This window comes from Malus domestica, chromosome 16 (genome assembly GCF_042453785.1).
Source record: "Malus domestica chromosome 16, GDT2T_hap1".
In the NCBI taxonomy this organism is placed as follows: Eukaryota; Viridiplantae; Streptophyta; class Magnoliopsida; order Rosales; family Rosaceae; genus Malus; species Malus domestica.
This window is the reverse complement of record NC_091676.1, coordinates 4,147,342-4,218,119: the sequence shown is the minus strand read 5'-3', so window position 1 is coordinate 4,218,119 and position 70,778 is coordinate 4,147,342. Positions and strand designations below refer to the sequence as shown.

General features: G+C 37.6%; 7 protein-coding genes and 1 long non-coding RNA gene across 13 annotated transcripts in view; 5 read left to right on the top strand and 3 right to left on the bottom strand.

Annotated features, from left to right (window-relative positions):
- The window catches only part of LOC103402804 (squamosa promoter-binding-like protein 6), a 4,591-nt gene extending 2,213 nt beyond the window's left edge, over window positions 1–2,378 (bottom strand). The window contains exons 1-2 of the mRNA XM_029095852.2: window positions 2,220–2,378; window positions 791–1,464 (exon numbers count right to left, since the gene is read on the bottom strand). Of these exons, the coding sequence (XP_028951685.2) occupies window positions 791–1,413 (623 nt within the window). The 5' untranslated portion in view covers window positions 1,414–1,464; window positions 2,220–2,378. The remainder of the gene's footprint in view (window positions 1–790; window positions 1,465–2,219) is intronic.
- An 8,113-nt stretch (window positions 2,379–10,491) lies between these two features.
- On the bottom strand, window positions 10,492–11,955 carry LOC103402803 (protein BIG GRAIN 1-like E). The gene has a single exon (XM_008341560.4). It carries the CDS (start codon window positions 11,715–11,717, stop codon window positions 10,707–10,709), a length of 1,011 nt encoding a protein of 336 aa, XP_008339782.3. The 5' UTR covers window positions 11,718–11,955; the 3' UTR covers window positions 10,492–10,706.
- A 12,450-nt stretch (window positions 11,956–24,405) lies between these two features.
- Window positions 24,406–30,480, top strand: LOC114822005 (agamous-like MADS-box protein MADS2). Of its 6 annotated transcripts, none has more exons than XM_070815016.1 (9): window positions 24,406–24,541; window positions 24,706–24,901; window positions 28,311–28,389; window positions 28,627–28,688; window positions 28,869–28,968; window positions 29,065–29,106; window positions 29,198–29,239; window positions 29,877–29,986; window positions 30,109–30,480. In XM_070815016.1, the coding sequence occupies exons 2-9, from the start codon at window positions 24,717–24,719 to the stop codon at window positions 30,200–30,202; spliced, it is 714 nt and encodes a 237-aa protein (XP_070671117.1). In that variant the 5' UTR covers window positions 24,406–24,541; window positions 24,706–24,716; the 3' UTR covers window positions 30,203–30,480. The 6 variants fall into 6 exon arrangements, with proteins under 6 accessions (XP_070671117.1, XP_028951647.1, XP_028951649.1 ...); XM_029095814.2 differs by having other exon boundaries at window positions 28,311–28,461; XM_029095816.2 differs by lacking the exon at window positions 24,406–24,541 and having other exon boundaries at window positions 24,584–24,901.
- Window positions 30,481–32,260: 1,780 nt separating this feature from the next.
- LOC114822006 (agamous-like MADS-box protein AP1) lies at window positions 32,261–35,977 on the top strand. The gene is made up of 7 exons (XM_029095817.2): window positions 32,261–32,706; window positions 34,271–34,349; window positions 34,451–34,615; window positions 34,733–34,774; window positions 34,911–34,952; window positions 35,099–35,205; window positions 35,656–35,977. Exons 1-7 carry the CDS (start codon window positions 32,522–32,524, stop codon window positions 35,753–35,755), a joined length of 720 nt encoding a protein of 239 aa, XP_028951650.2. The 5' UTR covers window positions 32,261–32,521; the 3' UTR covers window positions 35,756–35,977.
- Window positions 35,978–40,672: 4,695 nt separating this feature from the next.
- LOC139192681 (uncharacterized) lies at window positions 40,673–43,286 on the top strand. The gene is made up of 5 exons (XR_011576943.1): window positions 40,673–40,919; window positions 41,021–41,089; window positions 41,827–41,886; window positions 42,648–42,718; window positions 42,860–43,286. It is a non-coding gene; the product is annotated as an uncharacterized lncRNA (long non-coding RNA).
- Window positions 43,287–49,244: 5,958 nt separating this feature from the next.
- LOC139192770 (inositol-tetrakisphosphate 1-kinase 1-like) lies at window positions 49,245–49,640 on the bottom strand. The gene has a single exon (XM_070815437.1). It carries the CDS (start codon window positions 49,638–49,640, stop codon window positions 49,245–49,247), a length of 396 nt encoding a protein of 131 aa, XP_070671538.1.
- Window positions 49,641–57,272: 7,632 nt separating this feature from the next.
- Window positions 57,273–58,628, top strand: LOC103416629 (universal stress protein PHOS32-like). Its single transcript, XM_029095598.2, has 2 exons — window positions 57,273–57,767; window positions 58,062–58,628. The coding sequence occupies exons 1-2, from the start codon at window positions 57,407–57,409 to the stop codon at window positions 58,457–58,459; spliced, it is 759 nt and encodes a 252-aa protein (XP_028951431.2). The 5' UTR covers window positions 57,273–57,406; the 3' UTR covers window positions 58,460–58,628.
- A 961-nt stretch (window positions 58,629–59,589) lies between these two features.
- Window positions 59,590–66,296, top strand: LOC103416483 (uncharacterized). The gene is made up of 15 exons (XM_070815065.1): window positions 59,590–60,103; window positions 60,241–60,375; window positions 60,670–60,826; window positions 61,268–61,323; window positions 61,685–61,744; window positions 61,860–62,009; window positions 62,288–62,416; window positions 63,165–63,851; window positions 64,038–64,230; window positions 64,334–64,527; window positions 64,622–64,726; window positions 64,853–64,992; window positions 65,229–65,507; window positions 65,613–65,939; window positions 66,057–66,296. Exons 1-14 carry the CDS (start codon window positions 59,807–59,809, stop codon window positions 65,881–65,883), a joined length of 2,853 nt encoding a protein of 950 aa, XP_070671166.1. The 5' UTR covers window positions 59,590–59,806; the 3' UTR covers window positions 65,884–65,939; window positions 66,057–66,296.
- Window positions 66,297–70,778: the final 4,482 nt, after the last annotated feature.

The following is a 70,778-nucleotide window of genomic DNA, read 5'->3' as shown; positions in this document are numbered from 1 at the left end:
CACAGAAAAATTCCCTTGTTCATACTTCAAACCACTTATAACAATTAAGCACTTTGATATTCAAAATCACATGTCAATTAAAACCATGTCAAAGTTGAAAAACTACACTGGAGCAAATAAAACTAGAATTTTCTGAAGCTCAAAAAAACTCATTTAGTTCATATCACACAGAATCTTAGACGTGTAGAGGTTAGAGAGCTTCCTATTTGGACCGGGAGAAGATCATATCACTGTCCAATCAAAGTCCTAGGATTTATTTGAGTATCACTAACGCATTTGAAAAGGAAAAAAAAAAAAGCATGGAATCTCATTAAGGTTATATAAAGGTCAAGGCTGAAGCTGAGGTTGAACCGAAAAGATACAAATTTCCTCTTCTGTTTGTGGAGAAAGAATTATATTTTTCTTACGATTTTCAACCATCAAATGGAGTGTCTGGGAAGCGATCCCTCACAATGCGTATGAGATCCTACCATGTGCCAAATCCTAGGACCAATATTGAGGTGAAACTCTGAATCTGCAAAATAACTTTCCTCAACTCTATTTCACATTTCATATATACTTACTGACATGTTTTTACTCCTCATAAATCATGATCAACAAAGGAAGTCATCACTTAACCTCAGAAATAAGAACTGGGATTCGCGGGTTTATTCCGGATACAAAATTAGGAAACGAATTAACACTAATCTTCCCACGATCATATGCCAGTATAACTTTCTATAAACATTTAAGGACAAGCAACGTAAAAGTAAATGCATAGGCAAAATTCAGAACGAAAAAAAAAAAATACCTGCTGCACTGCTGGCAAAACCGTTGTTCGATTCCATTAACAATCACTACGGCAGTCTTGGAGTGAGCATCACAAACCCTATGCCTCTTGTGGTAATCCTTTGAGAAGGTAAGATCCATGTTACACCCATGGACTTGGCAGGTGGGAGCGGGATAGTACGAACTCCTCGTGCCATTGCCAGCTTTTTTTGACCTCTCAGTAGAAATCGAATGCTGAATATTCTGTGCACCTCTGCTATCAGGCAAGCTCCCTAGCTTCAAAGCAATCATTGATGAATCCATACTACTACATTCAGTCACAGGGCCTGAAAACTTCGACCCGGATTCCCCCTCACCAAAAGATGAACTTGAACTAATCAAACAACTCGGTGAAGCTACAGAATTGTAACTAGAATCATTACAAACCACACCATTCAAGATTTCCACTCCTTGGTTACTATCAGGGAACCCCAAATCCATGAACCCCACCCTGTCAACTGATTCCTTGCCAAAATTAAAGCAAGTTTTGTCATCCAATTCCAGGAATGGTTTTCTAGTATTCCTTGAAAATGCATCAGTTGGTATATCGATTTCTTCCGGAAACAAAAGCCCTTTCCCCTCTGAACCAAAACTCCAGGACTCCATAGGTAGAAACAGAATCTAATTCAAGCAGTATTCTGCAGCAATGTTAAATTCCTACCACAATTCACAAAAGCAAAAGGTACATTAATTTCCGTTTCTAAATAAATCACAAGAATAGGAAATGCATGCAAATAATATCAACAATCAAAGCAATAAACATCAATTAATAAAAAAATTAGATATGCCAAGAAAAAACACAGCCAGGATACCGCATGAAATTAAACAAACCCATCAAACAAGAAGATGAAACCATTGCTTCCCTAATTAAGTAGTAACAAGAAAATCATTTCTTTTTTTGGCCGCAGAGCAATCACAGGAACAAAGTAGAAAAAGGGGAAAGTTTTGATTTTTATTTTTAAGAGATAATTAAGTTTAATGCTTCATTCCATATTTTCGCTCTCATCGATTTTCTCAGCAACCAAACAGAGCCTCAGAACTCAAACCAAAATATACCCAGATTATAGAATCACATCTTCCACCGACTTTCACATTTGAAATCACCCAAAGAAAATGAAATGCATTCCAAGCTCAAATTTTTCTGTAAAAAAACTACGAGTAAGAAGAAGCAGTGAAAAGATGATTTTTTTTTTTCAATTTTTGAAGAAGCAGAGAAAATAATACATAATACCCATTTCAAGAAACAACTTAAAACCCATTTCACGTCTGTGGGTTTTCGATACTAAAAAATTATATATGGGAAACAAAATGGCTGTTGAAAATTTTCTGCTCGTTTTCCTACAGTTTCTCGGGAACCAAACAGAATATATAAAATGAAAAAAAGACATCTGAAAAAGATGGATTTTGCATACCATCTGAAACCAACAAGAATCAAGGCACGAAGCGAGCGAGTGGTGAGAGACACAGAGAGAGAGAGAGAGAGAGAGAGAGAGAACAATTTCCAGGTTTTTGGTGAGGTCGAAGCAGATACACTGTGACTCTGAGTCAACAGATTTATCAACGACTGACCAAAAGCATGCCTCGAGGTCTTTTGTAGTTTTTGAGAATTGAAAATTAAATTGATGTAAAATTCCATTTTTGTTCATCTCTTTTCCTAGTTATTACAGGGATAAAGCGGAGGATTTGCTTTCCCCTTTGTTCCTTTTCCCTCCAAACAATTGGGGTTAAAGTTAATTAAGGTAATCAAGTCATTTAATTATGTGTCCCCTACAATCTTTGGGTGAATTTGACTTGTGTTTTAATCAAAGTGTACTGTGTATGTTATTACGTTGTGAGATTTGTATCCAATCAATTAATCAATGGTCCAAATTGTTAATAGTTTGTATATAAAAAAAAGGATTTTACTTTCAATTGTTACATTTTAGTGCCTGAACGTCATGTGTTAGTCTACAATTTACATATATTTAATATAATCATCATCTCAACAGTTAGATAGTGATTGTATCAAATATATATATGCATATATTTTCGCATGAATTACATATGACCGTCAAATGATAATTGTATTGAATATGTAAGTATTGTAGTAAGTTCCATAGATTTGATCTCATTGTCAATAGCTTCATTATGGAATTGGTTATTTACAGCAATTCATCTCTCTATTTTTTGTGTGAAAATAAGTCTAAATAACTGAATTTCATTCCCAACAACAATCCCTCTTCTTTTTTCTTTATTTTTTCATTTCACATTTATCATCAACCAAATGGTAGAATTTCCATTTCTTCGACTAGTACAGATTCGATTGATGAGAGCAAGACATGTGACAGGTGAGCAACAACATAATTAGGTTTTTGGTGTCAAAATAAAGGTATATCGGCTTTGTATCTATATAAATTGAATAGCTAGTTTGCCTGGATTTGGATCCCATCCGGATCCAAATTGTGAGGATCATAGGAATCCTCACATCGTACTTAATGAAAGTTGGCCACACATGAACGACTAAAATATGCAGATCCTTAGGATCCCCACAAAAAGAATCCAAAGAGGATCCTCATTTACAAAACTATACAGAGTGTTGGTAAATGCTAAGAGATGTGGCTCTATTGATATTGAATTATAATTTTAGACGCATAACATATTTGTTGGCGTGTGGGGATGTGACCCGTTTCATCTATGAATTGGTGAACCATTTGATGGGGGACTTTCTGATGTTGCCAAGCATGCCTCTCTATCTCTATGCAATTGGTGCCTTTTTGTCCACATTCACATGCGACATCTTAAGGTGTGACACATAATGTATTTTTGCACCGACAAACAATATATTATAGCATTATTGGACATGTCTTTTTTTTAATTATTTATTGACACGTCCAATCATGAAATCAATTCCTTCAATTATGAAATCAATATTTTCTAATTAGATTTTTATTTAAATTAAGGAAATCGAAGATTATATATGCATTATAAATTAACTAATCCAACAATATTATCCTTATCACTTGAATTTTTTTCTTCTTCTAATTTTCGTGATCCCTTAACAATCAAAGAATGCTCGGTCACTTATATTTGATTATAATAATTAATGTAGTAGAATAAGTAGATGTAGTTTAATGAAAGGGTCATTAATAAAAGGCGGTGTGTGACACTTAATCATTTGTCAAATAATCATAATATCAACTCTCTTTGAAGGTCGATTAGTCATCACTAACATGACTCACCAAAGGTTGTAATTAATCTTGGAGGTATTCATCAATTTATTTCTTGAGTTTGATCCTTCCTAGTAAAATGCGACATATTTGAATTCTGATTGCTTTTACGTGAGAAAGGGGGACCACCCTTTAAGGTGCTGTTAATTTATCTTTTAAACTTTAATTTTAGTTAATTACTCTCTTAAACTCTTTTAATTAGCCAAATTCTCCCTTAACATTATATTTTCTTTTTTTTTTCTTCTAACATCGTCATTGTCACGTGAGGAATGTCGGAAGGACATCCCGTGACAAAGATGGATTGAATGTCGGAAGAAAAATTAGAAAATATAAACTTAAGGGGGAATTGACTTAATTATAATAGTTTAGGAGGTAAATTGTTAAAATTTAAATTTAAAAGGAAAGTTGGCAATACTCTACAAGTTTGGAAATAAATTGACGAAAAGAAATGCTAAAAAGACTTTGTTAAAGTGAAATACTTTATGAATTCTCTCTCATATTATGTTTTTAACATAGTATTTTACAATATTAACGTTAAAATATTACATGACAAAAAATTTGTAAAATGCCTCAATTTGAGAAAACCCCTTTTAACATTTCTCACCACGAAACGAATGCCTCTTAATCTTCTAAATTATATGAGGCAATCAATGATTGCTTATTTCAAGATTTTACTGTTTACAAAAAGTTGTTTCTTCTATCATTTTTACTGTGTGGCTTACTATTACTGGCTTTTACTGTGAGGTTGACAGACGGTGACGGGATAAGAATCAAAAGATAAGACAGAAAACCATCGTGTCATTCGTATGCTGTGGATATGTAACGCGTGTCCCTTTCAGTCTGGAAAAGCTGGAACATGGGACTCAAAACGAATGTGAACTAAACTTTGAAAATGACCATAGCACAAGTATTTTGTTTTCATGTATTATGTGTGGGAAGTATTTTTGCTCACTATCATTTAGTGTGATGTATGATCATCATCTAATTTATCATCATTATATGAGTTTGAATTTCGAGATTCGTGTAATGAATAAAAACAAATTTCAAAATTCAAACTCATATAATGGTAATAAATTGGGTGGTGAGCAAAAATACACTCTTACGTGTGTACGCTGATATTTTTACAAACGATTTGATGCATTAGGGGGAATTGGATTACATCCGGATCTATTTTATGGAGATCTTAAAGATTTTTACATTTTAATCATTCATCGTGTATTGTATAATTAAAAATCATTTGATTTTTTTATTTAAAATTAAGCACATATAGTATTTGACAGAAACTAACCGCACGATGTACGATGAAGAGATATAATGCAGGTATCCTTAGGATCCCACAAAATAGATCCGGAAAGGATCCTCTTCCGCATTGGACCATAGAGTGTATAAAGCACTTCATGAAGCTTTCCGACATTTGATTAATTTATTTATTCCTTTTTGACATGTAGAATTATAAATTTTACATTTAGAAAATAATCAACACAAGGTGACTTTATCCCTCTTCACTTATCATGATAAATTGACTAAACAAAGGAAAAATAAAAAAGAAATCACATTGAAATATATTTTTATTGACCAATCAGAATTGCTCCCTAGGATCTGTAATTGCCTTAAGTTTTTTAATTGTTAAATTTTATTTTGTGCATTTAAATAAAAATTTAACAACAAAAATAGAAAGAGTAACTCGTACGATGGTGCTATTCACATACATACAAAATAAAATCAAACAACAAAAATAGTTAGAGTAACTCATATGGTAGTGCTATTCAAACGCTCATTTTTACTTTTTATACACCCCTCTTAATTTTCATTTGGAACATTTGATTTGAACATGTTTGTACTGTGTAAGGGTTTGTTTGGAACTGCTTTGAAATGGCTGAAAATGCTTTTAGAGAAAATGTTTTGAGTTCTAAAATCACTCAAAAATGCTTTATGTAAAAAGCACCAATTATGTGTTTTTTGCAAGAGGTAATAAAATATTTCTTTAGAATTCACTTATCATTTTATTAAGAATTGGTTCTAAAATTATTTTCATTAAAAACGTTTTTATTCATTTTAAAAGTACTGTTAAACGAATCCTAATTTGTTTGTGGCAAAAAGATGATGTTTCTTATATGAAGAGAGGCCCGTTTGATTCTGTGGGGAGAAAGAGGTATTGGTGAACATTGTGATGGCATTATGTCAAAGACTCAAACATGTGTCACAAAGCCCTAATTGGCAAATTTTCATGTGGTTTTGGGAGAGTGCGTAGTCGCACGGGCCAAGGCTAGAGAGGATTACTCAGTCCAACTTCTGTGACTAAAAAACTTACATCCACTCACACTTGGACTTCACTAAAAACACAGTACATAAAGAAAACCATCCGGCCTGCATGAAAAAGTGATAACTCCATTGCATATTTACAGGCTTTCATCCAATGTGCCTTCTTACCCAACACACACAGAGACTTTCACATTAAAAAAAGAATGTGTTATCCCCAAGGAATTAATGTAGTGGAACGCTAAAAAGTTTGAAACTCCTTATACGAATGCGAGCTTCATGGATGTAGTTGTTAAGGTTACCGGCTCTGTTTTAGCATACTTGCCACGAAATATTAACACAAATTTGTGGGTAGAATTTGCGCGTGCCCAAAAGCTCATGTAACATAGCCTATTTTTCCGATATGGTACAGTAGGTCGGGACAGTTATTCATCTCTCTTCGGCGTCCGTGATAAGTCCCCTGTGAAAAAGATAAAAACAAATTCGAACCTTTCTTTTTTATCAAACCCTAATTTTGGTAAAATCCTAATTTTGTCACTGAACATTTGAACTAATGGGTGACCGTGCCCTACCTTCATGAATAAGTATGATGTGTTGGAACAGAAGGGAGTGACCGTATACTGTGGGGCAATTTGGGCTATGAGGAAGATCAGGAGAGGAGAGAAGTTGATGCTATCTGGAATGCACCAAGGCTGTGATGGCCAGGACCCAGTCAGTGAAGGCTTTTTAATTAGTTTTTCTCTTTAGTTTCAGATAATGGGTTGTGGTTGTATTATTTTCTTTGATTTTTGAAATTTTTTGGGCTATTAGGTTAGATAACGATCAGTTTTTTTTTATTAGAATAATTGGATACTATCTAAATACAATAAATGTTAGTGCATTCATATTTCTCAACAATAATTTATCCGGTGATGTGATATGACATGAGTGTCTCGCTCATTACGTGATGTTAAATTTTGAATGATCATTCTATCTTGTTTGTTACGATTAATACAAATTGTTGTACATAATTTGAGTTTGAGGCCAAAAATCAATTACAGTGGGTCTTCATATTTAAATTCTCACCTGATATTATGTTTGCAGATGCAATGTCTCAGTCATAAGATAACTAGACAAACTATCAAACTCTTTCAATTCTTCTGACCTATATATAGTTCCAAAAGATGTCACGTCTTTTGAGCACTGAAGATATTGCATGTGTGCTTGTAACTGGCTATGGATATCAAAACATTTGTAGCTGGCTGGAGCCTTGAGGAACCTCCCACATGTGGAAATAAATTAACAATGTTGTCTGTCTTTGCTTTAGTATACCAGAAGTGGTTGGAAAAACACACAAAGATCAAAAGATTCAAATGCATCTTGAAACTTTATATATATGAAATATGTAGCTAGCTAGCTAGGTTAAGTTTGCTGGAGGCTCATGTGCTTGGTCTTCTGTTCATGCCTCTACATTCTTTCTTCCTGTCCTTTTGGGTAACATCTTATTTGCTAACCGTTCGTGATGAGAGAGATCGAGAGAGAAAAATATGTAAATAACACGTTATGCGTAAGTTTCTCTCGCATTTAATTGCGTATGGGAAGGTTCAAAAAGTGGAGCCAGCATGGATTTGATACTGGGATAATGCCATTATTGTGAAGTGGTTATGGGGAGCTTGGGTTCTTACTTTGCATATGCCTTTTACAAAAGAAAGGAGAATTGATTGGGTACAAGGGAAAGCAAGATGTTTATCATTAGTGTAACATTTGATATTTGAGTAATAAGTATGGGCCCTCCTTCCACTCACTCTGGTAGTTACAGTTACATGCTTTGGTTGGGACCTTTTGGTGCCCCATGCATCATTTGCCCTTTAATAAGCATTTTCGTTGCCTATGAATCATTTTTCAGTCCTCATTCTTTCTTAAAGGCTATATCCAAAAGGGCCATGATTCATGATCAATCCCAAGCTCCAATTTTAATACTTTCTTCAACATGCGTTGTGTTCACACATGTATAAAGATACAAGTATAACAGAAACTGCATTACAATTAAGGATATATCTTTTTGTGTATATTGTAATCATAACATGGGTCAACCAGACTCTACAACTAAAAATTACATTGTTGATACGAACATACTTTTTAAAACATGAGTAAGGATGCCAAACCGCGCCATGTGCAGGACACTTCTCACAAATATATAAAACTCTTTGTATTTTTTTCTTTACTTAATACCATCCCATGTTAGAGTTGTCCCAAAGTTTCTCTCCTACGAGTATGTGATGCAGCCTTCGAATTTGGCAAATCATGGCTTGATTAATTGTCTTTTAAGTTAGCTAGACGCATCAAGAGATGAGCCAGTGAAAGGCCAATACACCGGTTCACCTGCTTCGGTGGGTAGATGGAGACTTATCCTTCTCCAAATTGATATTACCTTGCCCCCAACTAGTCACAGTTGACTTGCCCTCAGTGGTTTAAATTAGAATATTATGGTTCACATAATCATTTTTACATTCTCTACACTTGTATTAATTTTTTTCTATTAATCATCTTCAATTTATTCGATCTGACGACTGAAAATTGAGAGAAGTATAACAACACCCTTAATTTAACCTGTTAGGGCTGCTCTTAAATCTCAATTGCAAATTAACCATTTGGATCATAAAATCTGCGTGTTGCCTCAGCACCAAGAAAATAATAAAATATAAAGGAAAAATATGGGAAAGTACTTTTGGCTGTATTAGTGTTGAATAATTGTCCTCAACTGATCTTAAAAGGGCGTTAATTTGGCTTTTTCTAGAATCTAGATGTCGTTATGCTGAGAAAATAGTGTGAGGCTTAATTAATTTCCTTTTACTGTTGATTATTTGATTAGACAGAAGTGAATTTGATTATGTATATCAACATCTTATCTTAATTATTCGAGCGTGAGTCTGACAAAAGATAGAAGAAAATGTTCCCGCAGTAAGGATCTTATTAAACTTTAATGCTTTTTCCCATACCTCCATGAAATCAAAATCTATTTACTATCCATTCTATGTCCCGCATGTATGTTAAAGTGAAATATGTGACATGAGAGGGTTCATGTTTAATCTCCGTGTATATAAGTTCAATCTTTTTCTTATTCTTTAGTGTAGATAATTCATGGTTTAAATAAAATTTTATGTCAAATTGATAGTTTTAAACATATATAGTGAACGTACACTTACACTAAACAAAATATATGTTAAGAGTTAAATTGTTTTACTAATTTATTGTAAATAAGTGATTTAGCTACTTAATTGGTATTTGTCTTCTTGTGTAACATATTTTGATTGTAGTCACTTGTTCTCATATGCCAAGTGTAAGGCTTATATCAGTTTTCATGTTGCAGAGCTTATATGCCTTGTAATTTCCATGTGTCATGGCTTATGACTTGAATGGTCATGAAGATTGATGTAAAACATGCTGATGGGACGAAATCTGAGCAGTCAGCTGCAGCGGTTAGAATGTTGCAGTATTGAGCCCATTTTGCAGCACTCTCTCTTTCTTCTTTCTTGCTCCCATCGAATCCAAAGTTTAGATCTCATATTCCAGAAAATGTTATACACAGCTTGTACAAATCTTGACAATATATACTTTGTATATTTATGGAGAATTTTAGAAACAGCCAAACTCTGGACATGTGGAACTTTTACAGAGTTTTAGAATTTCAACAACCCGAGGGGGGTTGAGGGTGGTTCGAGCTTTGCTCGAAGAGACTAGTCAATTGTGACCACTTGAAGAAGATTCAAGCATTGAGAAACTGCTTGAGCGACTATATTTCCAAATTTTTAAAATCAAAACTAAAATATTTACATGCACATATCAAACATGCAGAGCTGAGAACCCACACGAAAATAATTAACATATAAACATGATTGCGCTTGTTGTACAAAGTGATCATGAAAAGTAATAGGAATGAACTTCACATGGTGTGAGTTATGATGCGTTGTTTCTCCATGAATCTAGTAGTGGAACATCTCATATAAAATTCTGATCATCGAAATCGGCATGGCACAATCTAATCTAGTCAAGCCCCACCAAACTGCTGCACTTTTGAGGCTTCTGATTTTCCGGCACTCCACATAAACATATATGACCAATGCTGATATATGCCAAATTTTTTAAATATATTGTAGTGGATCTTATAGATTTCTAGCCCTTAGATATTAGTCATGAAATACAAGAATCTAACAGTAAAAAAGTAGCAAAAACTAAGATCTGTCGAAGCATACTAAAAATCTTAATATATATCGCCAAAAGTAAAGTAAAAGCAGAAACATTCTCAACTGTACATACATAGAAAAAAGGCCAATGGAAGTTTAAGATGAGAGTAATTAAAAAGAAAAATGTAGGAAATTTAATTGAAATTTAATTAAAATTTCCTTTCTCAACCACATATGCATAATCCAATAATATCTAACGCAAATTTAGGGTTTAGGACGAAGCATTGGAAATTGGTGTTCCTGATCTGATCTTGATGTTGTCCACATTTGTAGTTTCGTACACAGGCAAGCCGCTCGAGTAAAAACCCAGGTCATAATTCTGCAGCTCGAAAAGATCAGAGCTCGAATCACTCTCTGCACCTTCATCTTCCTCCTCGTCGTCAACAACCTCACTTAGCCTTTTGAGCAAACCCTTGTGATCTAGCTCGGAACTAATCTTATACTTCTCCGATAATTTGAACTTCTCATGATCCAACCAAGTCAGTTCTTTGTTTGATGATCTTTTCTCATCGAAGTTCGTATTGTACTTCGATAAAGAAACCGCTTGCTGCTGGTGTTGATATTGCTGCTTGTGATTATCCGAATAGCTTCTCAAATCTTTGTAGCTCTTGGAGGCTGCCGTTTGTGCATGGCTATAAGGAGGAGGTGTTCGAAACCCTGAACTCGATGAGGAATACACCGACTTGGCATCCGTGGTGCTCGAGCTTCGAAAATGACTAATGCTGCTCCTCCTCTTCCGCCTCCCACCTGGGCTCTCTTCCTCGTCTTTCATGGACTGCGTGGCGCTGGATTTTGACTTCTTCTTCTTGGATGCTGATTGGTTGAATAGAGAATTCAAGAAGCTGGCTAGTCTCCCGCCTGGAGAGCTCGGCTGCTTGTATTTCTTGTCTTTGATGTTGTTTTGCTTTTCCACCGCCACGTGGTTATGGTGATTAGGGTTTTGCTGAGGATGATGGAGCATGTGTCTTATAGGCATATCAAGGCTGATTCTGCCTCCTCTCCACGAAGATCTGTCTTCTTTCATCATCCTCTGCGAAAATGCCGAAGTGTTGCTGCTGTTGTTGTTGTTATGGCTGCTGGGAGCTTCAATGTATCCTGAGAAGTACCTTGCAGCTTCGAAAACATCGAGCTCCCCGGAGTCGTTCCTGTGGTGGAACGATTTCTTGTGTATCTTATCAGCTCCAGGGTCTGCCGAGAGCACCCCTGTACTAATAATAGACATGTTTGAGACTGTGAAATTTTGAAATTGAGTTTATTGTATTATGAAAATTTGAAAATATGGGGTTTTTTTTTTATTTGCAGGTAATGCTTGTTTGAATTTGTGACTGGTGTTGAAGGTATTTATGGGGGAGGGAAGAGTAGTTGTGAGATGTTAGCATAAAAGGAGGGTTTTGTGAGATTGTGGACAGATTGATGGGTTTGAAATGATTGATAGTAGTGGGGAAGCTGGCTTTAAAATAATCAACAATTCATATGCTTTTTAGTCTATATAAATATGCATTTCAACTCTCTATTTGGAGGTTTTTGAAAAAAGAATGACTTATATGAAATGAGGGCACTGACGTTTTTTTCAAATTAATAATATAATGTTATGTGAGAAATTTAAAACTCATGACATCGTATTACTAATTTACTAGTATGAAATATCAGGTGTTTTTTTAATGGTATAGACAAGTCATTCTTATTGAGTGTTTTCAGCGCTAAATTTATCACATATTACCATCATTTGTATAATCTCTCTAATAATAAAAGTAGAGCCTACTAATATATATGGATCTTATCCTTATTAAAAAAATAGTACAAATAATGATATAAATATGTAATAAGAGTAACATTTTCGTTAAAATTCATCCTTATGATCAGTCTTTGGTGAGTTAATTAAAACCAGTGGAGTTTGCGCTAGGGATGGTGGGGAAGGGCAAAGACCTGTGTTTCCTTGGATTCTAGGGCTTCTAATCTTTAGGATGAGGAGATGGGGAATTGGCTCTCAAGTGGGGTGTTGGCCATGGTCTATGGCGACTATAGGCATGTAGTGTTTGCTGACTTTTTTGTGCATATCATCATAGGTTTGGAGAATTTGGTAGATGCCACCAAACTTTTGTGAGCTTGGAAGTCACTCTTTAATAAAATAAAACGAAAGTTTATTGTTGGCCAAGTAATTTTTGACGCACTTAGATTTTTCTATGGCCCAGTAATATTTTGCTGCCTCCTCTCATTTATATGGCCTTCTAATATCTGTCTGCCTCCTTCTCTTTAGAGGAGTCTTGGTTTTACTTTCAGAGAAAATAGTTACAAGGATTGGAATTTGAACCCTAATGCCTCCTAATGGAAGTTGGTTTAGAAACTATACGAAACAGTGTCAGTATAATCAACTAAAGATTAGTTGGTTGATCAGTCTCAACTTTGCCACTATAAGAAGAATATTATATATGTACGGTTATTACGCATGCGCACATGCGTCAGTGTACGAATAATTCTTACAATACTTTGCTTATAAATCACATGTGCGTGAATAATCGCTACCACTACTCTTCTTAGAAAGCATGCACAATGACAATCCAATGCACTAGGATGATGTGATCTTTGTCTAAATTGTGGCAGATATATATCATCTCAGTGGATCAACTTGTAACTTAAAATGACTAGACAAACTTTTCTTTGGATTTCTATGGAAAACGAAGGGAAGTATCCAAAGAAGTTGTTTGTGTCTATCTCAGAAAAATCTATTGTCCAAGTCCCACCAGGGAGAAAAGAAGAATTGAGGGAGAGGTCTTTTAAATTTTAATGCCTAAAGAAGTAGACACTCAGCACAACTTTCATCTTTTACTTTTCACTTTTGGAGCTCCTCGGTTTAGTCAGTTGATTTGGCCCGCCCATTAAAACAGAAAAACGCACACAATCTCCCATTCCTTGGTGTTTGGGGCATCCCGGCAGTGTGCGTGTGGGTGCGAGCACGCGTGCATGTTTACGGACCTAATACACACACGTACGTACCTTGGTTTGCATTCTGCATGATATCAATATCTAACGATTAACACCAACTTTGGCGTATCAATTACCTAGAGGATTTTCAAGCTCTCATGCTTCCAAGTTCCAAGGATGATCTTCATGGTTCCATTTATTAAGTAAATCCATTGGGTTTAATTAATCAACCCAAATTATAGGATGTTGATAAGAAATATGAGAGGACCTAAGACCATCTCCAAATAAAATGTCAAATTATAAGAGTCAAATTACAATTGATGGCTAATGTGTCAATCTGAAGCCTTATTTCAAATTTTGTAATTCTCTAACAGAATTGTCAAATGTTATTTTATTATTTAAATAGAGCTTTAAATGATTGTAATTATTAAAAAATGTTGAAATAAAATTTTTATTGGTTGAAATGTTAGTAGAATAAGGGACCCACTATTAAAATGAATTAAAAATAAATTTGACATCAAATCACTAAGTATTCAAATATAGTCAGCAAATAACATTTCGGTTGGAGAGATTTTTGATGTCAAATATGCAAAGTGACATTCCACTTAGGATTTTGACATCTCCTTTGGAGATGCTCTAATACACACACGTACGTACCTTGGTTTGCATTCTGCATGATCTCAATATCGAACGATTAACGCCAACTTTGACGTATCAATTACCTAGAAGATTTTCAAGCTCTCATGCTTCCAAGTTCCAATGATGATCTTCATGGTTCCATTTATTAAGTAAGATCAATTTAGGGTTTAATTAATCAACCCAAATTATAGGATGTTGATAAGAAATATGAGAGATTCCTAATATCGTTTAATTAAAAGATGCAAATAGAAGACATAAGCTCAGGAGTAATGTTTTTCATACTATATTTTTGTATCACATTTTCATACCATCTTAGGTGACATTTGATGTAAACAGCCACATCATTTGAATTAATCAGATTTTTAAATTTAGTTCATTAGTTAATAAACTAATAATTAAGAAAAACTAGTTAATTAAATGATGATTGTGGTATACGAGGAGTCTTTCTCCTTCATTTCCTTGGGAGCAGCCTCTCCATAAATGGGGGTAAGGCTAGCCGACATTCACCTCTCCCAGACCCTGCGTAAAGCGGGAGCCTTGTGCACTGGGTACGACCTTTTTAATGTGGCTGTCCACATCAAATGTCACCTAATGTGGTATAAAAGTATGGTATGAATAGCATTACTCGAAGCTTAGGGCATAATTGGGTAGAAGAAGACCTAGGAAGAGTTGGAAAAATATTTTAAGAAAAACATGAAATACTTGGAGCTAACGGAAAATTTGGCACAAAACCGAACACGTTGGCTATGATTCATACAACCGACCGCACTTAGTGCGATAAAACTTTGTTATTGTTTTTGTTGACTAGTATGTCACTAATAGTGTTTTAGCCTTTAGGGATCCGAAAAAATATGAAAATTGACGGACAAGCTTACTTAAGCAATTTACTTAATTGTGATGTCTTAAATTTGACTAGTATGTCACCAATATCATTGAGTAGTACGGTTTATAGATATTTATCTTCATTTATAAATGTGATGTCTTAAATTTGAATATTTGTGAATAACGAGTTCGATACCAATTTATTTTCCAACTATTTCAGTGTATAGATTCTTATTTTTAAAATAAAATAAAAAGGTAGGTTGCATGAAAAAAAAGCCCAAATTAAGTGTAAAATTAACGGTGGCAAAAGAATCGGTAGGGTAATCATGAAAATTGAGGATCACAAACTCCTCTTTATTTTTATGATTGTTTCTCTCTTATCTGGTCCCGCTATAAACATCTTTGGCAGCGAATAAAAAGTTTAGTTCTATGGATGGAGAGATTTTTCAGATCGATACAAGGGGTGGTACACTACGTGTAGGATATGTGTGTTAAAAAATTAATAACTTAAAAAATAAAATTTCTTACCACTTATACAAAAACACTTGGTGTACCACTCATGTTCCGGTCACAATAAAAAATTTCTGCTATGGATGGCCACTATGTCATTATTTCTGATGCCAAATCAGGGGCGGAGCTAGAAAACGTTATTTAGTAGGGGCAATCTTAACTTCCAGGTACACTTGAGAAAACAAAATTATGATAGTAAAATTTCTTCAATAATTTGATTGCTTTTCTTTTTTTTTTAAATTTCATTAAATCAACTTGTAGACATATTTTAACAATAATAGCTTATTATTCATATTCTTTGAAAATTTCAACTAATCAATTAAAGTACTTAAATACAATAAATTTAAGTTCGGTAAGCATCGTGATTCTTTTTATCTACACAAAACTTCAGTGAGGGCAGCAGTCTCCAGTAGGCCTTAGCTGCCTCCATCCGTGTGCACCATAGTCGAACTCGTAAATCCCATATTGAAAGTAACTAAACCTCATCCAGTTACTTGAAAAAAATAAAAGAAATGATTTAAACACACCCAAATTCTTTTTCACACGGGTTTATTTAAACATAAAATGTACGTAAGGAAAAAAAAGAAGCGCGGATATCATTTTTCAAAATAATATGCACAATATCAATGGATTCACTTATCTCGCCATGGTACGTGGTTGCATCATGCATGATAAATCTAAAGTCATTTTCCACTACTAGATAAGTTAATTTTCTGCATTTTCCAGGAGGACTTGTAAGTTGTAACTTCTATTTGCCTCGTATCTGAGGTCCGTTGTCCTACATCAAGAGAAACTCAAATTTGATTGGTCTAGCCAACTCAAGTATGGCATGTGTTAGGCCGACTGTTAGGATCAGAATGCATGCTGTACTGCCAAATGGGTCATAGAGTAGCAGACAATATGCTTGTCGTGACTCGTACAATAGCTGCTTCTGCATTCCCTCTTAGCCAATCCTGCATAATCTCTGATTGATTCATCCTCAACATGTTTTGTAGCTTTCTTTTATTGTGCACCATGCATTCTAAAAGTTACCTATCATGGTCATCGTTTCCCGTCAGTCCCATCTCTATCTCTTGCCCTATGTTTCAGCTCTCTTCTGCCCCTTTCACTAAAGACTTTGAAAGTTTGAATCACCTATATCAGGTACTAGTAGAATATCAAGTTTGCTTACTTCTTGCCATGCTACTGTGAATCAAGGCAAACATTTAGACAAGAATCGACGCTATCAATGTTTGATTTACAATCTAACTACACAAAGATGATGAGGATAAATTATTTTTCAGTATACTTGCATATGTTGTGTGACTTGCAGTCCAAGTCAAAAAAAATTTACCATCCATTGCATTGGATGGTTAGATTTGCATGGTAAAATTTTGACAATCTACAGTAGAAGAATCTCAAAATTCAAACACCGGATCATATCCCATACACCAATATATGGTGGAAAAACCTCAAAGTTCAAAGCTAGTGCAAATTAATATTAAGGCTTTCTTAAGATGATCCACCCCAATACATTAATTAAAATACTTATTAACAAGGCTTAGAGTTTTGAGATTATAGGGGAACAAAGGCCCAATTGATGTCCCCACTAAACAAAACCTTGTGTTGAGTTGCTAAGACAGCATGGGGCAGAACCCTAAAATGTCCCCCATTCTCACCCCATAGGCCATAGTGTCCACAAGTCTCATTGCTGGCAAGCAATATTCTCCTCTCAAAATCTCAATCAATCTGGGCTTTACCCAATTGCAAGTTTTGTTGGAGAGGATAAAGAGATAATAAGATAAGATAAGAGTTGCGGGAAGTGCATGGAACCCAACAACTTTAATCTTTAAAATACTGTAGATGAACGAATTTATGACACTTAGGAGGAATGATCATTTTTTGACGTTTAGATGTATAAATTATTATTTTTAATAACAACGACATATTGATCATACAAGGACGACACAATGACATAATGACATAACAACGTATAATCATTTCTGCAACCAAATGTCAAAAAGTGATCATTTCTACTAATTGTCTATCATTTAATCTAACAGTCATATGGCAAGAAGAACTCAACACACATATAGAACTTCAGCTGAGGGTTCTTATAGGCCTACTCTACAATTTACCCCAATGATCTAGCGTTTATTTTTTATGTTTGCTTTTAAAGATCATCTATACCAAAAGTCAACTAAATCTATAACTATATGACTATTAGATTTAATGATAGACATTTTAGTGTTTCTTTGAAAACCGTATTCATTTATTTGAATGTCGTAATGGGTTTGAATATATTTAATTTTTTACAAGACGGATTTACGAATGATAAACTAAAATATAAATTGTTCGAATCATTGAAAAAATTACGAAATATACTGATGCAGGATAAGCCAAAGGTTCTCAAGGAGACGGGGGATGATAACTTGGGATTCGCTCAACCAAGGGCAATGGAGCTCGCTCACGTCGCTAATCGTGGATTCACTCACACAACCAAGCCAAACACTTGATTTTAAAAGGAGAAACAACTCATTTCAATTGCACAAAGCAAATAATATTTTAATTCATTCCAGTCTCCCATTCAAGGCTTTCTAGTACAATATTTGTAAGCGTTTACAAATGAATAGACTTTAAGTTTCCATGATACCCTTACAACTCCCAAAATAACTTAACAAATTCCTAAGTAATTAAATACAAAACATTTGTTATTCCAAACCATATTAATGGTTTCAAATTGTTTTCTCCAAGTCTTCCTCTTGCATCATTCTCCTCTTCTCGAAAAAAACTCGTCCTCGAGTTTCAATGGACCTTTTTTTTTTCTTTTTTTTTCCTCGATCTTTTGGATGTCCAACCAAGATGTTCCACAATTCCCAATTTAGCACCAAAATTTTCCAATTCCTTGAGCAAATCCAAATAGTAGAATATTCAAAGTATTTTGCTTTCCAAAACTTTCTCAAGTTCTGTGCACCGCTTAACCGTTTCATGATAGCAACAATTTCTTTTGAAAAATACTCGTCAATCTTCCAGATTTCCTTTTGATATTGATGACTTGGAAAAATGCTTTGGTCCAAGTATATTTTCCTACTGTGGAAAGCAATAAAGGATTCCCAAATGTAGTCACATATATAATGGGTATCAAGGTCAAATATTACCTTTTTATGATGATGCATGCACCGTTCTTTCATAGATGAACTCATTCCTTTGTCACTGTAGTAGTATTCATAAAAAATTGGAGCAGGATTCACATTAACTCCAAGTTGCAAGCAACACTGGTGATTAACCACCGTAAGCATAGCCTTGTAATCTTCATCTTACTCGCCATAAATTAGTAGAGAACACCCATCGAAAAAGTTCTCTTTGAGGTCGTCATCATCATCAACATACTCATCATAAATTGGTGGTAAATTTCAATCGACGAAACTAGTTTCTTCGACAGTGTGCTTTTCAAACAGATTGTAAATCACAACCTTGATCTTCAACCGCAGCGGATAAGCTGCTTTGATGCCACTTGATGCAGGACAAGCCAAAGGTTCTCAAGGAAACGGGGGATGATAACTTGGGATTCGCTCAACCAGGGGCAACGGAGCTCGCTCACGTCGCTAATCGTGGATTCGCTCACACGACCAAGCCAAACGCTTGATTTTAGAAGGAGAAACAACTGATCACTTCAATTGCACAAAGCAAATAATATTTCAATTCATTCCAGTCTCCCATTCAAGGCTTTCAAGTACAATATTTATAAACGTTTACAAATGAATAGACTTTAAGTTTCCATGACACCCTTACAACTCCCAAAATAACTTAACAAATTCCTAAGTATTAAAATACAAAACATTTGTTATTCCAAACCATATTAATGGTTTCAAATTGTTTTCTCCAAGTCTTCCTCCCGCATCATATACACTAGAAAATATTGTTCAAACAAAATTATTCAAGATATCTCACAGAATGATACATATAGTCTCATTCCATTGCGAGATTCCTCAAATAATTTTATATAAGGGACACTTTGTGTAGCTTATTTCGTAACGTTTTTCAACGATTCAAATCGTCAATATTTTAGTACATCATTTGTAGATCTTCCTTGCAAAAGTTCAAAGAAATCCAAAATTATCAAGATATCCAATTGCAGTGAAGAAAATAGATGAATTCAGTTATTCAAGTAAACACCAATATGACCCACTATTTAATCCAACGGTCAAATTGTATTGGATTTGGGATTTATTTTTGGTAAAAATAAAATTTGAAGGAAGACTTAAAAAATTGATAATTAAATCGTTGAAATACAATGTGGAATGAATCTCACAAAAAAATCTGTCCAATAACTTATTTAAGAGATCCCTCAAGGGGATCCCTCAAATACGTGGTCATAGTAACTACACACATAGTGCTTAACCACCTAAAAAGTAGGTGCATTATATTATCAAAATTCCAACCCTCTTGTCGCTTGGAAAGGCATTGCTCTGATATGTAACTTTGATAACAAAATTGTACCATTCCCAACAAAGACGTCATTCGTGTCTCCTAGCTTGTTTTGGGCAACAGGACTTACAGAAGCACTTGGTGTCCTCTTGTGTTATGTACCATTCCAAATCACACACAAATTGAAAATGATGTCGGCCATATAGGCATTGTAGATAAACTCGAAGTTCTTTTTTTTTTCTTTCCGTTTTGGTTCCTTTTCTTTTTTAATCTTGTATATACGCACAAGTTAATATTAAGTCTTGATGATAAAAAATTCAGGACATATAGTTTAAATGGCTAAGAATATTTGCCTCTTCACCTAACGTTCTAAGTTCGATTTCTCCCTCTTTCGAAATCATGAAACAAATGTTGATTAAAGATGGTTAAAAAAAATGTTAATAGGAATATAAAGTAGTCATCTTGCGCCCATATTTATTTTTTTCTACTAGAGATATTGGGCCATCTTTTTATGAACTAAAGACATTTGGGTTTCCGTTCGGCTCAAACAAGCTTAAAACACTTTAAAATTGTGGACGTTTATACGGCCCAATTCAGTTCAAATTTCAATAATTGTGATACAAATTGTTCAAAATTGGGTACCATTGGTGATTCAGCGTCTGACACGTGTTAAAGTGGTCTAATTACTCCTGCTACCCTCAGTCATTCTGTCGTTGTTGGGTCTGGGTCCTCTGGGTGGATAAGGCCAGTCCATGACTCCGTCTGATGTACATCGTTTAGGTTATTTCCAACCAAAGAGAGATCAAATGAGTAGTCATGCAAGAAATTATATTTTAATAAATACTGTTATATTATGCTTTATATTATCTCTCAATAAAAGGGTTAAAGGATCATAGGTTAAATATAATTTATTATTTTAATTAAATTAATATAGTTAAATAAATTAAATTATCATATTAAAATAAGTTTTTCACATATATTTTGAGTGCCACTTGTCGCCAAATGAATAGCTTCTGTATTTCTTATCTTTATATAATCTCAATAATTTTTTAGATAAGATTTCGAGTAACACGTGTCGTTAACGTGAGTAACTCTCTAAATTTCTTATCTTTATGTAATCTCAATAATTTTTCGGACATAATTTCATATGACACGTGTCGCTAAAGTGAGTATCTCTCTAGATTTCTTATATTTATGAAATCTTAATAATTTTTCCGATAAGATTTCGAGTGCCATGTGTCGAGATGTAATTGGTTGTGCAAATTTTAGATAAGATTCTTATTTACGTGGCACTTCTTATCTTCAGCTTTCAATGTTGTAGGAATGGTGTAGGTATTTATAGGAAAAAAAATTAGAATTTTTTTTAAATTCATCCAAAAAAAAAAATCAAATTCCAACGGGAACCTGATGGCAGCATGACGTTAGCTAGCCATTGCTAGTTGGCGTCATGTTAATGCCAGGTAGCCGTTGGCATTTAAATAGGTTGAGTTGGAGGGCTGGCAAAATGTCAAGCTTGACATTCTGGCGCTAGAGGGCTGACTGGCTGGAAATGCCCAACCCGCTGGCCTAATTTGGGGTTTGGGCCTGATGGGGCCCACAAGACCTTTGGCCTAGTCTTCGGTTGGAGACAGTTTTCGTGTCATTCAGAGCTATTTTTAGCCCTATGGCCTTTTGGTCGAGTCGATTGAAGATGACCTTGCATGACTATCCTTGATCCCATTTGCATATTATGGGTGCTTTTAAGTTCACTAAAAGCGAATTTGAACCACATTATTACTAGCTAATTGTAAGGCTAAACCTATCTTCCTCCCCTTAGTTGGATAATATCATTTGTTCAAAAAAAAAAAGTGTTCCTCATGTATTTAGTTTAGGGTTGTTTATCTACACGTTCCCTTTTATCTCTCATATACTTCTAAAAATCAAGAAAAAAAATAAAAAAGGGTATGTGAGAGAAAAAATGAGTGTGTTATAGCACCATCCTTGTTTATAATGACAACATGTTTACGATGTCCAACCGCGTCATATATAGTATTTTTTTTATAAATTAGTATTCTTATATTTTGGAGTTTGACTACAATAGTATATACTATAATGATACGAGTTTTATACAAAATTATAAATATCTATTAGATCCTTGTTTTTAAGATCTCACCGTTAGTTTTGCGACTACTCAAAATTGTGTATTTTGATCATATCTGAATAGTGTTGGTCCCTCTAAGAAAATAAAAAACCAACGCCTTTTGGATTAAAGTGACATTTCAACCAAATTACAAATTCGAGATCATATATATTTTCAGGGGTTTATGGTCAATAAGTTTAGGGAAGTGTTATTGGCATTCTAAAAATCTCATTCTACACTCCTCACAAGTGTATTTTTCTTTTTAAATATAGAAAGTTTGGAGTGTAGAATGAGAAATTTGGAGTGTTAATAACAATTTCCTAAGTTTAAAGGGTAGTATTATTCACATATATATTTTTACTTCTTACATTTTTTTTTTCAATTTCCGGCTATTAGATCGAATGAACTAAAAAGATTAATGACAAAAAATTAATAAGGATGTACGGTAAGGTAAAAATAGGTATGTGAATATCACTTTCCTTAAAAAACAACAACAAAACATTATCCAACTAAGTGAGATTAGTTGTATTAATCATAAAACGTTACTGCGCTCCGTTTTGCACCTCATATGTTCTGGTAACAATACCAAGCCAAAAAAATCAGACCGAGATGGTAGATCTTAATCCTAGATTAGACCACACATGTGTGTGTGTGTGTGTAATGCAGAAGGAACCAAGCTATCCTTATCACAGATTGCCCTAAGACACTGAAATAAAAAATGAAAGAAAGAATACTCAAACGAAAGGTGCGTGGATAGCACTGTCCAAGTTTAAATTTGGCCGTCACCATTGACATCCCAAAAAGCACGTTTTCCATTTCCATGGACTTTATAAGCTGAAGCAAATCTGTAAACAACATAATGGGTTTTCTATTGACCTGCAAGTTAACCGTTGATAGATCACTACCATTAATTCAACAGCATTTTAGAATCCACCATGGTCCATATACACCTCAATTCACAAGAAAATATCCCAACTTACATTGGATTAATTTCATATCATGGAGAACAAGTGCTTTAGTGGAGTTTTGAGTCTTCTAGAAGTACAGGGAAACATCGACAAGTTAATTAGGATTATTTTTTGCTATGCGCGGTACAATATATGAAATTTCACTTTATTCTATTGGGATGTGATATTTATACACTAATTTTTACTTTTCATACTCTTCTAATTTTCGACCGTCGAATTAGATGAATTGAAAAAGATCAAATGACAGAAATTATCATGGGGTATGTGATGAGTAAAAAGAGGTGTATGAGAAGTAAAAAAGAATGTGTGGATGGCACACCCCTGTACTCATGAGTTGTATCTCACTTTACTATTCATTTTTGTTATTGAATAAAGAGGCGTTAGTTTTGTTAACGGTGACAAAAACTCTTTGAGGTACCAGTATTTTGTGTGTATATATATGTACCATTATTGTTTTAGCATCCTTACAAATGGAACACCTGATAAACTTTATAGACCCATGTAGTTCCATCACCAATATCACCGATATTGTTTCAACTTAATCATTTATTACTAGGTGTTGGGTTATATCACAAAAGGTCTCGGTGATATTAGAGGTGGAAATTCTCATATATTAATTGTATATATTTTGTCATATGAACGATCTGAAATATTATTCTTCAGTACACCCTTCACGAGTGGCCCCACATGGGATCACAAGAGAAACCAATTCCCCCATCAAGAAATGGTCAAGTCATTATGCTGGAGCTAACAAAACTTTTCGAGAAACCAATCATCATTTAGGGACTAGAGCCGACGTAACTTTTCAATGTCTAGTCATTCAATATCTTTAAGCTAGAGCTAGTGCAATTTTTCAAAAGCCCAACTTAAGGAGGGAAAATTAGAGCTCAATAAATCGGGAGCAAGGACGTGTCGAAAGAATAGTCTGCTATAATACCATGATAAACTTTTAAGGCTTCATAAAGGTCCACCACCAATATCACCGATGAGTTTTAGTTGGACTACTACACCATGTAATCATCTCACTCCCCTCTCACACCACCCTACCTCCGAGTCCCGGACGGAATAATTTATCATGGATGAGAGAATGGCTTGGGACCCAATCAAACCAAAGCTAACTCAAACTTCACCAAAAAACTAATCTAAGTGACTCGAGTTGAATTTTAAGAGATGGTTACGTAGATAAGTTTTTTGGTGAAGTTTGAGTTAGCTTTGGTTTGACTGGGTCCCATGCCATCCTCTCATCCATGAGAAATTATTCCGTCCGGGACTTGGAGGTAGGGTGGTGTGAGAGGGGAGCGAGATCATTACATGGTGTAGTGGTGAGCCTCACTGTCAAGGCGTGGGGTATGTTGACTTTATTGTGTCTGGGGTCGCACAAACACGTGATCTGGATGCCAGACTCCAGAATTTCTCCTCACTGACACGTAAAACTCCTAAAGTTGGTAATGTCTAAGATGGAGCTAGACATTGCTGTCACATTTTTATGTAATAAACATTTAAATTATGAATGACCTTAGTACTTCATCTTCCAAAAGAAAGAAAGCAACACTCCATCGGTCGTGACTGAGAAGGGAAAATAACATCCAACAGGACATAGTACACTCCTGCTTATTCTTTGATTCTTTCCTCTGTTCAGCTAAGGGAACACCCAACAAGGTAGTTCCTCAAAAAGTTCTCTCTCTCTCTCTCAAAAGCCTAACTTAGCTTACCCTAGAGAACTCGAATATTAAAAAGGAAAACCTAGTACCAAACTAGCTATAATTTTATATACACACAAAATATAAAATATTACTGAACTATATTTTAAATATTATTACCAGTTGAAAGAAGAATGGGAAGAGGGAAGGTGGAGCTGAAGAGGATCGAGAATAAGATAAATCGACAGGTAACATTTGCAAAAAGAAGGAAAGGGCTGCTAAAGAAGGCGTACGAGCTCTCAGTTCTCTGTGATGCTGAGGTTGCTCTCATCGTCTTCTCCACCCGTGGAAAGCTCTCTGAGTTCTCCAGCGGCCCTAGGTATATATCTCTATTTTCTGAATATATACAATATATTAATAATATATGTGTGGGAAATATATCGGAAAAAAAATTTGCTTGGAAATTAAATTTTATTGGATTTGGATGAATATTTGGGGAGGGAAAGGGTGAATTAATAGAGGAATTGTTTGCTTATGCTCTTTTTCATTGTCGAATTTGAGATGAGTTCTTCATTTTTCATGGGATTTAACTTTCACTCATACAATCATAGGGGAAGGCTTGTAAATTTGCACTATAAATTCGTTAGATGTATTATCATATCTTTAAATCAGTACTTAATTTAGAAGGTCGTAATTAAATAACTAAAAATATGATAGGATTGATATGATCAATTTTATTTTTTGTAAAAAAATTTTAACTGGTGCAAGTCCATTGCTAAATATAATCCTTCAAAATTGTTCACCTCAATATATAGTAATCTAGGTTATAAATTCTTTAAGTACTCTTCAACTTATTAAGGGAATTCATTTCTTGCCAAATACTCAGACATATAAATCATAATCAGAGCTACTGGTTGTGTAGAATCATATTTGAATGTATGTCTTAACTATAATTGGCAATAATTATAAGACCTCAAGGTTATGTTCGGACGAGGAGTAGGAAGTTAGGCTACAGTAGGAAGTTAGGCTACATATAGCTAGAAATGCACTATAAAAAACTAAATGGAGGGACCTTAAATTAGTGGATACAATGATTAGAAGGGGTCATTTGCAAATCCTTTTTTGTTCTGTCAAACAATAGATTTATTAGATTAGATGTTAGATTAGAGAGCCAACGGGGTTTGATGGGTTTGAACCCACGCCGTGATGCAAGGGCAACACTCATCTCCACCACTGTGGTAGAGGGCCACTTGCGGTCATTTGCAAATCTAAATTTTTTTTTTGGGGGGGACATAAACGATAGAATTTCATTACCATAACCATCCACTTACAAGGATGCCATATGGGTACATAAGCTCCAGTGATCAATTTCTTGATCTGGAGGTAATAAGCACAAATTACACATAATTTAAAACCCCTATATGGCCATCACACAAATCATACCACTAGAATGAGGAATCCCAAGATTGATATGTCCCATAGACAAGACGTGACATACCAAAGACCAAAACCATCCTGAGACAGCGAGACTACAAAATTATAGAAGCGACACAAACCACTTACCGAAGCAACACAAACCAGTCATAAAAACTAAACTAAAAAAACCAAAAAAACAAGGTGACGTGTCCACAATGGAGATGCAACTGGAATTTAGCAGTAGGCATGGGTAGCAGAGGCAGAGGCACGTGCAGAAATGTAAGAAGGTGTGCGAGGCTAGCTGTAGCTGGGACAAACTCAAAAGGGTGGGGTGGATGGGGATCCAGCTAGAGCCACCAAAGTTGTCGGAATGCCACCACAATCCAAAAACCTGCATAAAACATGATAGCACCAAGAGCCACCAGAAATTCCTTCAACTGGTGTTGGTCGCAGTTATGGCAAGAAATAGTGGCAATGACATGAATGGTAAAGGGGTTGCCAAGCCAAGACCACCCATATCACTGCACCGCCATCCTCACCATAACCACCACGAACCCGAAAAGGACAAAACGATAGTTCCAAGGGCAGAGCCCTTGGAAAGTCTAAACAACCAAGAGAAAATTTTGCTAGCAAATATGCACACTATCACTGCGGGTGCCCAGGAAGCCGCCGCTGGGAATGCTCCGTGTGCAACCCCACCCAGGAAATAGAAGCTACACGAATCCGAATAAATGAAACCTCCGGTAGGCATGACCACCATTAACCAGGCAAGAAGAGCAAAAAACCAAAAAAAGCAAGTCAAATACCCACAAAAACAACCCAAAGACCAACCCAAAACCGCATATCTAAGCCCTAAACAAGGGAGGAGCCCTGTATGGCAATAAAATTAGGGAGGTGGGTCAGAGGCTCGCAACAAAGGCATGAAAACATGTTGCGCATAGAAGAGTGAGGGAAGAAGGTGCTAGGCAGACCAAGGAATAGAGAAAAAAAAAAGAAAGCAGCGAATGGAAGGGTCGGGGGCACAGAAAGAAAGGAAAAAAAATGTGTGGGTCGCAGCAAGAGGACTGGGGGTAGGAAGCAAGGGGTGGATAGACTAGGAGGAGGGGATGCTAGAAGGAGGTGGGAGGGGTTGCTGCTGGTCCAAGCCTCAGCAAGGGACCGACGACTGAAGGTTTGCAAAGTTAGGGTTTCTGGTTGGAGGGAAAGCTTATCTGATTCTATTGAAGGGGAGGCCGAGAATCTCTGTCTTGCAAATCTATTGTTTATGTCTTTGTAGTGATCCTGTAATATATTTTGAATACCTTCATTAAATACTTTGCAATCCACATTCCCTTGGTACTTACAAATCTTTCCCTAAAACATAACTCAAATGAATAAGGTTATTTATCCAAAATGGTCCTTAAGATTGGCTTAACTCTTCATTTTGATCCTTCAAATTTAAAATCAAACTGTCAATCATTTTGGTCATTTTATGAGAAATCTCCGTTAAATTGGGGGTATTTTTGTCAAATCAACCATTCTTATTGAACTGGTGGTTTCTTCAGTTTAACAGATATTTTTCACATAAGGACCAAAATGATTGACATTGATAATCTCATAAATCACTTCTATCGATTTTAAATCTCAGTGACTAAAGTGAGGAGTTATGACAATCTCAATAAATATATAGGTGTAGTCGCACCTTGCACCAATACTTGCATTCCTACATGGGCTTCACCACTGTATAAACTTAGTTATTGAAACTATTCAGTTTCTTAAGCTTCATTTGAAGCTCATCCATACATAAAATAATTCGAATTAGAAATTATTTCTGCTTCCAAATGTATACATTTGAAGATCGTTTATATGCATTGCAATATATATACACACACACACACACATACATACATACACATACATAGGTCAGGATGGGGAACATACATTTTTTGGCACACTTTCTTAGGGTCAACTTCATAATATATTTCTACAATATAACTATCTATCTTTTAGGTTTTCCCTTAAAGATCATCTATAACAAAATCACTCAAATTTGAAATCATATGGCCGTTTGATCCTTTAATTCATTCTTAAGTTTGGAACTACAAAATTGCCAAGGTTGTGTATTGGTGGAAATGTCTTCCTCTTCAACTCATTGCATCCCTGGCTTAAATGTTTCCCTATTATTTATGTAGTTTAGAGTAGTAATATCAATTGTGATTAAAAAAACTAGGAACTACAAAATTAATTCAAATGTCTTGCTCCCAGATTCTGTTGCATGCTTTTGGGCTTTTCTTTACTGGCACTTGAATCAGTGCAAAATGCATGCGCTCTTTTCTCTTTTGAATTTGCATTCTGATCACTGTCCTATAATTGTTGCTTTGCTTTCATTTCAGCATGGCGAAGACGCTTGAGAGGTATCAAAGATGCACTTATGGAGAACTGGGAGCAAGTCAATCTGCTGAGGACGAACAGGTTGCCGATAGTTTCTCATTTGTAATTAGCTTTAAGATGGATACATCTATTACCTGCAATGACATAAGTTTGGTAAAGCAACCTATATTATCCATTATTCAATTATTCTCAATCTGTTAGGGACAAATTGGGGTTGGTTTAAGTTTTATGTTATTGGTAATGGAATTTCTTTCACAAAATCCTGCCCTACGGATTTTTGACATAAGGTGAACTTGTGCCATGCATGTTCACAAGCAGAGTAGATACCAAGACTACTTGAAGCTAAAAACGAAAGTAGAGGCCCTTCAACGCACGCAGAGGTATTACGTATATCGATCATATATATTGCACATACACATATATATGTATATAGCGATACATTTGCACTAGAACTTTTGTAAATAAAATTAGACAGTTTGTTCGAGGATCGCATGAAAAATGCAAAGAGTGGACACAATTGATATATTGCTCATGAAAACTTTTAATTGGCATGTTTTTAGACATTTTCTTGGGGAAGATTTGGTTCATTTAGGCATGACGGAGCTTCAGCAGCTTGAGAATCAACTCGATATGTCATTGAAGAAAATCAGGTCCACGAAGGTATTAATAATTTGTTCCATAAGCGTGAAAAAGATGGCGAGTTAGTTAAAAGAAATCTTAACAGAGAATCTCGATTTACATTTCATTTGTTGGCAGACCCAATTTATGCATGTTCAGATTTCTGAGCTTCAGAGGAAAGTAAGTATTTTGCAAACAACATATATATATGTATACACATAATATATGTGTGTATATAAGTTACCAAATCTTTTAAGAATTAATTGTGCAGGAAGAAATGCTGCTGGAAGCAAACACTGGACTGAGAAGGAAGGTACGTAATACCAAACTACTGCTGCATTCTCAGCTATTTGACCATTACTCATTTTTGTTTTTCATGCAATGGAAATTCATCATGCTGTATAATACTTCTTAATTAGCTGTTCATTAAATGATTACAACATTTCAAGGCAAAATCTAATATAGTCCTCATCATATAGATTTCCTATCCTTAGTTGTACAACTATAGTAATGCAAAGCACTATTGGGCTCGTTTGGTTCTTAGGGTTGAAATGGATTGGTTAACTTATAAAACTCAAGGGATATTGAAAGTAAAGGAGAACGATTTTTCATATTAGGGGTCATAAGGGGATTAGATATGAATGACATATGTTTTCTAATCCTACCATTTTGGGGATTGAAATATATAAGTTTACTTCACGAGTCATATTCCATCTTCAAGTTGGACACTACCCTTCATTCCTTCCTTCAATGTGCCTTGAATATAGTAAGTTATTCATTCCAATCCAATCGCTAACAGCAAACGATCGAGGCCTTTCTTTTAATAACTGTATGTTATCATCTAACTGTTTCTTCATATGGATTCTTGAATCTTGTTAATTATTCCATTTAATAAGTTTTTCAGATAACTAATTTGGTTAATTTGGGGTGTAAATTTTCGTGTTCTGCAGTTGGAAGAAAGTACTGCTGACCTTCAACGATCATGGAATAGCCATCACCAGGCTGCTCAATTAGAAGGATTCCCTGAGCATTTGCAATTCAACAATACATTGCAGATCGGGTAACCATATATCTTATAGAGATTTTTGTCAAGCGTATGAATTTTTCTGCAACGTTAATTAATAAAATTCAGTTGCCTTAATTTTTTTAGCTGTCATCTAAAGTGTTCATTAACTATTACAGCTACAGTACTCCAGCAGTAACAAATGATGAGGTGAATGTAGCAACGTCATCGGAACAAAGTCGTCGGGGATTCATCCCTGGTTGGATGCTCTGAATTTATAGGAATCATGCATCAATCAAAGAGTAAAGTGGTGTTGTTTCACTTATTAATAATTTGCTGCCTCGTATCGTTTAATGTTATAGAAGGGTTCATTCATTCGTGAGACTAATGCACAAGAACTGATCACGACTGTTGTGCCCTAAGAATTTCATTTGGATTTTACCTTTTACCAATGAGTAGTATAAAACGCTTGTGTGGTGTTTGTGAGACAGATCAAACAATTGAACACTTGTGCCCTACTAATGTTCATCAGGAAAGTCGTGCCCTAAAAATGTCCTTTTAGCCTTTTCACTTTACCTATTACCAATGGGTATGAAATGCTTGTGTGATTTTTGTGAGGCTGATCACACAATTGAACACTTACCGTAATTCATCACGATTGTTGTGTCCTGAAAATTTCCTTTGTATTACCAAATGAGCAAACGCATGGCGACATCTAATCGTCTTTGCCTATTTGGGGCAATGGATGAAGGGGATGGTGAAAATTACTCAATTGTACTAAATTGGGGAATATATTATATAATATAAATATATAAACTTGTCTACTACTATGAGATCATGCACATAATACATTGCTGAATCTAAAAAAAAAAAAAGTTATTTCCAAGTAGTAAACAAAAAAATCTAAATTGGTATGATCTTCTGTGCGGACAAAGATGAAGACGATGAAAAGAAAGAGCATAACTCACTGTTGGGGTGTCCAGGAGATGTAAAGGGATGTTTAAAATTTGATGAGAGATCGTCGTGGGTTTCAGAATTGAGGTGGAGGACGGCGAAGATGTAAAGCCATACTTATAATTGGTGGGTGACAGGGCCATAAACGGCGGACTCTTTTCAATTTGTAGGGTGGTTGGGGTCCAATTGAATCATTCAATTACAACTCTATTACTACTAATGGATGCCTGGTTGGTGCGTCCTCCCAATTATGCTTTGGTTAGGGAAACAATTTTGAACCCCATATAATTATTCTAGATTTTTTTTTTTGTGGGTCTACATAGTCATGCTAGATGAACTACGTAAGAAAATAAGAGAAGATAAATGTTAAAAGCAAAGTGATGATCAGTTAGAAAGAGACAGCACATCTTAAAATCTGTTTGAGATTATTAAGCAAATAATTAACTAAAACTTAATTGAGAATCTAAAATTATTGCTTCTGAAATGGTTAAAAGTCTTTTCTGACAATAAAAAACGTTTTTTTTACTACATTTGAAAGAAAACGTTAATATTTGTAGGTTATAAAAGCATTTTCTAGAAAAAACATATCATTCTTCCCTGTAGCACTAGGATTAATATTATACATGTTTTTAATAAAAACACTTCTAACAAAAATAGTCTCAACTTCCTTCAACTCTTTATTATTCATATATATATATATATATATATATATATATAACACGATGTTAACATGACATGCATACATATATTTCACTAACAATATGGTAACCAAATGATCCCCTCCTCATTTTATGTAGGAAAAATGAGTTAGCTTAATCATTTTCAGTTCATAAGAGACTAACAGTGTATCTCAATATATTGAATAATATAAACCGTAAAGGAGACAGAGATTGACAACTAAATATTGTTTTCGTGTCAAACTGATCATGAACACATTGTTTTTTTTTGGGGACAAAGATCATGAACACATTGTTGAAATGTGGGACACCAACGAGCAGTATAATTCCTCTGGCCAAAAACAAACAATTTTTCAACCCACCATGTACTAATGGGGTCAAATCACAGTAATTTTCACCGTATAAAATGTGGCACTGTGCGTACTTACGTTCGCTGGTTACGCGTCAAGCAATAAGGCAATGGTAACTCTAAAGGCCGTCCGTACAAAGCATGCCCGAGACTCTTTGTGTCCGAATAGAAGTCAGTAAGTAGTGATCTACACCAGTGTGAAAGAAAAATAAAATTGTGGTTCCAATTACTAGCCCTGTTGGAAAGAGAGAAAACGACTGCACGGTGTACCTCAACCAATCAGAAATCGACAACACTTCTTAGAAATCCCACCGGTTTTCCCAAAACCACTTGTGTTCACAAAACCGCTTTATCTATCATCAAATCAAATGTGTGTATAGATAGCTACTAGCACATACACTTTCTCAGACACCTTCAGATATTTGCTTAGAAGAAGAAATCCATTAATTTATAACTGTATTTCTTTCTTTTTGCATATAAATAGCACAGCTTAGTATTTCAGTTTCTGGGTTGTCTTTCTTTTTTGGTTGTTTGGGTTTTTTGAGAAAGAAAAACAGAGAACAAGCAGTTGAAAGAGTTGAGTGGCAACTGAGAGTCCATAAGTATTTAATCATGGGGAGAGGTAGAGTTCAGCTTAAGCGCATAGAGAACAAGATCAACAGGCAGGTGACTTTTTCCAAAAGAAGAACTGGGCTGCTGAAGAAGGCTCATGAGATCTCTGTCTTGTGTGATGCTCAGGTTGCTTTGATTGTCTTCTCCAACAAGGGCAAGCTCTTTGAGTACGCCACAGATTCATGGTATACTATTTTATTAATTGATTATATCTCCTCCTCTCGAATTTTATTTACTAAAACCTAGCTAAAATTTCCACCAAAGAAAAAAACCTAATTTTTATTTTCCGAAAATTTCGAAGGTACGCGAGAAATTTGTATCTATAAGAAAGTAAAAGGATTTAGAAACGTTGCTTGAGAGATCGAGCTAAACCTAGCTAAAAAGCTTTCATACACCTTGCTTTATTAGTCTGTTATGTTTTCTGTTTTTGCATATTTTTGTTTTGTTTTCTTTCACTACAAATTTGTAATTAGGGTTGTACTATATACGTGTGATCTTATAATTTGGTCAATGGTTAACCCTGAGCTGTCCAAAGGTAGAACTCTGTTAACTATAAGTTGATTGTAGATGAAGTAACTGGAGTTGTTAATTTTTCATAATCTAATGCTGGTCAACTGAGATGTCGTTCCTGCAAGGTAATTAGAAGATCGATGAAAGCGGTGCTGATTTGATATAAAGTATTTTGTAATTATAAAATAGCTAGACGTACTTCTCTTATGCTTTTCTTTTTTTGGCTAAATTACTTAATGCGTGTCTAAAATTTAGTGGTTGCCTCTGACAAAAGAAACATGTTGATCGGTACTTATTTTATAGTTTTTCGTACTAAATTGAACCTAACAAATGTGAAGAGATTAAACTTGCCTGCTTGATTAAGGAGCGATTTGCTATAGTATAATATATCATTACTAATTGTGATCTTTGTTAGTGATATTAAATTAAATTAATGGATTCTGGAATATATGGTAATGGGTAAGCAGAAAAATTTTTGTCAGCAAAAGTAAAAACATCAAACAAGGAGTGGAAGCAGCAGCAAGTAGAATCCCAGCAGGAGAATATCCACTAACATATATAATATATAATACCCCTGAGAGAAAGAGAAGGCGATGGCACGGACCAAGTACATAATATAGTTTGAATATTGTGGTTTAATTATAGAATATCTGAAGTGAAATGAAAGGAAAACCCAGAAAACGAGAAGCCTGGTGAAGTAAATCTCAGATATTTATTTAAATAATACAGTCTTCAACAGAAGCTCAAATTATTTGAAGCTAGGCGACCATTAAATAGGTTAACTTGTCCTATACATAACAGTATCTTTGCTAATTATATACATATAGCTATATATTAAGTTATTAACAGTCTCCTAGTTGATTATATTTACATACGCACACACACTCACATCTGTAGTAGTATTGGAACCTGTTAGAGATGACATGCATGCTAGATGCTTGCTCGACTGTAAACCGAAAACAAGAATAAAAAGTGCAAGACTATTGCAACTCCAAGGTTTGTACTGCCTGGCATTGATTGTAATTTAATCAACATTATTTCATGTGATGATGATCATGATTAATTTTCTTAATCATATGAATATACTCCATTCAAAGTGTTTTCATAACTTCAATCAAATTATTAATCAATCAATTCATTAAGATGGGGTTTTTTGATAGAGGAGCAGGTTGCATTCTTCTATCTAGATACTATTTACTACTTTTCATATGTTTGATATTGCTGATCATGCATGTACAGCATGGAGCAAATCCTCGAACGCTATGAAAGATACTCTTACGCCGAAAGACAGCTAGTCGAACCAGATTTTGAGTCACAGGTTTGCCATGCCATGCCATCAATCTCCGAATACTAATTAACTGCTACGCCTTATTTTGATAGTGTTATAACTAATTACTCGAACAATTTCATGATGCGCAGGGTAACTGGACCTTTGAATATTCCAGACTAAAGGCTAAGGCTGAGGTTTTGCAAAGAAACCATAGGCACTATTTGGGAGAAGACCTGGATTCCTTGACTCTCAAGGAAATCCAAAATTTGGAGCAACAGCTTGACACCGCTCTTAAACAAATTCGATTAAGAAAAGTACGTACTCATATATGCTTACTAATGAGAATCAATCTCTATTAATTGTGCATTTGTACTTGCACTAGACTAATTTTGAGTTTGATGACACTAAAGTGTTCTCTTAATTTCTTTCAGAACCAACTCATGAATGAATCCATCTCTGAGCTTCAGAGAAAGGTAAGGGCACCTATAGCATTTTTTTCTTTTTTCTGTTGTAAATACGTTTAGACTGCGAGAGAAAGAGAAAGGGTACTGTGGAGGATATATGTTCGGTAGCTCATTCAAATGTTTTTGATCTTGTGCGTTGTGACAGAGAAAGGCGATACAGGAGGAAAATAACTTGCTAGCAAAGAAGGTAATAATATGCTTATACTATTTTATCACTGAGTCAGCTAGGGTTGTGGTCTGGGGCTTATATTTGGCTTTAACTTGGATGGTTTTTGACGTGATAATTTTTCTTTTCATTTTTCTGTTTTTAATTCATATAAATTGTGGAAATAGATAAAGGAGAAGGAGAAGGCTGCAGCTCAGCCCCAGGTTCAAAACTGGGAGCAGCAGAACCATGGCCTTGACCTGCTTCCACAGCCACTTCCATGTCTAAACAATGGGTGATTATTCTTCCCACATAAAATTCTTAATTCTAGGGGCCTGTTAATTTGTCTTTTTAAAGTTTTCATTTATTTATTACTAGAGCAATTCCAATGGAAATATGCAATTTTGAGATGTAAAAATCACATTTACATTCCATTTACATTTTTGGGAAATCTAAATGTGGTTTTTGCTCTAAATGGAAGATGTAAATTTCATCTTGTAAAAAAAATGTAATTTAAATCTTCAGGTCAAGATGAGTATTAAATCCTCTCTAAATTATTGGAGAGCTTTCAGCCAATAAGAGATGTATGAGTGCTACACATAAGGAGATGCTCCTAGTATGTTAATATTGTTATATAAAATCTGTTTGACGAAGCAGTATTGATGAATCAGTTAAGAAAGTTAATTAACTTGGTATCAACCCTAATTAACTTGTTTTTATGCAATGCATACGATATGATATGCAGGGGGACGCAGCAAGATGAATTCCTTCAAGTGAGGAGGAACCAGCTGGACCTGACTCTGGAACCATTATATGAATGCCATCTCGGATGCTTTGCTGCTTGATCATCAATCGTTAGAAAAAGGTGGAAGAATTAAATGGAAAGAAAACAAAACTACATATGTGTGCTATTTCTGTATTAAATTTCTGGTTTCTTGGTAAATTTGGACCAACCCTGAACGTAGTAGCAATCCATATATGAGGAATTGAACTTTGAAAGTGTTCTGTAAATCTATTTATATTCATGCCAAAAACCTGAGAAATATTGAGTAAATGTGTGAGCTAAACTCTCTGTCTATCGATTTCAAACTCTATGTGCGAGCTAAACTCTATCTGTTTGTCTCTTCTCTGAGAAATGTCCATTAAATTAAAGATATTTTTTCAAATCAACCCCTTCTCTTGAACTGATGATTTTTTCAATTTAACAGAGATTTGTCATGAATGACTAAAATGATTGATGGTAGACAATCTCTGGAACTAATTCTATCGATTTTAAATCTCAGTGACCAAAGTGAGGAGTTATGCTGTCACATCCTAGTCTCGACTCCACCGTAGTACGATATTGTCAACTTTGAGCCCTGGCCACGTCCTGACGATTTTGTTTCTGGGAACTCACACGAGAACTTCCCAATGGGTCACCTATCCTAGGATTGCTCTCACCCAAACTCGCTTAACTTCGGAACTCCGATGGAACCCGAAGCCAGTGAGTTCCCAAAAGGCCTTGTACTATATGGAGGTGAACATGTACATATAAGGCACATCACCCCCTCTTCGTTGGTCAATGTGGGATGTTACAATTCATCCCTCTTAAGGGTCCGACGTTCACGTCGACACACTCGCACCACACAACAGAGTGGCTCTGATACCAAACTGACACGCCTCGATCCCGATATTCCCTGATTACCAGGATAGGCACGTGATGGCTGACACCCTAAGGTGACGAAAGCCATTTATTGAATACAAATGCATGTTTTAATAGTAGAAATTCATACATGGAAAAGCATGATTTAACGATTATGTTCTATGAAACACTTTGAGATAACAAGTTTATTGAGGCTAGTTTGAATTATTACTATTTTTCCTATAACCCGTGTTCTTATAGAATATCTGATGGATGACGATATAATATTCACGTTTAGAACACCTCTTTATGGTATAGATGATGGATGACTTTATACTATGAAGTTGTTTTTCAAAATATGTATGTTCAATGGTTTTGTTCTTACCTAGTAGTCCATATTCCGCTACGAGACGAGGGATAGATTCTGGTTCGTCCCGGGCGACGGTTATGGTGTTGGCATAGGGCTGAAGTGTTTTCCCTCTGGCTATTAGCACATGGACGGAGAGTCAGCATGAGGCCTGGGGTAATTTTTCTCTATCTGTTTGAGATAAGGAGCCGGGATGGGGCCTAGGGGTAATTTTTCTCTATCTGTTTGAGATGGAGAGCCGGCATGGGGCCTAGAGAGATATTGGACATTCACTAGTGATTATTATATATACAAGTTATGATTTGAGACATTGCACGACATGCTAGGTTTTGGAAAACTTATGTTTATCATGATATATATGTGTTTTCATAAAGCCTGGGGATTAGTATGTTGATAATTGTTTTATTATATATATATATATATATATATATATATATATTAACTTGGTCAATTCATGTTTGTTTTGCGCCCCCTCCAGGACTTAGAATCAAGGCATACAATCCTGGTGTCAAAGCACTTCCGCATAGGCATCTTCGAGTCCTCTCGGTGTAGGACCCATTATTTATTCATTCAATTTTATATTATTTATTTTAGTATTCTAGTTATTTGTATACTCTCAACACGTTTCTTAAATGCATATTCTTTATTCTTTTCCATTTATAAGTCTTATATATCCCTTGTTTTCAGCATTTGCACTCAATAAATGGCTTTCGTCACCCTCGGATGTCAACCAACACGTGCCTATCCTGGTGTTCGGGGAATATCAGGATTGGGGCATGTCATATGCCAATCTGAGGAATTATTTTGGATAAAAAACATTTATTAAATTAGGATTTTGGTATCTATAATTGAGGTGACTTCGGAAGAATTTAGGATTTTTCTTTTTTCGTTTAGGATTTTGGAGTTTAATGCTTGATTAAGATACATGTAATGTAAGTAAGCACATGAAAGGAAAAATAAAAAAACAAGATTCATGAGAAACAGTAACTGATGTAATAATTCATTGCTCAATTGGACAAATACTTTAAGCCGGAAACTTATAGAACACTTACAGCCTCACTCTTTCAAGAAGAAAGAATTGCACAAAAGGAATCGAACAAGGGATTAGTTCAAGGAGCATATATAAGTACAAGAATCTAACACACAACGGTGACCTGCCTTTCAATATGCATCTACATGATTGGGTGACCAGAAAAAGCTCTACTTTTCTGTTGAGTCTCAAGACGTTTCACTAAATATCATGACCTAGAAAATCAATTTAACGACGGTCTGATGCAACACAAAGTTTGTCGATTGGATTAAATTTAGTTGGAAGAAGTTTCAAAATCCAAATATTTCAGGTATGGTTTGGCCAATAATTTTCACTTGGGCAAGTTATGGACCAAAGAGATTCTACCACTACCCTATATTAGGCACTTTCTGAATTAGGGTTACTCTTAACGTGCAAATTGGGCAGGTTGAGCTTCTCTCCATCCATTCAGAAATTCAAGAAAGGTGGTAATGCAATGGTGAGAACACTCCATGGTTGTCTTTAGATTCTCAGTTGTGTATTCTGCAGTCGTTACAAAAAATAGAAGAACCCTCAGCATAAGATAATTATATCCTAAAGTCAGATAATAAAAGGCTAAACACATATATTTCACTAATATTCTGCCACAAGGAACCAGATTTCACTGCATTAATTATCACCTTCCAAGCATGTGGGACATTCGTCTTCACATTCTAATAAATCATAGATATAAGTAAGTCCTGTGGCTTCTTTTCCAGATGATGATTTCTTTAAGGACTCGTTAGGGTTTTGATTTATTAAATATTAACCCTTCATTTAGTCCCTCTTGCGTGGAGGGGGTTGGACAACTCGGACTTGAACAGTAGTAGTGCCAGATTGTGCAATCTGAGGTGCCCCAATGGGTATTGAAGATGCTTCTGCAACCTAATTAGATGAATTGACTGAATAATCTCTTCTCCAATTGCTGATTGATGCTCTCTATTTCTCAATCTAAAAATAGATATTAATTAGATGATTATCAGATTTCACTACTTGATTCAATGGATTCAACCGAGATAAATCATAAGATGCAGAGAAACTCAGAAATATTAAGGTGTCAATTGAACTTAAGACCTATTGACCCTTGAATGTTTGATTATACCACAAAGCCAACAAGTTGCAAGTTGCAAGGAGGCCGATAGAATTAACAAATTACGGAAAGTAATAAAAGGGGGACTATTCAAAATCTGAAAACATACTTTGTTGTACGAGTTATGAATGAAGCTCCCATCACTATATTGGCATTGTCAACGTTTTTTTCTTTAGGATCTTTTGATTCGGAGCAAGAACAATCAGAACTCATGTCACGCCTTCAGTTTTTGAATCAGCTTAACCAGTCCCCAGCCTGCATTGATCATTACAAAAAAGGGAAAAAAAATCATATCAAGATGATGATTGCAACAATAAAAGTAAAGAAAAGAAAACGTCACAAAACTTAGGAAATCAAATATTAAATATTTAAGAGGCGTAAAAGTAGAAAAGAAACGCCATTGAAAGATTAAATTGCTCTATAAAAAATCACCTAATTTATTTAAAAGAAATATAGTATTGAATGAGTGAGAGTTTAAAGACTATAAGACAGCCTTCACTCTCAGTCCACAATAAAAAAATTCCACATAACCAAACAGAAAACAACATTAAAAGAGCGTTGCGGTAGAAAATAATAATGTTTATGTATTTTGATGTGATTCAATCTCTAAAGAGTTCCTCTGTAAGATCCCACATCGTCCAAGGGTGAAGATCATGTAAGCCTTATACGTATATTCTCATTTCTATCTAGCACGAGGCATTTTGGGAGTTCATTGGCTTCGGGTTTCGTAGAAACTCTGAAGTTAAGCGAGAAGGGGGCTAGAGCATTCCCAAGATGGGTGACCCACTAGGAAGTTCTACTCGCGTGAGTTCCCAAAAACAAAACCTTGAGAGCATGATTGAGGCTCAAAGCGGACAATATTGTGCTACGGCAGAGTCGAGCCCGGGATGTGGTGGGGGCCCGGATCCCCGAGCTAGGATGTGACAATTTGGTATCAGAGACAATCCTTGGCCGAAAGTGTGCTGCAAACGTCGGGCCCCTAAAGGGGGGTGGATTGAAAGATCCCACATCGCCCATGGGTGAGGATCTTGTAAGCCTTATATATATATTTTCATCTCTACCTAGCACGAGGCATTTTGGGAGCTCACTGGCTTCGGGTTCTGTAGGAACTCCCAATTTAAGTGAGAAGGGGGCCAGAGCATTCCTAGGATAAGTGACCCATTGGGAAGTTCTGCTCGTGTGAGTTCCCAAAAACAAAACTGTGAGGTCGTGGTCGGGGCCCAAAGCGGACAATATCGTGCTACAGCAGAGTCGAGCCCGGGATGTGGTGGGGGCCGGGGATCCCGGGCTGGGATGTGACATCCTCTTTTAACATTTAACAATATAAGTATTTATCAAATATAGCCAAATATTAGTCTCTAATTTCAAAAATGTCAGTTTTTATAAAAACTTTCAAATATATTCAAAATTTCACTTAAATAGACACAAATACTCTAAAACTTTAAAATCCAATAAATAAAAAAAATCAAAACCTATTAGATGAATTTCTAACGGCAAAATCTAAGAAATAATGGAGGTGAAACACCCCAACCCCTTTTATATTTTAAAAAAATTGTTTTAAAGCCTTAATTGGTGAGCCCGTGGGGCCCACCTTATGATTTTTTTTGGTTTTTCCCCGGTCTCTCTCCTCTTTCAGCTCTCTTTTCTACCTCACTCTCCCGTGTCTCTCTCTCGGACCTCATCTCTCTCCCTCGCTGCAACTCTTTTCCCCGATCAACACTCAGCCACGCCATCTGCTGAGAACTCACCATCTAAACCTCGTCCCTTTCCTCTTCCTCTTGCCTCTGCGCAACTCGGCGAAAAAAAGAAAATAACCTCCGGCGAGTCCGACGGCTTTCGAGGCCATTTCCGGCCAAACCACGGCGAGTTGGCCGGCGTGCAAGGTATCAATTTCTTCGTCTTGTCGAGTACTATAACTTTCCTTTTTGTTTCACTCAATTTCATTGAGTATTGAAGACGTTATACTCATTTGAATCTTACCCAGTTTCCGGCGACCTCTGAGGCTTTCGAGGCAATATCCGGCCAAACCACGGCGAGTTAGACGTCGTGTGAGGTATCATTCTATTCGTCTCTTCCAGGGCTACAACTTTCGTTTTTGTCTCGCTTGATTTCGTTGAGTAGTGACAAAATTATGGCCGTTTAAAGTGGGGTGGTTTTCCGGCCGAATTTCCGGCCTTCTTCTTCGGAAAACCAGGCCCTTCAGGCCGTTTCTCAAACCCACGGGCCTTAAGCCCGTATTGCATAAGCCCAAAGCCCTAGCCCAATCCTTTTAATTGTTTTTATTTATTTGTTATTGGTTTAGGACCCAAAAGGCCTTCGGGCCATTAGATTTAGGGCCCGCAGCCCATTAGTCCAACCCAAAAACCTTTTGAGGTTTTTATTTATTTCATGTTTTAGAATTAAGGCCTTGGGCCAATCTGAATGGGCTTTCAGCCCTTTCCCAAACCCTTTTAACTTAAGGGCCTTAAGCACTAAACCCTTTAACCTTAGGACCCTAAACCCAAAAATCCTAGGTTCCTAAAATCCTTTAAAACCCTAAACCCATCCAATCCCAAATCCCCTATTTTTATTTAAACTCTAAACCCTAATCCGGGTTCAAGCCTAAAACCCGTTTGACCTAGTTTGACCGTTGACCCCCGGTCAACGTTGACTTTAGGGTTGACTTTTCGGGTTTTCGTCTGGGACCCTTCTTAGGGTAATTCGACATTCTGAATCCGTTTCCAATGTCCGTTTTCCCAAATTCAATTGCTATTATATAGTTTTATTTATTGGACTCTTTAATGTGCTTAGGGGCAATTATTGTGATGTTTCCGTCTTCGCTGGTGGCGCAGCTTTTGGCAACTAAGTACTGTGAGTGGACTCCTTCTAAAATTACATGATTTGATAATTTAATTGCATAAATGATTAGCATGCCTACGAATTTATGATTTGATTTATGTGAAGCCTGATGATTTAATATATTGATTATCGTCTCGTGTTTTGGTGAGGAATTAATTATTAGCCTATATTGAGCTATATTTTAATATATCGTATTTTCTATAAAAATCATGAACTGGTAGACTATCTGACAGATGACGATAGGATGCTAGAACATGTTTTGAACCCCTATTTATAGTGTAGACGATGATCGGTAACCTATGCTATGAAGTGGTTATTTACGAGAGGCGTAACATTTTGTGCGTACATAGTGGACACTATGCCGCCTGGGGCGAGGATCTGGTGTTGGCATTTAGGCCGGGAGAAATAATCCCTAGCTACGGGCTGAGGGACACGAAGAGGCATTGGGCCGGGTGGTAGTTATCTCTGGCTACGGGCGCAGAGACTTAGGTGCAGGCATTGGGCCGGGAGTTATATTTATTCGGTGATCTTACTAGCAGCACACCGCGCTTACGAGACGATTTATGATTGCGTTTACTGTTTTGATTTCCGCGATGCGTTTCCGCGATGTGACTTTTGAGATATTTTGGCATGCTAGGATTTTGATTTAAATCCATCATTTATTATACTAGTTGTTTTCATTATTAAACTTTGGGGGTTAGTATCTTGATAACTGTTTTATTATTATATATATAAACTTGGTCCACTCACCTTTGTTTTGCGCCCCCATTCAGGACTTAGAATCAAGGCACATAATCCCGGCGTGAAGACACTTCCGCAGCAGCATCTTCGGATCCTCTCGAATGTAGGACTCACTCCTTTATTCATTAAATTTTATCTTAATTCTTTTTAGTGATTAGATTTAGTTGTATGCTCTGAGCACGTTCCTAAACTGTTAACTCATTGTATTTCAAATTTCTAACCCTTATTTATTTCTTATTCTTAGCTTTTGTATCAATTAATGGCTTTCGTCATCCCCGGATGTCGGCCAGCACGTGTCGGTCCTGGTATTCAGGGAATATCAGGGTCGGGGCGTGTCAGGAGGCATCGTTGCTAGTGGAGACTTGTGTAGCCCTAAACGACGGTAGGTGTAGATGGTTAAATTTTTTTCATTTTTCCTCATTTACGTTTTCTTTTTATTTTTTTAATTTATTCCATATTTCAGTCGGTATCTTTTTTTGGTTCTTTGGTTTCGTTGATTTTTGGGAGAGAAATAGATAAGACTTAAATGTCGTTGATTTGTGGTTCTTTGCTATGGGTCTGTATGTATTTGGGTACATTTTTATTTGTTCTCAAGTGTTTATGCAATGTAGTTATTATGTAAATTACCTAATGTAACTTTAGCATAATTGCTTATGTAGTTTTTATCCAAATTGCTTTTGTAGTTGAACATAATTGCTTCCGTTGTTTTTAGCAAATTGTATGCAGCAGTTCTGGCTGGACCATTATCCACTTTAATTAAAGGTATTTGTGTCTATTTAAGTGAGATTTTGAATACAATTAAAAGTTTTTATAAAAAATGACATTTTTGAAATTAAGAGTGAATCTTTTGCTATTATTGATAAATTCCTCCACTAACGCTATTATTTCTAAAAACAAACATGAAAGAAGCGGTTGTGAACACGGAAAATTCCTGAAACGAAAGAGACAAGAACAAAACGTGCACAAACAAATATTTGTGATTTGATAGTTTTGGGTTACAATCTCTCTCAAATTTATCCTCTGATTCGATCTCCGTAAGGTGTTGATTGGTAGGTGTTTCGTTGATCTAAGGGGCGTCAAGGCTTGATCTTGGATGAACAGTTGGAAGTTTCTTCAAAGGGCCGTGGGCTTGATCTTTGAAGGTGGATTTGAGCGGATCTTCAAGGAGCCGTTGGGGCTTGATCTTGAGGATGAACAGTTGATGAACGATGAACGATGAACGCTTTCTTCAAGGGCCGTCGAGGCTTGGGCTTGATGAACAGCGGATGAGCGGATTCGTTGATGTTGTCGATCCAAAGGGGCCGTTGGGGCTTGATCCTTGAGGATGAACAGTTGATGAACGATGAACGATGAACGCTTTCTTCAATGGGCCGTTGAGGCTTGGGCTTGAAGGTGGATGATTGTTGATCCAAAGGGCCGTCGGGGCTTGATCTTAGAAGAACGATTGAGCGGATCTTCAAGGAGCCGTTGGGGCTTGATCTTGAGGATGAACAGTTGATGAACGATGAACGATGAACGCTTTCTTCAAGGGCCGTCGAGGCTTGGGCTTGATGAACAGCGGATGAGCGGATTCGTTGATGTTGTCGATCCAAAGGGGCCGTTGGGGCTTGATCCTTGAGGATGAACAGTTGACGAACGATGAACGATGAACGCTTTCTTCAAGGGCCGTCGAGGCTTGGGCTTGATGAACAGCGGATGAGCGGATTCGTTGATGTTGTCGATCCAAAGGGGCCGTTGGGGCTTGATCCTTGAGGATGAACAGTTGATGAACGATGAACGAAGAAGGCTTTCTTGATTCTTCGAGAACCTGGATGCTTGAAAGCTTCGGAGTTTCAGAGCTTCAGAGCTTCAAGGTGTAATATGAATTCCCCCTCAAATGAATGAAATGGGCTTGTATTTATAGAATTTTCCAAAGCCTAATTTTGAATATAATATCCCAGATGAAATAAGTCATTTCTGCCAGGTGTTGACACGTGTCCTATTTGATGACTTTTCCAACTCATTTCAATTTTCGTTGAGTCACATGCTACGTGTAAAATTTATGCAATACATGAGCGTTGACACTTTGATTTATCGGTCAACATTTATTTACCGAAATTTCGATGTCTACAAATGCCCCCACTTCAAGGCACGTCGTATACATGTGTTTGTCACGTGTAGGAGATGCGTTTTGAAGTCCCTTACTGTAGATGTCGATCCAAGGGCCGTCGAGGCTTGATCTTGAATTGGGCTGGAGATTTCTTCAAGGGCCGTTGAGGCTTGATCTTGAATTGGGCTTGAGATTTCTTCAAGGACCGTTGAGGCTTGATCTTGAATTGTTGTTTGAAATTTCTTCAAGGGCCGTCGAGGCTTGATCTTGAATTGTTGTTTGAAATTTCTTCAAGGCTGTCGAGGCTTGATCTTGAAGGTTGAAATTGGACCACAAGGAGCTTCATGTGGTAGATGATCTTTGGCTTTGGTAGTGGGTGAATCGACACGTATTTTGTTGCGATTTGTTGACTTTCCACAGCTTTGATCTTGAACTGGGTTGAAGGATTTTCTAGATTCCTCCAATTGTTGATTTTCCACAGCTTGTTCTTGAACTAGGTTTTGATTCAAGGGTGGTAGACACTTAATCTTGAATCGGACTTGTGATTTCTTCCAGGGCCGTCGAGGCTGGATTTCGAATTTGGCTGGAAGCTTCTTCAAGGGCCGTTGAGGCTTGATTCTTGAAGGTTGACTCGAACATATTGCAAGCAGGCACGAGGTGAAGGTGACGACTTGTTGCTTTGTTCAATCTTTCTAATTCACACTTGAGCAGTTTGGTCAGCGGTATGATCTTCAAGATTGATGGGCTATTCTTCCAGTTGGTGACTTGATCTTTAAGGATTTGATTCAAGGGTGGTGAATCGGCACGTGCAGCCCACAACGCCTAGTAAGTTGACCCAAGAATTTGAGGGTCAAAACGAGTTCTTCATCTCAGACTCTTTCTGCCGAGTTGACTGTGCATGCTGCATTCTTATCTGCTTGTTTCTTCAGGCAGATATGGCAGCTTCTCGAGTTCCTCAGTTCGGACTCCTTCCGCTGAGTTGACTGTGCAGACCGCATTCTTCTCTGCTTGTTCCTTCTGCACCTTGTCTCCACATGCTGCAAGGTATCATTTTCACTTGCCTTATCTGTTCTCCAGGCAGATGTGGCAGCTTCTTTGGAAGTACAGCAGCAATGGGAAACGAGTACTCGAGAGCAGTGCTAGGTAGGCAATCAGGGAAGGGTTCCAAGCAGTCGGTTCCTTACCCAAGTTTAAGTGGAAGTTCCGGCATATTGTTTTCTTTATCCTTGTCTTTGTAGGTAAGAACAAGGACAAAGGAAAGGACAGGGAGAACGCATGATATGAGATACTTTTGCTTTCTACCCTGGTGATATGAGATACTTTTGCTTTGGTGTCATTTGTTTGCTGAGGTACCCCAAGGAATAAGGAACACTGAGTGACTCGAGAGGTTTCGTTGGGAAGGCATTCTCGGAGATGAAGAAAGGTTCCGTATGTCTGCCTTGCTATGGAGGGCGAAGGTGGACAGTTATAGGGAGTTCCTTAATACCTGTAGAGGTACTGTTCTTTCACTCGTGTCAGTAGCCAATGCGTGATTGATCAGTATGGCTTCACGTGCTTTCTTCTTTATCAGCAATCTTCGACAAATTGTCCGTAATTTCCGCCAGGCTGAGTGTGCATGTGATAGGTGTTGACGTGGCTGAAGAAGACTGGCGCTTCTTCAATAACTGGGATCGGCGCTTCGACAAATTACCCGTGATTTCCGCAAAGCTGAGTTTGCATGTGATGGGTGTTGACGAGGCTGAAAAAGACTGGCGCCTCTTCGATATCTGGGATCGGCGCTTCGACAAATTGCCCGTGATTTTCGCAAAGCTGAGTTTGCGCGTGACGGGTGCTGACGAGGCTGAAAAAGACTGGCGCCTCTTCGATACCTGGGATTGGCGCTTTAACAAATTGCCCGTGATTTCCGCAAAGCTGAGTTTGCGTGTGTCGGGTGCTAACGCGTTTGGAAAAGCAAGATGCTTCTCCGATTTCTGAGCTTGCCTCTTCGATTTTTGAATCGGCATTTTCGAACTCTGAGCTCGCCTCTTCGATCTCTGAAATCCAGTTGAGTGCTGATTTTTTTTATAGAGGCATGCAGTTCATTTCAAAGCACACTTGAATTTTCGCTTGTGAAAACTCCCTTCTTGCACTTCTAAGATCTTGATTTTGTCTGTTTTCTTCTTCCTTCAATACTTTGAAAATGTCTGGCCCCTCCGATCGTCGTTTTGACTTGAATCTTGGTGAAGAGGCAGTCCCTTCTTCTCCAGACAACATATGGCGCCCATCCTTCATATCCCCCACTGGTCCTCTTACCGTTGGGGATTCAGTGGTGAAGAATGATATGACCGCTGCGGTGGTGGCCCGGAACCTTGTCACTCCCAGAGATAACAGACTACTTTCCAAACGGTCTGATGAGTTGGCTGTTAAGGATTCTCTAGCTCTCAGTGTGCAGTGTGCAGGTTCTGTGTCTAATATGGCCCAACGCCTATTTGCTCGAACCCGTCAAGTTGAATCATTGGCGGCTGAAGTGATGAGTCTCAAACAGGAGATTAGAGGGCTCAAGCAGGAGAACAAACAATTGCATAAGCTCGCACATAGCTATGCGACAAACATGAAGAGGAAGATTGACCAGATGCAGGAATCTGATGGTCAGATTTTACTTGATCATCAGAGGTTTGTGGGTTTGTTCCAGCAGCATTTGCCTTCGTCTTCTGAGGCTCTACCGACTGCTGAGGCTTCAAACAGTCAACCTCCGGCACCTACTCTTCCTGGAGCTCCGCCGAGTTGTGAGGCGCCACCTAATCGTCCTTGAAGATCCCCTCTTGTAATTTTGAGTTGATTTGATTTTTTTTTTTTTTTTTTTTTTTTATTTTTTTATTTTTTTTTATTTTTTAAGGTATGTACACATTTATGTAAAATTTCCTAGAAAAATAAAATGGACTTCTATTTCTCTTAATGCTTTTTTTTTTTTTTTTTTTTTTTTTTTTTTTTTTTCATGCGGTGCCATGTATATATATATAATATATACCCACACAATGTACATACACACGCACACCCACCTTTTTCCTTTTGCTTTTCGGTGGTGTTCACATCCACCATCATAACTTAAGTGATGGCCACTGCTTGTCTGACGCAACTCCACAAATCATATTTTTATATATAACAAATATATACACACATGTCACCACACCTCTTTGCCGTCCACTATCCCCAAATTTTCCTTTATGTTTTATATATATATATATATATATTTTCTTTTTCTGGTGCCTGATGCCCCATCTTTTCTTCCACATGGTGGTGCTGATCCACCAAGATTTTTTTATATTTTCTTTTCTTTTCTTTTGCCAAAAGCATCCCCCTTTTTTTTTTTTTTTTTTTTTTTTTTGTATAAATTCGGGTGATGGGTAGAGGAATTTGCAGGGAGCGGAGCAAGGAGGAACTTGCAGGGAAGGACGAAGTCGAGGGGGCCAGGCGCTGCGGTGGAAGGAGTCGATGCCGAGAGTGCAGCCCAACTTGCTCCGGGTGTGCGCACCATAGGTCGGGTTTGAGTGGAGTGAGGAAGAGCTCTGTGATGCTTTCTGCGGCAGATGTCATTCCAGCTTAGCTTCTTCCCTTCTTCAGACAAGATTGGCTTCGATGACAGCATCATTTCAATTGCCTTCTGAAGCCCTACAAGCTTTGGAAGACGTTGTGTGCCTCCTAATCGAGGAATCACTCCAAAAGACAACTCTGGAAGACCAAGTTGAGTCCTTGGAGCAGCAACACGTGCATGGCACCCCGATGCCCACTCCAAGCCACCTCCTAGTGCAAGTCCTTCAACAGCAGCAACAACAGGCTTTTTCTAACCTTCAAGTTTGTTGAGCACAAAGTCAGCAGATACATCGGGCATAACCAAAACATCCCCAGACTCGTGAACTTTCTCGAAAACATTGATATCGAAACCGGCTAAAAACCTTCCTCCACTGCCAATCAAAACGATCGCCTTGACGTCGTTTCACCTCGTGGCCTCCTCGAATTTTTTTTTTTTTTTTTTTTTTTTCAACGCCATTGTTTCGCCTTGTTGGCAGGTGGATTGAAGATGGTGATAACTGCAACGCCGTCGTTGCCGATCTCCAAGGTGACCTTGGCCTTGCCCATGTCGGCGGTGGCGAGGAGGCGAGGAAACAGAGGAATTGCTTATTTGGGTCGGAGGAGTTAAAGCCGCAGAAGCCATTGTTGGACTTGCAAGCTCTGCAGCTGGAAAAGTAAGAGTCTTGAGCTTCGTCCCACTCCAGCTCGATCCCAATTTTGAGGAAAATAGTCGAGAAAGCTCAAAACGTCGGCGTGGCAGCCCTTGCCTCTTCCAACTTATGTTTTTCTCCAGTTTCTGAAAATGCATCCTTGAACTCCCACAGATTTCCATTAACTGGAGTAGAATTGGGTATATCCGCAGCGCTGTTCTGCTTGCTGGAATCATGGTCGTGCGTGTGCATTTGATACTGCTTTCGATCCTGCTACTTCCACAGCCCCTTGTTCCTTCAAATCCGCAGCTTTGAATTCTGAACCATTATCATCCTCCTCATCAAAGTCTTTGGTGTGGCCTTGTCTGCCCCTCCGAAACGTCCGGCAATGACCTCCGCTTGACGCACTGGACGTGCTTTCCGATTGAGTAACCCTTGAACACTACCCCGCCGTGGTTCACAAACTGTTGCAGCAAAATGGGACTATCAGTATCGGCCAGAAGACTGCGTAACCCCTTGGGGCTAAAAATCAAACACATCTCGTGCGACTCGGCGCTGCCATTCGCAAACAACGGCTTTGCAATCACCGGAAACTCCAACCCCACCAACAAATTAGTTGCCTCTTCGCCTTCTGGGTAATGGTCAACCAGCACCTGTTTGGGCACCGAGATCTTCGATTGGAATCTGTCGCCTGACTGATGCAGCTTCGATTCAAAGGCAGTGACGACATCAAGCATAGAGACCCGATTGTGGTAGTGCTCGCAGCTCTCGGATCTGAGGAGGAGCAATCGATGTTGGCGTGTGCGCCGAAGCCGAAGGTGGTGAGTGCGAGGTTGGTGAAGAAGGACACAGGCCCCACCAACAAATTAGTTGCCTCTTCGCCTTCTGGGTAATGGTCAACCAGCACCTGTTTGGGCACCAAGATCTTCGATTGGAATCTGTCGCCTGACTGATGCAGCTTCGATTCAAAGGCAGTGACGACATCAAGCATAGAGACCCGATTGTGGTAGTGCTCGCAGCTCTCGGATCTGAGGAGGAGCAATCGATGTTGGCGTGTGCGCCGAAGCCGAAGGTGGTGAGTGCGAGGTTGGTGAAGAAGGACACAGGTCCAGCGGTTGCTGGAATTGGGTTGCGCCGGCACTGAAGAGCACGGAGGTAGCAGAGCGGCGGAATGGTGGTGAAGGCTTGAGAGCAGCGAATTTGGCGGAGAGGTCGTTGCCGATGACTGCCTTTATTTCCTCGTCCACCTGATCGGAAATGGTCCGATTATATTTGGAATTTGGAGGCGGAAGCATCAGCAGAGAAACACGGCGCTGCCCTACCCCCTTTCGACTCTGCAACTTCTAGCTGCTGATGGTGATGGGTTCATAACCCAAGACATTTGGTTCAAAAACTCAGCTGGGCCAGCAAAGCACCGAAGTGTTGCACTTGGGGCAGATTCGATAGCAATTGGGCTTCATTTTGGATGGGCTGCTTTGAACAATGCTGCAAGAAATGGGAGATGGGCCTTGATTTGTAACTGAAGTCTGAGCAGGCATTGGACTTGACCGCGGATTGGGCTTGGAGGTTGCCACTTGGGCCTGGATGGCCTCCTTTTGAGAGGCTTGCTGCTAATGGATATACATACATATATATATATATATATATATATATATGTATGTAAAAGAACTCCTTTTTTTTTTTTTTTTTTTTTTTTTTTGTAAACAAGTAATAACGTTTGTATTCCCTTTTTTTTTCTTTTTTTCTCTTTCTTTTTAAATACATAAAACATATGTATATATATATTTTTTTTCTAATAAAACATTATTATTATTTTTTTATTTGATGTGACTGAACTCGAAATTTTGAATATTCAAGCTGCCTACGTACCCCTCCAAAGAAGAGATCAAGTCGTAACGTAGTTCAAATACATATTTTTTTTGGATTTTCTTTTGGTGGTGCCGTTTGCAGTTTCAACTCGTGCAGGCAAGGAGCGTTGGTGTCGTTTGCAGTTTCAACTCGTGCAGACAAGGAGCATTTGGTGCCGTGTTGCAGTTTCGGCTCGTGCAGACAAGGAGCACCGTTGTTGCCTTTTATGCTCGTGCAGACCAGGAGCGTTGTGCCATGCAGTTTAGGCTCGTGCAGGCGAGGAGCTTTGTGTCTTGCAGTTTAGGCTCTTGCAGACAAGGAGCTTTGGTTCGTGCAGTTTAGGCTCGTGCGAACAAGGAGCTTTGTGTCTTGCAGTTTAGGCTCTTACAGACAAAGAGCTTTGGTTCGTGCAGTTTTAGGCTCGTGCGAACAAGGAGCATGGTGAATTTGTCAAGTAATTTTGGAGAGGCGTTCCTCACAATCTTCATAGCAAGGAGCCTTGACCGAGTGATTGAAGAAGTCTTCAGGAAAGAAATCACGCATCGTGATGGGGATGGACGATCTATGTGTCGAAATTTCATCATCTTCAACACGTTCATGTTGCTTTGAAGGTTGACAAGAGCTGCTTTGCCCCCTTTCCGATTGGCGGACATGTGGAGGAGACGTATGCTTCTTGTGCAATTTCTTAGGAGTGACTTGAGCCCATCCTTCAACTTTGCTTGTCTTGGACGATGCCCCCAGCGGTTGAGGTGAAAATTTTGAGTCGGAAGAGCCAGAAGTGAAGGTGGTATAGTTTGACTTCACCACATCGTCAAGATCTAGCTCGATGATTCCTTTCTGAGCCAGCTTCATGATGAGATCTTTCAGCACGAAGCACTTTTCTGTCGGATGACTGATGAAGCGGTGGAATTTACAGTATCTTGGACTGTCAGTACGATTCATCTCTTCCGGCCGTCTGCACTCAGGCAAACTGATCACCTTCTTGTCCAACAGGTCATCTAGCATGGCAACCACATCAGAGTCGGGGAATGGATAAGTCTTCTCCTCAAGCTCCTTCAAAGTGCGTCTACGTGTCTCTTGATCACGAAAAGCTTCGGTTTGAATCGCCTTGCCTCGTGTGGATATTTTGACGGGAGATGTGTTGACCGTCATCGCTTCCTTGGTGGGTTTCCATGCAGCCTTTTCCACCTTTGTCCCAAGAACTTTGTCGTTCTTGTAGTCGGCGATCGGTTCCTTCTTCCCATGATGGGCGATGCTTAGCTCCATGTCATGGGCGCGAGTGGCTAGCTCTTCGAAGGTCCGTGGTTTGATGCCTTGAAGAATGTATTGCAAACCCCATTGCATGCCCTGGATGCACATCTCAATTGAAGAGGTCTCCGAGAGCCTATCTTTGCAGTCGAGGCTTAGAGTGCGCCATCTGTTGATGTAGTCAATGACTGGCTCGTCCTTCCATTGCTTTGTGCTCGTTAGCTCTAGCATGCTCACAGTGCGGCGGGTGCTATAGAAGCGGTTGAGGAATTCTCGCTCTAACTGCTCCCAGCTGTTGATGGACTCGGGCTCCAGGTCCGTGTACCACTCAAAGGCGTTTCCTTTTAACGAGCGCACAAACTGCTTGGCGAGGTAATCTCCCTCCGTCCCTGCATTGTTGCAGGTTTCCACGAAATGTGCGACATGTTGCTTCGGGTTTCCCTTTCCGTCAAATTGCATAAACTTCGGCGGTTGATAGCCCCTCGGCATCCTTAAGGCGTCGATCTTCTTTGAATACGGCTTTGAGTACAACTCGGAGGTATTTGAGCTCCCTTCGTACTGTGCCTTGATGGTGTTGGTGATCATCTCTTGCAGCTGCTGGATAGAAAGAGATCCCATGAGTGCCGCTGCTTGCTCTGGCTCGGGCTTCGCATCGTTTTTCTCCACCTGAGGCTCATCTTCTGGGTTAGGGTTCTCGTCGTCCTGTGGCTCCAGTCGGCTGACGAGTGCAGCGATTTGCAAGTCTTTTTCTTCCACAGTTCGGGTTAGCCTTGCGATTGCTTCATTCATTTGAGCCAGTTGCTCATCGATTGAAGTTGCTCCAATGGTCATGACTTGCATGGCTGCACTGCCGCTTGAATCGGCATCGGAGAGCATGGATTCGGAGTATTTCCTTGGGCTTCCCCCCCTTGGTGCCCTTAGTGAGGCTAAGGTGATCAAAGGCTCGTGCCTTGGGTGCTTTTGTTCCCTTGGCAGAGTTGATGCAGAGGTGAAAGAGGCGGCAGAAGTAGCTCTTGCCATGCTTCGAGTCGTGATGCCCAAAGTGACACCAGTTGCGACGAGGACGCTCTTGTTCTTTGCGCCGGTTGCGGGAACAGATTGAGCCTTCCTTGATGCCATTAATTTTGGAAGTGCGCTTGAATTTCTTGAACGGAGAAAGAGATGAGAGGCAGAGATTGTCCCACTGGGCGTGCCAATTTGTGAACACGGAAAATTCCTGAAACGAAAGAGACAAGAACAAAACGTGCACAAACAAATATTTGTGATTTGATAGTTTTGGGTTACAATCTCTCTCAAATTTATCCTCTGATTCGATCTCCGTAAGGTGTTGATTGGTAGGTGTTTCGTTGATCTAAGGGGCGTCAAGGCTTGATCTTGGATGAACAGTTGGAAGTTTCTTCAAAGGGCCGTGGGCTTGATCTTTGAAGGTGGATTTGAGCGGATCTTCAAGGAGCCGTTGGGGCTTGATCTTGAGGATGAACAGTTGATGAACGATGAACGATGAACGCTTTCTTCAAGGGCCGTCGAGGCTTGGGCTTGATGAACAGCGGATGAGCGGATTCGTTGATGTTGTCGATCCAAAGGGGCCGTTGGGGCTTGATCCTTGAGGATGAACAGTTGATGAACGATGAACGATGAACGCTTTCTTCAATGGGCCGTTGAGGCTTGGGCTTGAAGGTGGATGATTGTTGATCCAAAGGGCCGTCGGGGCTTGATCTTAGAAGAACGATTGAGCGGATCTTCAAGGAGCCGTTGGGGCTTGATCTTGAGGATGAACAGTTGATGAACGATGAACGATGAACGCTTTCTTCAAGGGCCGTCGAGGCTTGGGCTTGATGAACAGCGGATGAGCGGATTCGTTGATGTTGTCGATCCAAAGGGGCCGTTGGGGCTTGATCCTTGAGGATGAACAGTTGACGAACGATGAACGATGAACGCTTTCTTCAAGGGCCGTCGAGGCTTGGGCTTGATGAACAGCGGATGAGCGGATTCGTTGATGTTGTCGATCCAAAGGGGCCGTTGGGGCTTGATCCTTGAGGATGAACAGTTGATGAACGATGAACGAAGAAGGCTTTCTTGATTCTTCGAGAACCTGGATGCTTGAAAGCTTCGGAGTTTCAGAGCTTCAGAGCTTCAAGGTGTAATATGAATTCCCCCTCAAATGAATGAAATGGGCTTGTATTTATAGAATTTTCCAAAGCCTAATTTTGAATATAATATCCCAGATGAAATAAGTCATTTCTGCCAGGTGTTGACACGTGTCCTATTTGATGACTTTTCCAACTCATTTCAATTTTCGTTGAGTCACATGCTACGTGTAAAATTTATGCAATACATGAGCGTTGACACTTTGATTTATCGGTCAACATTTATTTACCGAAATTTCGATGTCTACAGCGGTTCCTTTAAAAAAAAAAAAAATAAATAAAAACATGAAAGAAGTGGTAAAAAGAGTTGTGCTTAAAATAGGACTTAAAAGGTCAAAGAAAACTTTGACCAGAAAAAAAATAAAAAACTTTAACGAAAAACTTCCAGTACTGTTTACTTTAATGAAAAATCATATTTTTACACTAAAAAGTTAATACTATTTACTCTACCATTTATTTTATCTTTATCGTTAAAACTCAAAGTTTTTAAATCTTTTTTATTAATTTTCCTGAAAAAAAAAAGGTCACGGTCTCAGAAAACAAAAGAGATAAGATTTCTTGTTTCTTTGCACATCGAATCTTCCTATACAAGTCTCTCTCTTTTTTTTTTGGTTCGGGCTGAAGCCCAACTGCTTTTGCAACCTACTTTGAAGCCTGTTACGATACAGGGCGCAACCGACTGAGGGCAGCCCAAATTGGCACATGATAAGAATAACGAGCTATTCTCTCCTGCGCAATATTCAACAGTAATGAACGGTGGAGATTTATCTAAATATCTAATTAAATTTTAACCGTTTACTTGCAAAAAAAAATGTGTGTAAGAGAATTACCAAATTAAATTTTAACCGTTTACTTGTAACAAAAAAAGTGTGTGAGAGAATTACCAAGAGGATGATGTCGTGTGTTTGATGTCCCCAAAATACGGAAAAGAATCCTCATCGGATTCTTTTTTTGGGAATCTCGTGAGCGTGATCGTTCATCGTCCATCGCGCGGTCAGTTTTTGTTAGGTACTATTTATATTTAATTTAAAATTTAAAATTTTGAAATGATTTATGATCGCAAAATATACGATGAACGATCACGATTACAGAATCCCTAGGATCCCCAGGCAAATGATTCGGCCAGTATCCTTTTCCCCCAAAATACATGTCTTCTCCATGCATGTCTCCTTGCTAACTTTGCGACACCTGTCTTGAAATTTACTAGAGAATTAACAGTGTTAAGCCCATTAAAACATAACTGAAATAAAAAATAATGATAATCCCATCATTCTATCGGCTTCTATATACATTTCAGCGAACGCTTCTTCCTCCGTTCATTGCTGTGGTCCCAGGTTGATTCTAGTACATCACCAATTTTCACTATTGTTGTTTCCTTTAAAAAATGACGGATATCATTAGAGTCTTAGAGACTCAAATTCTACAATTTTAAGCAATTGCAACTTCAGATCCAAATCCAAAGTTTTCAGGAAAGAGATTAACAATAATACGAAAGTTGCTAGTGATGCAAACCCACAGGTTGAGATTGAAAGAGATCAGCAGGGTGGGCGGTCTTGGTGGCGTGGGCTCGCAACCGGTGGACAAACCATCTGAATCAAAATCGTCGTTTTAATTTTGAGCTCTCGCTGGTGCGGTCAATTTGCATAGAGGATCTAACAAGCTTATTATTTTTCTTTTCTGTTATGTTATAATGGAACTTAACAGTGTTAATTCCGATTAAGTGCCAAGACAAATGTCACAAAATTAGTCAAGAAATGGGAAGGAGATGTGTATTTTACAACAGTTCCGTGACCATATAATATCATTTTTATGTGATGATTGAAAATTCTATGATGAGAAATTTTTATGTGACTATAAATTTATAATACTACGTAACATGTTATCATCGTAGAGAAGTGTCGACGAACTTGAATTAGTCGGAGCTTTAACCTATTCAAAGTTAAATCAATTAATTTATGAAGTGACAAGTCAACATTTCTCGCTTAATTGCCTTAAACAGCATTATGTTTGTCCACTTTTCTTTGATAAGACATGCAGAAATCCCTTTTTCTTTCACAAGTCTATACTGTTTGGCTGTTTTAAGATTGGAAGTCAAAATGGAGGTTGGCACGTCCTTTCTTTCTGTAAAGTGGTTTAGCATCCTAATTAATGAAAGATTTAGCACTTTAACAAACAAAATTTGTTTCCAAGCACAACCATTAACTTGCTTCATCATGTCGTAGCTCGATATGCATTACGTATCGAGTATGATCTCGCTGTAACCAAAACTTCTAACTAGTGCAATTTTTTCTACAGTTAGCCGAAAATTGTAAAACCTGATCTTAATCATCATGATTCATGAGTCATATAGTTCTATCTATACATGCATGTAATTATAGTCGGCATCAAATATAGACCAACCTCAAGAAATCCCACTGTAATTTCTGAAATTTTTATGCTAAAGTATGAACTACAGTTGAGCTTTCATGCTCAATGATTTATAAACCTTTTTTAATGCGTGAAAAATTATTGGATTTGTGTGTAAAATTTGATTTCTCTCACAATGATGATTTTGGTTGCGTTTGAGCCACGCTAGTTGTTTATGCAGGTACATAATGCATAACTAAAAGCCTTTCTGCACAAAGTTAATTATAATTTTCTTATCTGAATTTCGATATCTCTTACATTAATAATTGCTCTAAGAGGATGCCAGCACTACTAGGAATACAAAAATGAAAATTAAACCCCACAAAAATTATATAAACAACATCTCACCTAACACAATAGAGTCCTTGATATTTATCTACAAAAAAATTCTACAGTGATATTTATTCATCTAAAATAAATAAATCAAATCAAACGCTGTTTAATCATTTATATGAATTAAAGAAATAAATATTCATCATGATATATTATTTGTTACTAAAATTGTCGATATGTGAGCAATATATTGTTATTTTTGAATAGTATTTTTTGTTTTGCTTTGAAAAATAAATTGATTACCCTAACATGCCACATAGCCTTTCATGGCCCTACAGCTTCATGACAAGCACGTTCAGAAATAGCACCCACAAAGGGGGAAAAAAAAGAAGAAACAAAGAACAAACATGATTACACGGCAAAAAAATAAAGAAAAAGATTAATAAAGCAAACGCAAAGCAGAAATAAAATTAACACCATGGCCCCCAGACCAACTTCTAGAACTTTGTTCAGCTTCAGTCCTCTTTATATATATAAGAATTATAGGCATCTCAAGGCCATTGAGTTTCATCTCAGGAAAAATGGGGAAAATAGGCACAAAATTGCCTAATTTCTGCCTAAACAGGATTAGGCCACACGTGAGGGTTCGTTCACCACCGATACAGTCCAAGCCAGATGCTTCAGATGTCGCTAAAAAAAGTAGTGATGGAAAATTTGAGGATTCTGGGAATGTTGGAGAAGAAGAGAAAGTGAAAGCAGCTGGTGGTGGTGGTGATGAGAACCCTAAAAAAGCTGGGTTGGTAATAGCTCGGAAAATCATGATTGTGGTTGATTCCAGCCTTGAAGCCAAAGGAGCCATCCAATGGGCTCTCTCTCACACTGTGCAAAGCCAGGATAAAATTGTGCTGCTTCATGTCACCAAATCTTCAAACTCAAAACAAGGTTGGACATTTTATTTTTGTTTCATTAATTTGTCGGTTTTCATAAGGAATTGTTATTAATTAGTACTCTAAAATAGTATTTTTGTACTCGTCTTTTGTTCGTTTGTTTTTCATTTTTAATGCAAACAGGTGCATAATGATTATTTTGATGTGTTAATAACAATTCTATTTTATATAACTCTAATTTGATTTTTTGAGTAAAGTATATATGACTTAAGATCCGATTTGAGATTATTTTCGTAAGAAACACAAGTTGTGTAAAATTTATGATAATGTCTTACTTATTTTATTACAGCTAAAGGTGAGGAGGCCAGCAAGGAGATAGCACCATCTCCAAGGGCTTATTCACTTGTCCATTCTTTGAGGAACATGTGTCAGTTGAAGAGACCAGAGGTAGAAATTGAGGTTGCAGTGGTGGTGGAAGGGAATAAGGAGAAAGGTCCAACAATACTGGAAGAGGCAAAGAAACAAGAAGTGGGACTGCTTGTTCTGGGGCAGAAAAAGAAGTCTACTACATGGCGTCTGCTGATGATGTGGGCCGGCAACCGGGTCGGCGGAGGCAGCGGCGGTGTGGTGGAGTACTGTATACAAAATGCCAGTTGCATGGCAGTTGCTGTGAGGAGGAAAAGCAGGAAGGTTGGAGGGTATTTGATTACTACAAAGCGCCAGAAAGATTTCTGGCTATTGGCCTAATTATGTAATTAAGAGTCTTAAGACAAGAGCATATATATGATAGTCTAATCTCACTGCATGCAAATTATGATTGTTTCTGCGTCTGTTTGTAAATAAAAGGGTGGTTGTGAATGAAAAAAGTTACTGCAATTATTCGGGCCAATGGTCTATTATTGCTTTGGAGAGACAATGGAGTCCCTTGACTCCTTTTATTAAGTTTCTTACCTCTAGTATAAGTAAAGGGCCTAAAGGCCTAGCTAACCTCACACCAAAGCATCTTTGGGACAGATTCCCTTAGTTAGGACATGGTTGGTGACGTGCATGGGATCCGGAAGGCGATGAAATTTCTCATTTTACATTCGTATTTATAAAAAAAATTGATGAAGTTGATGGAAATAATCAATAGTATTACAATGGATGTCCTCGTTCAAATCTTCAAATTATATAAGTGAAAGTTAAACTATGATTATGATCAGATAATATGTGCGTGCGCTCGCATGTATATATATACACACACACATAGGGGAAAAAGAAAAAGATGATATGCTTGGAAGGACAAAGAATGGTTGCCCTCTGGTAAAGCCTGAGCAGGTGGCCATGCTTAGAAAATGGAAAAGGACATAAAATAAAGAAGCTAGCTGATAGGCCCTATATCTTTTCTTTGAAGAGAAGCCACTCATTTCAGTCCAATATAGACCTGAAATATGTGCTGCAGGTCACTTCTAAGACACAGGGCCCTTCATCTGCCGCGCCTTCCCAAAGCTTTGTCAGGGTTTAGGAACGATTTCTGTATACTTTCCATCTTCCATCTACAATTCCAATAGATGAAATAACTCTTCTGATTCATATACCTTCTCTTGCAAACTTATTTTATATTGGAAACCACCATATAGAGAAAATTCAAATTCTCTATATATTAAGCCAGTGCACTTAGTCAATGTGTTTTTGGTACTACTTATTTTAAATTATCAACTTATTTATATTATAACACATGAATTTATTTATTAACATTATATACTTTATAGGTTTATGATATATTAATTTGTCGTCTACTCATATTATATCCCGTAGTTTTATTAGAAACCTAAGTTCAGTCTCCTAGACCACAATTGTTTATGGAGAAAATAAATGTTAATTACCATTCATCAAAAGACAAACAATCCACACATAAGTGAGGCGGGCTCAAACGAATCAACCCACACCCGACTCAGATTCGATTTGTTCCCAACCCGGCCCGTCAGTCTCAAATTCCCATATTCCAACCAACAAACAAAACTTCCCGCAAAACCCTAAGCCCTCCCCTTCTTCTCCCTCGAATGCTTAAACCCTAAACCACCGCCATCTCCTTTCTGCTCACACCAGTCCCCAATGGCGAAACACAAGGAGAAGCATCACCAGAAATCCGTCTCGAAACCCAACCCTTTCGAGGCCAAATCACCAAAACCCGGCAGAGCTGACGCCAATCACAACCATGGGACGGCGGCGGCGGCGAAGAAGAAGAAGAATAAGTTGGGTCCGAACGCCGTCGCCATGAAGCACCAGGCCCCTCCAAAACCTAACCCCTTCGAAACCATTTGGTCCCGGAGGAAATTCGACATTCTCGGCAAAAAGCGCAAAGGCGAAGAGCGCCGAGTTGGCCTCTCCCGCTCTCTCGCCATTGAAAAGGTACTGAATTGCGTCACTCCCTTGAATGTCGGCTAGCCTTACCCCCATTTATGAAGAGGCTGAATTGCGTCACTCCCTTGCTGAATTTAATTCAAATTTTGTGATTTTATTGATTTATTTATGTTTTGGTGGCTCAGAGGAAGAATACGCTGCTGAAGGAGTACGAGCAGAGTAATAAAGCTTCGGTCTTTGTCGATAAGCGAATTGGGGAGCATAATGACGAGCTGGACGAGTTCGATAAGGCCATTCGGCGTGCGCAGCGCGAGCGTCAAGTAAGTTCATTTTCTGAATTCCTGCCATTTTTTGGGTCAGCTTTGTTTTCTGTTTGGTTACCAGGAAATATAGGGAAATAGTAAACAGTTGTAGTTCGTTGTACAAAGCTTACCTCATTAAAATGTACATATCTAACATATGATATCTAAATTTCCTTTACTTTTCTCGAGCTTTGTACGCAATTATAAACTCTATTCCATAACTTTATTTAGTTTAATTCATGGAATCATGTGTAATTTGTTACTAATGTGTTTCGTTTCTCATTTTGTTGTTCTCTTCATTTTCGTGAATAGTTGAAGACGAACAAGAAAAGCAAGTATAACTTATCAGATGGAGAAGAAGACGACTTTGAATTTCAAAGTCTTGGTGCATTATCTGAAAGGGATGATTTTGAGGATGATGGGCTGCCTGTAGATGAAGACGACGGCACAGAAACAACTAAAACTAAGAGTATGGATAGAGATACTTCTGTCTGTGTTGTTTGTTTATCCAGTAGGGTTTTCATTTCATTTGTGCAAGTTAGATTTAGAATGCATCAGTCAGGGTTCAGTGAGCAATGAATATTTGGCTATTGACATGTCCATGGTTTTCCACTGTAATGTTTGGATAGATGTACGTGCAGTTGATGGCTGAGTTGGACAATTTTGGCTTATACTTGGTATTAGTTTCTGGACTAGGCTTTATTGTTGTCTCACAAGTATCCGAAGGAATCCTTGCTTATATGGAGTAAGGGAAAGTAAAAACCCGCAAAATGATAGTAGACTTTGATGTTAACCAAAGTTTTTTCAATGATTTTATGTTGTTGGAAACACGTGCATCTCCCTATGATTTGGTGATTGATTGTTAGGATTATGCTAATTGCACTAATGGTGCCTACCTTGTTCTCTGCAGAAAGATTAGCCATGACAGATCAAATGGACGGTGATCTAATGGAAGGAGAGGAAGATGTGAGGCCTTTTCTGCTATCTGAATTTTGCTGTGTGATATCCTAATTCAAGATCGTTTTAGATAGACTCATAAAAAAAAAATTGTATGTTAAGAGTTTAGGTATTGTACCTGTATTTCAGTATTTTAATTTACATTTCTTGATCGCTTCAATTACCATTTTTGCTTCGCTAATTGGCTCTTTGTATGATGTTTCACCATGTTCAGACTTACTATAGGAGTTAATTCCCTTTAGATTATAGAAAGTCATTGTAGTTTTAAAGTAATTCTGTTTCTTTCTCCCACTATAATCTATTCTTTTATATATATCTCTCTCTCCCCTTGTAAACGATCCTAATTTGTTTCATTGTTTTCATACTGCAGAGACCTAAAAGCAAGAAGGAAGTAATGAAGGAGGTTATGGCAAAAGACAAATATTATAGGGTGGGGTTCTAATTCTTTATGGCATTAACTTGTTTGATGATAATGGTTACATGCGTTTCTCGAAACCTTTTTTTTTAGTCATGATTTCCTTTGTTTTTCCTTTGATCCATTCCAGGCCGAAAGAGCAAAGGATAAGGAAGAACTAGAAGATTTTAGGCAAGAATTGGACAAATCTTTCACATCTATAGTGCCCTCCAAACTTTTAGCTGAACCAGAGATGAAGATTCCAAATGAGCATTCAAAGAAGGATGAGCTTTCTGAACAGGTATTTCCATGAAGGTCCTTTATTGGTTTCTAACTACTTATGGTTCGGGTTTTTTCCCTAATTTTTTTTCTTTTATTTAAGATTTTTTTTAATTCCTTGATATTTACAATTTGTGTGCCTTGGGCCCACGTCTGATTTGTATTGCTTCCAATTTTCGAGTTTTAATTTAATCCTTTGTATTTTGTGTGTTTGCTGTATATATATTGTGTGAAGCTGTAGTTCTAAATGTTTAACTTAGTATAGCCTTGGGAAATAATGTAGTTTTCTGGATTTGGCAGGAAAAATCCCGCTCTTATTTCAAAACTTTTGGCAACCTAGTCATGGTAAGCCGTGCTCAACCCTCGGACAGGACAAAGACACCTGAAGAGATAGCACAAGAAGAGAGAGAGCAGCTTGAGCATTTGGAGGTATCTTATTTTGTTACAATTTATGAACTTTTTTGCATTCATGCATGTCATGTGCATGCTAATTGATGTGCCAATGCACCGGCCTTTGCTTTATGTTGCGGATTTTTATTGTTGCTAATAAGTTCAATGTTCTGGTATCAATATATGTCCTAATTAGAAGCACTGGTACATACATTATTGTAGTTCCTTCCTCATGATCAAGGAATAGTGAAAATTTTTAAGTTATTTGCAATATTATCAGTCCATATTAGTAAATAATAGTAGAGTGTTGGCAAGTGCAGTGTATATGCTTTTGGCCACTAAGATATATCCTTCATTTGTTTATTATATATATATATGTGGTAACTGGTGTCATCTCTAGTACAATTTGATTCTAGTGCTGTAACAAAAAAATGTATTATATTCAACCTTTTTAGGCTTTCCATTTCCTTTTGGGCATGTTTAATTGGGAGAAGTCGTGAATGGGAATGATACCTGGTTGTTCAGGTATGATCTAAACAACCCGCTTTGATGATTCCATACATGGTTGGTTGACATGGGGACCCTCTTTTTTTTCTTCTCTCTTTGTGTGTTAGTAAACACAAGATATGTTGGGAACGATACCCATACCTAGGATGTCCATTTGTGATAAGTAAACATGCCCTTTATTTAGTAGAACAAAAAACTCTTGAGAAATTGAATGTTGTATCTCATTTGTACCTTTTTAGCATGAAATTGAACGCTCATTGGAATTTGTGTCACAATTCAGGAAGAGAGACAGAAGAGGATGCTTGCCACTGACGTCAATAGTGACGATGACAATGAAGATGCTGAGACACCATCCAACCAGAAACCAAGACCCATATCTGGAGACGATCTTGGTGATTCCTTCTCACTTGATGAAGAGCCACAGATTAAAAGGGGTTGGGTTGATGAGATTCTAGAAAGAAAAGATGCTAGTGATTCTGAGAGTGAAGAAGGCGACGTTTCTGAGGATTCAGAAAGTCCTGAGGATGACAGTGAAGGAGCTGATAAAGATATTAATCTAGGTGAAAAGAGTCTATTTATGAAGGACTGGGAACAAAGTGATGATGATAATCTTGGAACGGATTTGGATGAGGAGGAAGAAGAAGATGGGTCTGAAGCACATGAAGAGGATGATGATGCTGATGAAGAAGAGATGGAAACAAGAAAGCTGAAAAAAATGAAAAAAGTTGATGCTTCTGAAGCTAGTAAAAAAGAGGGCGATTTTTTAGATGCCAAGAAAATATCTCAGGACGGTAAACGACCTTCTACTCAATCAGACCTCCCATACCTAATTGAAGCTCCAAAAAGCTTCGAAGAATTAGGTGTATTGGTGGATAATCTTTCTAATGCTGACATTGTCTTGATTATCAATCGAATCCGGAAAAGCAATGCAATCAAGCTTGCAGCAGAAAACCGGAAGAAAATGCAAGTATGAAACTGTTTGTTGTTTCTATGTTTGGAAACGAGTTTTGAAATTATGTGTCAAATGTGGAACAATTCTGTACTGTCAGATTTAATATCTGACCTAATCCAAGAAAAAAGTCAAGTGAAGATATACATCTTTGGTTTTAATTATATTTGCCAGGTACTCATGAGTGTTTCTACCATTTTCCAGGTATTTTATGGTGTACTTCTGCAGTATTTTGCCATATTAGCAAATAAAAAGCCGTTGAATATGGAGTTGTTAAATTTTCTGGTTAAGCCATTGATTGAGATGAGTATGGAGACTCCATACTTCGCTGCAATTTGTGCTCGTGAGAGAATTTTACGGGCTCGGACAGAATTTAGTGAGACAGTAAAGAACCCAGGTAATCCAAAATGGAATCTATAGCTTTTTGTTTATTTGGAAGCATAGTTACAAGTTTGCTCTTGCTAAGGTGATGACTTCTTGTCATTGTTTTATTTTTTCAGAAAAGAGTTGTTGCCCTTCTTCAAAGACATTATTTCTTCTGAGGCTTTGGTCCCTGATATTTCCATGCTCTGATTTTCGTCATGTGGTCATGACTCCAGCAACACTGTTGATGTGTGAATATCTGGCTCGTTGTCCTATTGTGTCTGGTCGTGATACTGCAGTTGGTTCTTTCTTGTGCTCCATGCTTCTCAGTGTATGTATTTTGTAGTTATATGAATTGGTCGATTTACTGTTCTGTCCAACGGTTTCAATTCCCAGTTCTTTCTTTTAATTAATGTATTATGTAGATCACCAAACAATCTCGGAAGTTCTGTCCTGAAGCAGTCATGTTTCTTACAACATTGTTGATGGCAGCTAAAGACAGAAAGCCAGTGGCAAGTCAAAATTCTCAGGTATGACTGTACCTTGTAACGTAATTTTTTTATATTTGGCGGCACCTTAAGTTTTTATTGTCATTGGAAGGAAATTAGTTTACAGTTATATGGTGAAGTAACAATCCTCTCTTTGTTTTCTTGCAGTTTTGTCATCTTATGGAATTTAAAGCAATCAGGCCTCTTTTATGTATACATGCATCCGTAGGTCAGGTCGATCCTCTGAATTTTCTCACAATAATGGACCTGCCGGAGGACTCCTCTTTTTTCAGCTCTAACAATTTCAGGTTAGGAGATTGTTACTCTACTCAATGATACATTGTGGAAGTGCCCACATGATGTATGTTGTTTAGGGTTTATGCAGACTGTTCGTTTTGCTGTTTATAAATGATCCTCAAAATTGGTCCAACTTGATATTTGCCACCACCAGATTATTGCTTTTGTAATTCTAATTTTGTAATAACAATACTGTAAAGTTTGCATATGGTCTTACGACTTTAAAAGTTGAACTTTTAATTTTCAGGGCTAGTGTGCTGGTGACGGTGATTGAAACTCTACGTGAGTTTGTCATCATTTATGAAGGATTCAGTTCTTTTCCCGAAATATTTTTGCCAATTTCAGTCTTGTTGCTTGAAGTGGCGGAACAGGAGAATATGCCACAAGTATTAACAGACAGATTGAAAGATGTTGCTGAACTGATCAAGACAAAAGCAGATAAACATCACATTCTGCGGCAACCACTTCAGATGCGGAAGCAAAAGCCAGTGGCTATCAAAATGCTCAATCCGAAATTTGAGGAGAAGTAATTTATTTTTACCTCCCATACCCAATTGTCTTAATGCTATTATGTTGGGTAGTGCTTGAACGTATTGCTGGAGTCACCACTGAATGATATTTTGATATGCAGCTTTGTTAAGGGCAGAGACTATGATCCAGATAGGGAACGAGCCGAGAGAAGAAAGATGAAGAAACTTTTGAAGCAAGAAGCTAAAGGGGCTATTCGTGAACTGCGTAAGGATAATTCTTTCCTATATGAGGTGAAGGCGAGGGATAAGGCGCTGATGGAAGAAGAAAAGGCTGAGAAATATGGAAAAGTTCGACTTTTCCTACAAGAACAAGAACACGCTATGAAGTCCGGGCAATTAGGCAAAGGCAAAGGCAAGAAGAGAAGGCGATGAGTTTGGTTGTTTTGGTTGCGTATTACCTCCTCATGACTTTTGCCTTCAAGGTTAAGGTAATATTTTGGCAATATTAGCAGCATTTCTGATATTTTTTTCCCGTTACGTTTTTTAGGTAATAGATTACTAATGTTGGTGCTTCGGGAATTCACTCGCTCGCTCACTGATTGCAGGTATGGCGGCCTTGTATCGCGGGCGTTAAAGGAGACAGAGATGAAGGCAGTTTCTATGGTGCAAATTTTGTGCAACGTTTAGGTGATAGTAAAATTTTGTATCCGATTTTGGTTGGAACCATATGGGTAGCTCGATGATTAGAGATTCATCCAGAATTTTGTATCTTTATACAATGTTTTCGACATGCTTTCATGCAACCTCATTCAATATTCCTTCAAGACCGTATTTACACTTTAAAACCTACATCTATGGATGGTTTATCTCGTTCGTACCCTTCAGAATAATATTTTGCAACGTTTACTTATTTGAAACAAGAGAAATTTAGAATCTGGGAATGAAAATGAAAAGAACAAATGAATATTCAAACAACGAGCCTTCGAATTGGTTAAAATTCCTGATCCGCGTGTTAGTAAATATCAAACTAAATTTTTTCAATTCCATGTGTTAGTAAACAAATAGATTAGCAAATCGAGAATTGTAATAATATTAATAACCATGTTTCAGTAAAGGGTGTAGATACCAAGTAATATATTCATGATGAATTTTCTATTTATTTGATGCGTTTGAATGATTCAACGATATCCAAGATTTAACACTCAATTCGGATTAGGGACAGAATACAGCATAACAAAGGATCAACAAAACATAAGCAGGACTCTCCACCATTCCTACCACTGTTTATTCATATTTCCACTTGCTATTTGCGCAGGTCCCTAAAACAAGCGGAAGGGTCGCGCTCAAGGTCATCCCCAAAAGAACCGGAAGTCCCTCCCCGGAGCGTTCATCGTCTTCGTTGGCTCAAACACGAACAAATAACATCGGATACACCGTACGCAGCGAGAGCCAAAACTACGACTGTTTCAGCAAGACCAGCCACATTGTTCTCATTTCCCTCCTTATTCTCGTTCATAGAGCTGGAGCTTGAGCTTTCCCTGCTTTCTTTCGCTCCCATTTTTGTATATATGCATGTAATTGTATTTGTAGAATTAATACAGATTATTATTCTTATATATAGTGCATTATTTTTTATTTATTAATGACCTGAGGAATTTCAAGAGTCGAGCAAAATATAATACAAGCATCGGAAACTGCCAGATTAATACTGATTGCATTGCATTTTGCGTTTGTTTCGTTTGTTCATTCAAACTCGACTTTGAATTTGAATGCATGTTAGGCTATCTTCCAATGCTAGTGCACATAAAACGTTGTAACTTTTGATTTAAATTTAACTCAATTTCTCTCCGATGCATCATAAAAATTGGAGTCATATATGACTATAGTTAAGCACAAAATCATATTGAATGCATTTGATGCTAGTAAAAGAAAGCACTTATATTTATAATCGCTTATGCTAGCAGCCTAGAAGCGCTTTTCTTACAAACAAGTTTAAACTTCTTGTTAAAATCCAGCTATTTCTACAATCACTTTTATGTTTTTATGCCAAATATTGTTAGAAGTGACCTTTTAGTTATCAGAAATCACTTTTAACGCTTTGAAAACAACCATGTATTGTAATGTCATTGGTGATGATTTCTCTTTGGATTGTAGTAACTATTCAGACGAGTAAGAAGAAGCTTGGGACAAAAGTGGCATCTTGTTCATCTGTGTTAAGTGGTTCCAATTGGAGGATGTTCGTGAGTCCTTCAAAATGTTCATGTCCAAGTTTCAGATTTTTATGACTAGCCGTTAATTTATAGCGAATAAATAAAGGATCCTAGTGCGAAGCTGTCAAAGTAACGTTTTGGTCTTTTTAGGCTTTTTGGCATCCAAGATGATGTTTATGACGATGGGCCATTTTGTACAAGACATTTCAAGCTCTAAAAAGAGTCATCTTAGGTCTGTTTTGGAGGTGTCTAAAGCCCTGAACTTGGCTGATCTGTGGATTGACATATTTCTCATAATTGATTAAGATTATGTTTCCTAGTTTACTTTAACTTATTTTGTTTCCTAGTTTTTAAAACAAGAATTTTTTTCTAGGAAGTATTTTACTTGTAGTAGTAATATAAATAAAGCTAATTAGCCATTAGAGTTCACCATGCAATACCTTGGAGAACTCGGCTTAGAGAGCTTTCACCTTTATTTTACAGTTGTTTGCAATCATTTTCTTCTTAATAATATATATATATATATATATATATTATGATTTTACATGGCTAATTTCCTATTGCTAGGGGGAGGCCACGACCCTTGGCATGAATATATGATTTTTATTAATTTGCTTATGAATGGATGGATGCTTGCTTTGAATTATTAATCATCATGTTTAAAATATCTATTTTACTTAATGCTTGATCACCATTAGAGTAATCAGACAAGTAACTTGATGTAATTTCTGTTGGCACATCACCCTGAAATTGAGGATGACTTCTTGTGATTAATAGGTGTAATTTCATTTAAGGTGAACAACATGCTCTTGCATGGTTCTTCAAAAGGTTTTCACAAAGTTTAATGACTCTTGCATGTTTATATTTGATCTGAACATCATAAACGGATTGCATGTTAGATATACGTTATTGCTTGAACACAAAGCATGTATGTGAAAATTCATAAGTAATTAATAGAATGGGCAAAAGACTGTTTACTACCCTCATGTTTCGTGGTTTTCAACATTTAGTACATCAATTTTTTTCATCCCAAAGTCATACCTAAAGTGTAAATTTTGGGACAGTCTCATACATCTGTTAGTCAAACTGTTAAGTTTTCAGTTAAGTGATGACGTGGTGCCCATGTGGATAATGACTGGGCGCCACATGTCATCCACATGGAAATTAAAAATAAATTATTTATAAAATAAATTTAATTAATTTAAATAATTTATAAATTAAAAAAATAAAAAATAAAAAACCCCTTCTTCCCCAAATCCCACCCGTGCCCACCTTCCCTTCATCCACCCCTTCATCTTCCCCAAATCCCACCCTCCCAGTTCCCCTTCGTCTTCCCCACCCTCTACCCCCTACCCACCGACACCCTTCCTTTCCCTGATACCCACACAGCAGAACCCATTTCATCCCCCAATTTTATCAAGACACCCACCACCCAATTTTATCAAGCTCCGCCATTTCCGACACCAATCTCACCACGCGCACATGAACCCTCCGGTGTTTGAGTCCGACGGCACCAACCTCTCCCTCCCTCCTCTTCCCCCGTCGTCCGCTCCCTCGACCTCCCAGCGCAACCCAGAAGAAGAACAAAAACAAAAACCCAGAAGAAGAAGAAGAAAAAGGAGGAGGAAGAAGAAGAAAGAAAAAAAAAACTGAATCTGCAACCCAGAAGAAGAAGAAGAAGGAGGAGGAGGAGGAGGAAGAAGAAGAAAAAAAAAATGAGGAACCCAGTTCATTCCCCCGAGGAAAAAAAAAAAAAACCGAATCTACAACCCAGATTCGGAGGAAGAAGAAGAAGTAAAACCCAATCCCCAAAACCCAGAAGAAGAAGAATGAGGAGGAGGAGGGGGAAGAAGAAAAAAAAAATATATGAGGAACCAGTTCGGCCCCCCGAGGAAGAAGAAGGAAAAGAAAAAAAAAAGATTTTTTTTCAAAAGTTTTTGGCGGGAAAAAAAAATTTAATACTACCAAAATCCCTTATCTAAAAAATAAAATAAAATCCACGTGGCGACTCACTTGGCGCCGAGTCATTGTCCACATGGGCGCCACGTCACAGTTAACGGGAGACTTAACAGTTTGACTAACTGATGTATGAGAATGTCTCAAAATTTACACTTTAGGTATAACTCTGGGACGAAAAAAAATTGATGTACTAAATGTTGAAAACCACAAAACATGAGGGTAGTAAACAGTCTTTTGCCCTAATAGAATTGCATATGATTGTTAATTAATGGCGACGGATAAACCCTAGTGCCTTTTAAATTGATTTATCTCAAAAGTGTTTATTTTTCTTCTTTGTTGCCTAGTTTTATAAAAACCCAATATCACTTATTTAATTTTCTTGTTTTTATCTTTTATCATCACAATTTTTAATCTTTTCAAAACCTTGTTTTAAATAGTTAATTAAGAATTAGTTTAAATAGAAATGATTCATTCAACCTCTGTAGAGAATGACCTTGCTTAAGTCGTTTATACTACAATTGAGCCTTGTTCTCTTGCAAATATTTTTAAGTGTTTTTATCCCTACTTTTATAAGTGGTAAATATCCTATCAGTATATGTTGAATATAAGTCCCATATAAGGGAATTGAAAAAATAAAATACAATATATAAGTGTATGGTTCTACCCAGTGGCGGATCCACAGTGGGGTCGTTGGGGTCGCACGACCCCTTGGAAACCATGGAAACAACCTTGAAGCTCCCATATGCGACCTCTTGGAGCTGGGGTCGTCGGGGTCGGACTCACACGCCAACTGTTCGACAAAAAGCCTGAACGAAGACTCGGCAGGAAGAGGAAGAAGAAGCAGCGCTCGCACGCGCTTCTTTTTTTTCAAAACAGACGGGCAAAACGGCGTCGTTTTGGCCCAGGAATTTTTTTTGAATGACCTGGCCAAAACGGCGTCGTTTTGGGCCAGGCCGAACAAAAAAAAAAAAAGAAATTCCCATCGTGTCCCCCCCAGTCCCGGCCTTCCTACCCGACTCCTATACAATCAAAAGCCCCAATTTCTTTTGTTTTCTCATCCTCCAACCCTAACTCAATCCCCCCAAACCCTCAACTCCTCTCCTCCCTTGCTGCTGCTGCCCCCAAACCCTCAACTCCATCTCCTCCCTTGCTGCTCCC

Coding starts and splice junctions, on each gene's coding strand:
- LOC103416483 (XM_070815065.1), top strand. CDS start 59,807: ATGGCGAAACACAAGGAGAAGCATCACCAGAAATCCGTCTCGAAACCC. Junction 61,324..61,684: donor TAATGGAAGGAGAGGAAGAT/GTGAGGCCTTTT, acceptor TTCATACTGCAG/AGACCTAAAAGCAAGAAGGA. Junction 62,417..63,164: donor AGCAGCTTGAGCATTTGGAG/GTATCTTATTTT, acceptor GTCACAATTCAG/GAAGAGAGACAGAAGAGGAT.
- LOC103416629 (XM_029095598.2), top strand. CDS start 57,407: ATGGGGAAAATAGGCACAAAATTGCCTAATTTCTGCCTAAACAGGATT. Junction 57,768..58,061: donor ATCTTCAAACTCAAAACAAG/GTTGGACATTTT, acceptor ATTTTATTACAG/CTAAAGGTGAGGAGGCCAGC.
- LOC103402803 (XM_008341560.4), bottom strand. CDS start 11,717: ATGTCTATTATTAGTACAGGGGTGCTCTCGGCAGACCCTGGAGCTGAT.
- LOC139192770 (XM_070815437.1), bottom strand. CDS start 49,640: ATGCTTGATGTCGTCACTGCCTTTGAATCGAAGCTGCATCAGTCAGGC.
- LOC114822005 (XM_029095814.2), top strand. CDS start 24,717: ATGGGAAGAGGGAAGGTGGAGCTGAAGAGGATCGAGAATAAGATAAAT. Junction 24,902..28,310: donor GAGTTCTCCAGCGGCCCTAG/GTATATATCTCT, acceptor CTTTCATTTCAG/CATGGCGAAGACGCTTGAGA. Junction 29,987..30,108: donor AACAATACATTGCAGATCGG/GTAACCATATAT, acceptor TAACTATTACAG/CTACAGTACTCCAGCAGTAA.
- LOC114822006 (XM_029095817.2), top strand. CDS start 32,522: ATGGGGAGAGGTAGAGTTCAGCTTAAGCGCATAGAGAACAAGATCAAC. Junction 32,707..34,270: donor GAGTACGCCACAGATTCATG/GTATACTATTTT, acceptor ATGCATGTACAG/CATGGAGCAAATCCTCGAAC. Junction 35,206..35,655: donor CTTCCATGTCTAAACAATGG/GTGATTATTCTT, acceptor TATGATATGCAG/GGGGACGCAGCAAGATGAAT.